At 52.6% G+C, this 68,749-nt stretch overlaps 2 protein-coding genes across 6 annotated transcripts; one reads left to right on the forward strand and one right to left on the reverse strand.

The window, feature by feature from the left end:
- Positions 1-1,256: 1,256 nt before the first annotated feature.
- TOP1MT (DNA topoisomerase I mitochondrial) lies at positions 1,257-22,780 on the reverse strand. 4 transcript variants are annotated; one of them, XM_040547438.1, is made up of 21 exons: positions 22,511-22,780; positions 21,693-21,803; positions 21,324-21,423; positions 21,131-21,204; positions 20,886-20,976; positions 19,090-19,148; positions 16,036-16,108; positions 14,964-15,886; positions 12,553-12,668; positions 10,451-10,572; positions 9,624-9,746; positions 8,905-9,092; positions 8,018-8,162; positions 6,990-7,133; positions 6,282-6,467; positions 5,620-5,688; positions 4,570-4,684; positions 3,977-4,104; positions 3,124-3,218; positions 2,068-2,217; positions 1,257-1,690 (listed from the first exon to the last, which is right to left on the reverse strand). In XM_040547438.1, exons 2-21 carry the CDS (start codon positions 21,734-21,736, stop codon positions 1,588-1,590), a joined length of 3,048 nt encoding a protein of 1,015 aa, XP_040403372.1. In that variant the 5' UTR covers positions 21,737-21,803; positions 22,511-22,780; the 3' UTR covers positions 1,257-1,587. The 4 variants fall into 4 exon arrangements, with proteins under 4 accessions (XP_040403372.1, XP_040403373.1, XP_040403374.1 ...); XM_040547439.1 differs by having other exon boundaries at positions 22,536-22,554; XM_040547440.1 differs by lacking the exons at positions 14,964-15,886; positions 16,036-16,108; positions 19,090-19,148; ... (3 more) ...; positions 21,693-21,803; positions 22,511-22,780 and adding an exon at positions 13,787-14,225.
- Positions 22,781-24,728: 1,948 nt separating this feature from the next.
- Positions 24,729-51,587, forward strand: RHPN1 (rhophilin Rho GTPase binding protein 1). 2 transcript variants are annotated; one of them, XM_040547442.1, is made up of 15 exons: positions 24,729-24,941; positions 33,304-33,422; positions 37,219-37,347; positions 39,431-39,506; positions 39,899-39,976; positions 41,115-41,239; positions 41,526-41,692; positions 42,172-42,359; positions 42,481-42,637; positions 43,987-44,106; positions 46,076-46,270; positions 46,433-46,509; positions 47,740-47,886; positions 48,837-48,995; positions 49,319-51,587. In XM_040547442.1, the coding sequence occupies exons 1-15, from the start codon at positions 24,738-24,740 to the stop codon at positions 49,511-49,513; spliced, it is 2,136 nt and encodes a 711-aa protein (XP_040403376.1). In that variant the 5' UTR covers positions 24,729-24,737; the 3' UTR covers positions 49,514-51,587. The 2 variants fall into 2 exon arrangements, with proteins under 2 accessions (XP_040403376.1, XP_040403377.1); XM_040547443.1 differs by having other exon boundaries at positions 33,307-33,422.
- The last annotated feature ends 17,162 nt before the right edge of the window (positions 51,588-68,749 follow it).

Here is a 68,749-nt window from a genome sequence, read left to right on the forward strand (position 1 = left end):
TGCACATGCACTCCCACTGCAGATGCAAGATAAAAAAAAACCATTGGTTTCCCTCCTGCATTTCTCCTCGTACTTGTCCCATCTCAGCTAACGCACAGCAATTCTAGGGCCTCAGCTTCACATATGGGCCCTTAGGAACTGACCACAAATTGTTGTGGAGATCAGCAGGTAGGATTTTTGCTTGAAGGCAAAGCACTTCGTATCAAAAGCCTAATCCCTGCGGGCAATTGAGCATGCACACACCCATTCCAGAGACCACATTCCAGCTTGGACTCTGTGCATCAGCTCTCAGCAGAGCCACATCTTGGATGAGTTGCAAGAAAGCCTCTGGCCTCCAGTCTCCCATATTCAGACAGATAACTTCCAGTTTTAATGACTCCCAACTGAAATAACAATTTAAAACAAGAACAAGTGGCTGGAAGTGAACACATGGGATGCACTGACTGCTTTGGACTACCGCAACCTGAACATCAGCCCTGAGATGCAAGAAAATTGTGCTGCCAATGCGATAGCTTACTTACGCCTGAGATTTACTGGCAGCTAGGTTAATTGTTGCCAGGTACATGCAGATCTCACCTATTTTTTTCCTCCTCTGAAAAGCAGCCAGCTGAGCAAGAACCAGCATTTTATGGAGCTGGTCTCTGCCTTCTCCACATCCATGGCAAGGAAGCAGCCCCGTGATGGAGATGTCATCATACACAGGCACAGCTCCAGCAGGACTGGTGCCGCTCCCCAGCACACCCGTGTCCCACCATCGCCTGGTCCAGCCCCACAGCCAGCACCACCCTTTCCCAGTGTGAAGTTAGTGGCTAAACACAGCTTATTTCTAGACCCAAATGAGACCTTCTCTCACAGACCAAGGTTTGACTGTACAGGAGTGGGTTAAGGTAGATGTCGCTCATGCCAAGGGGATTTTTAGCCCTCTACCATGAAACCCACCTTCTGACCCAGCACTTCCCATCCCTCCCTCTCAAGGATGGAACTCCTCCTATAGCAACACTGGCTCCCTCACACACAGTGTCTCCCTTTCGATTATGTCGGTGCAATCGCACAATCCTCTCTCATCCTGAGGGCAAAATGGCACAAAATACCCTCAGATTTTTCCTTTTCCTCCCAGTGTACCCCCTGACCCAAGCCCAGGCCTTATACTGCAGCTGCCTGTTTCAGTGCTGTCATTGCCTCATATTTCCCCATCAGGCTAATTCAGAGTAGCTAAAAGTGCAGCACATCTCCATTACAGCAAGGAGATGGGATTAGACGCTGTAATCTCATTTATTGGCACTGTTAAGGCTCTCAATCTTCTTCCCAGACTCTCAAGGAGGAGGAAAGAAGAGATCCACCAGAGCACTTGGCAGCTCTGGAGAGGAATTAAAAGTTCACAGCAAAGTTACTGCACTCAGAACGAGTGTCACAAGTCAGTTGTTTTAAAGATCTGGTTTCTAATTTTCATACAAAAAAACAATATGAAATACATAGATCAAACTCCCTTTAGGCAAGCACCCCACATCTGTAACAACTGCTGCAGCATGTAAAAAAAAGTTATCAAACAACACCAAATGAGCATGAGGTAACAGGAAAGGCGCTTTCTCAGAATTCAAAGTCCTCATCGGCCATGTCGATCGCCCAGGCAAACTTCTCCCTTTGTGTCTTGTTGTAGATCTTCTCAATGGGCACACCAAACTTCTTACACCTACAGAGAGCACAAGGCGATGAGGGGACATCCCAGGGGCTGCACAACCCACCCTACCTGGCTCCCACCATGGTAGTCCTCCCTGTTCACCTACGCGAACTCCTTAGCTCCCCGAATTACCTTTTCACCTTGCCACTGTTCATAAAGACATGCAAAGTCTTTCTTGCCCTAAACCCAGAAGGGACATCCTGCAAATAACTGTTTGCAGGGAGGCTGCAGCTTTGGACTTCGCTCCAACATCTGCAGAGCTTGGACAGGTCTCTCTGGCCAGCTAGAGACAAAGTTTATTCCTTTACCACAAAGGCTCAGACACGTGTTTGTTCCCCCACAAACAGATTTTCTGCACATCTCTCTACAGGAGCATGCCCAAGGCTTACCAGGCTATGCTAATCCTGGGGTCCAGGTAATTCAGCTTGGACGTGCCCAGAGCTATCTGCTTGTTCTCCTCCTTGTCTGTGGCCTGGACATTCAGCTTGGCCAGCTGCTCTTTTAGACGCTCCAGCAGCTTTTTTTTCTTCTGTATATTGCTGAGGGCAAAGGAAGAGCAACACAGCAAGTTACAGGGAAAAACACGTAGCAGAGGCAAAACACAGCAGTTCTCCTGGTTTGATGCTGCCTGGGAGCATGATAGGAAGCTAATGAGCTTCAGCTCAGAGCAGTCTCTAAATTCACTCTAAGTCCTGAGCCTAGAAATAGCTCCAGAATGGCAAAGTGGAAGATGTTATGTAGTACTAACCTATCAGGTGAGAGTACTTGAGGGAAAAAAATAAAAATCACATCTTAATTATTAGTACCAAAGTTGTGCAAGCACAAAAGCCTGCAGCCAGCAGAGACCACCTCCTCAGATCCAGAATCCGTGAGCAATGACCATCTCAGGCAGCCTGCTCTGCACCTTAGCAGCACAAGCCAAAAGCAGAAGGACAAGAAACCCCACAGTACAACATAAAATTTCTCTTTTCTCTTCACCAGCTGCCCTCTGTCTCTAGGCAGAAAGTCACATTTGGGCTCCGGGAAGGGGCGTAAATTTAGACAGTCCCCATGCAATGACTGTTGCAGAGATCAGATGTGTGACAATTTTCCACCCAAAAGTCTCACAAGAAAACTTGCATTAGGGCCAGCTTCAACTCCAAGTCAGACATCCTATGCACCACGGCATTTGTAGGACAACCCAGTAGCTTGGGCTGAAGTCCAAGTATTCAAAGAGATGGGCCCTATCACACAGAAATGCCCCCACAAGGAACTCTTTGCAGTCCTACTGTTGCAGACAACCACAAGACCTCCACCCATCCACTAGACTCCCATAGGACAGGAGGCACCCAGTACCCAATTCAGTTCCCATGAGCTACACGTAGGGTGTTGGACCACACCATTCCCACCCGCAGGTCCCAGACAGACCCCTCTGCAAACAGGGATTGTACAGAAGATTCACTCACGCCTCTGCTTTGGCATCTTTTGTCTCTTCAAACTCATCTTCAGCTTTTTTCAGCTCTTTTTCAGCTTCCTCCAGCTGTTGCTTCTTGGCATCAATCTGTGAACGCAAACACAGAGTGAGCCTGTGCTCCTGTCCTCCCTAGGGATTTCAGCTGCCTCTCCCTTACCATACCAAATTGCTCCTCAGCTTCTCATCAGCCCTGATCCAGACCCAACAACTGCCTGAGACACATGTAGATGTAGAGCTCAGGGACATGGTTTAACAGTGAGCTTGGCAGTGCTGGGTTAAAGGTTGGGCTTTGTGATCTTCGAGGTCTTTTCCAACGTAAATGGTTCTGTGATGTCAGAAAAACTCACAGCTCTTTATTTGTTCATGTTGTGCAAATGCCTGAGGTTGACTGGCTCATGACAATACTGGACCCTACTGCAAAGTCCCAAGCTCAGTGGTAGAGCGTGAACAAAAGATCTGAGGACAATTAAAGTCAGTTTGTGGAATTTCCATAGGAGACCCATTAAATTTCAGCTGATTCTCCTACAAACAACCAAATAGGAAAACTCATTTCCACAGTCCTGAGCTGTGGCATCACTAAAGGCACCCAGCTTGGTCTGAAGACACCAATCAGTGAGAAGACCTCAGTGCCACATGTGCTCCAGCCAGCACTTGAGCTTATTCCACCCCTCTCCTAGGTTGTGATGTCTCCACACCACCACTACTTCTGGTACATTTCCTAGATGCCACACTTGATCAGTGCAATCTCTTTAGGCATCAGGTTATTCACCCTCCCTTCTCCACATCCAAGAAAGAGATCAGTAAGGTGGGAGCAGGGTAAGGGCTCTCAGTTTGATACTTCTCACCTTACTCTGGAGGTTTTGCATTGACTTCTCAAAGGTTTTTGGCGTGGACCTCTGATGGTTGCACAGGATGGCCACAGCTCGGTTAGCTCGGTTGTAGGAGAGCAGCTTTCCTGCAACGCTGTCTTCAGCTGGAAATGAAGTGCAGGATCGTTATTTGTCTCCTCTCTGGGAGTTGAAAAAGACAGAGCAGACCAGAACAGCAGCAAGATGTTTGTCTTTTCCCATCCTTTCTCAGGAGAGAGAAATACTGGCTGTAGAAATTGGTAAAGGACACCTGAGAAGCAACAAATTTGGAAGTGCATCTCATCACTAGAAGGCAGGACAGAAATAACACAAACAACACAAAGAAGGGGAAAAAATACAATCCTATCTTGGCTGTCAGACTACCATTGAGCAGGTAATTTGATTTTGTCACTCGGCATGGCTCCCAACCTGCTGCATGAACCCATAAGCTACATACCACCCTACAACATGGTGCACGACCAGCCAAGGAGGAGCAGGCAGTTACAGGGACAGCAAGGCAACAGATGGACATCTGAGCCCACTGCCCCCACAGGGCAGCTGGGAGCAACACAAACTCTTAAAAAACTCACGGTTAGTGAGGGCCTTGAGCTGCTCCTGCAGCGTGATGGAAGCGTTGTAGGTCCTGAACACTTTGGCAGTCAAACCGTTCATCAGATTCTGGAGGTGTTTGTTCAAGATGACCGTCTGGAGGAAGGGGGAGAGGACAAAGTGAAGAAAAAAAGGAAGAGAACAAGCAGAAGCCAGGACAATAAGTCACCTCTCAGACCATCATATTTTGCCTAAACAAACCCATTAGGCATTTAGAAAAAAAAAAAATCAAAAACCCCACACAGATCTTATGTAACTTGCAGATCTACCTATTGGGTCAGGCCTTCAACTATTGAAAATTAGGTCAAACAACACTAAAATTGACAAAACCTCCCTCAAATTCAACAATTTCTGCCTATTTGTGTCCAAGAGGACACATCTCACATCCAGTATCACATCTCACACATATCAAATCCGATATCTTTATTCTACAGAGCACACGGGGCTGCAGTCAGAGCAGAAACAGAAGATGCTAAAATGACTCATTTGGGGTTTGGTGGAAGCCTTCCTTGGAAGGAGAAAGCCTACATAACCATACAGGAGCAGCTTCTTTAGAAGCAAGATGGACGAGTGGGTTTGTGGGCATCTGACAGAAGGGGAGCACAGGGGGCAGCAGCCCATATTTCATGCTAAAGAGGAGGTAGAAATTTTTCTAAGAGGGTTGCCTGGGAGGAGAAGGCTGCAGCACATCTCTCCAGCACCCCTATGCTCCAGCAGTCTCTCTCCCTTTTTTGTTGAGCCCCAACAAGGCATGGAAATGTCAAGCAGCTGAGATTTGACACCTCCAGTAATGCCCTGGGCAACATGCATGTGGGCAGGTCTTCCCAGGCTAAAAAAAGCCCAAGCAGATCAGTTCCAGGAGGGAAGCAGCAGAAAAACACCTCCTTAGCAGGGATATGGGTTAACCGTGGGCACAGGCAGACAGACGAGCCTGCATTTGGGAAAGGAGAGATGTTGCCAATGCTGAGAAGTGGGGATGTTGTGACTTTTTTCCATCAGTGGGGTTCAAGAGAAGAGAGGTGACAACTTACAGTGAGCCTATCAAAGAGGTCATCTCCTGGGTCCTTGTTCTTCATGAACAGCTGCAGGTTTTTGAACACCTAGAAAGGAGGAAGGGATGGTCCTGGTCAGGGACAAGGAACAAACTTCTCTCAGACACCTCCCTCATCTCCATCTGTCTCCTCATCCCCTCATCCAGGTACACTGATTTGTACTCATGGAGCATGCATCCTACGATAGCACCAACCTGCTCAATTTCAAGGACTTCCACTGAGACCTCAAACACTGGTGCCACAGACTGTTCTCTCCATCCCTGCTATCCCTGGCACTCCACTTTCCCCACAAACACCATTATCTCACAGGCAAAACAAAAAGCAATAGGAACATTTTCAAGCCTTAATTCCCACTCGGTCAACTGAGGATGCTCCAGCAGGAGGCAGGACTTCTCTCATAGTTCATGGCCTAAAACAGCCTTGAAAGCCCTACCCCAAAGTTACTACTGCCCCCTCTAGGCTAGGATCAACATGCGTGTCCTCATCCCACAGCACCCTTGCATCTCCTGCACGTGCTGTCACAGTGGGGTTGAAACACACGGTTCAGATGCAAATTTGGGACTGATGACCACCAAATGAACCAAGGCCCCCTTGCACCACATCGCCACAATGGCCATGACACCCATCTCTGCCACGCTCACCGGCTTCTCCACCGACACTTTGTTGTAGTAGCGGATGGAGTCTTTCCCGAGGAAGTCAAACTCCACCACGTGCTCCTGCCCGTCCAGCTCGGGGTGCAGCTTGATGTGCTCCACGCGCAGGGAGCAGCAGCCAACTGTGTCCGCAGTCTCCCCTTCCTCTTTCTCATTGCCAGCTCGCAGGGCCAGCTGGAAGGAGCCACAGGAGACCGTGAGTCACCCACTCCGACCCACCACAACTCCCCTTTCTAAAGTGGGCATGGACATCAGGAAGAAAGACAAACAAACCAAAAAGAAACCACACCACTTTCTCAGACAGTGTCTCACTGAACAGCTGCTGGGACGCTGGTGGAAACCAAGCAGTGGCTCGCTCCAGCAGGAGGTTGTTTTCTTATTCTATTAAACTCTAAGATATCTCCTCAAAGTGAAGCCATCCAGCTCTCATGAGGCCCTTGTCAGCACCCAGAGAACACTGGTTAAGCCCAGGGAGGACAGCACAGCTCCTGCACTGCCACACAGCTGTGTCCTCACACAAACAAACACCAGCAGATATCGGTAGTCATCGTCCTCCTTGATCATTGCCAGATTCCCTGCATGGAACAACTCCAGCTAGTAGTGTCCAGAAGACACCAAAAAAAGAGTTGGGTGGATCAGGTGAGCTAAACCCTTGCCACACCAGCAGTGGGGGGGCCAGGGTGAGGCCACAGGTACCTTATCGATGAAGTAGAGGGCCACTGCTCTTTGCCGCTTCTTCATCTCCTTGGACTTCCAGTCAGCCTGGTACTCAGCACGGATTTTGTGGACAACGTCCTTTAACTTCCGGGCTACCTCGTACTTCTGCCAGTCCTTTTCCCCCTGGAAAAAGAGGCCAAGACATTCCCACTCAGTGCCCCATCTTATTTCCATCTCCACCAGCCAGACCCCACTGTAGAAAACACAACCTCCAGGGTCTAAATATCACTCAAAACCCAGTGCTTTCTTGAGAAAAATCTATGAAATGAAAAATAATTAAAGCAGAAACAGCTCAACTGGGGTTTCTGTGCCCTCTGCTGGCTGCACTGGTCTCAGGATCCTCACAAAATCTGAGCTGTTCATAGTCTGGATGAGTCTTCCACCAGCTTGTGGCCAGCACAGGGCACGCAAGGAGCCAACTGGTCCAGCACTGCACAGCCATGGCCACTGATGCTTGCACACCACTAGCCCTGACTGGCACGATGTGCTTGCTTGGCTGTGCCCAACTTGCATGCGGTTTCCTTATTTGCTTTGAGGACTGGAAATAGCTTTAAGTCACCTCTCCCTCCCCACTGTGTTCACTCCTGCTCTCCCACAGGGCTACAGATGGTGATCCCACCTCCTCCCGTGCTCCGTTCGCTGGCACAAACGGACCAAACCCCATGGGATCTCATACCCTGCGGATCCCCTCTGCCCCTGCCTGGCTTTTACCAGCCTTCCCAGGATGCACACGAGCAGCACGGCACAGGGACAGCTCTGCCAGCAGCAATCTGTCCCTAAGAACAGGCTCAATGCTTAAAAAAATTTATCCTTTTTTCCCCCCCAACCACAACCAAGGGCATCCCAATTAATCTAGTTTAATTAATCTAGTTTACCTCCTTTTTCTTGGAAAGGAAAGTATGTTTTTGTTGACATACCACATCTCTTTTTCCCTAGCCTTTCCACCTGGCAAAAGGGCCGTGGCCCACAAGGCAACAGCCCGGCACAAACGGCAGCACCTCACTGACCTTCAGCTTGGAGCTGGGGTTCAGCATGATGTACTTTAGGGAGTTCTGGATGTTTTCGGTCCACGAGGCCAGCCAGGTGACCGTGTTGTCAAAGCGCACCTCCTTCCATTTGTGGCCCGCAGGCGGTTCAGGGATCTTGGAGTCCCTGGGAACAGAGCAAGAATAGAGCCCTCATACCAGAGAGACCACGAAGGAGAAGAAACGGGTCAGCATCTCAACCATTTCTTCACAGCAAGCAAAGGATGGTCAAGAAGCTGCAGCGCTGCTTACAGAAAGCACACAGCCTGCCCCAAATTGCTCGACAACGCAATCGGTCTGTAGCCTTTGGATGCTGAGGACAACAGGAGAACTTGCTGGGCTGGTGGGGACTGATTTGAATCAAGGCCATGAGGTCTTCCTGGGGGTGCATTAAGACCAACCCAACCAACATCATTTATAGCAAATACACTCTTAACTGATCGCTACTCTTCCTCCCTCCAGTGAGAATGATCCCAATGCTTCCAGCCAGCAAAAAGGACCCATGCAGTCAGGAAGAATGACACTTTTTTTTTTTTAAAAGAAGCGTATCAGAAGCAATACACAGTTGTCCCATCTTCAAAGAGACCACAGAAGCACTGCTGGGCTTGCAACTGATATCCTGCTAAAGGTGCTGGCACCAATGAGAGATGGGACTGCTGACCAGCCTCCCTAGCCACCGTACATCCACAGAGAGACTAAGTCAGACCTGACTGCAAAGCGGACGTCTGGAGGTCCCAGGAGGTTATAGCAGGGCTCCAGTTGCAGCAGACAGCAAAATCCCGTGGCAGCTCCATGTAGAGGAGATGTGCTGTTTATCCCAGTCCCAAAAGGAGCCCCCCCCAACCTCAGCTCTTCTCTTGGCAACTCACTTGCTGCAGTTGATGACCACATCCTCTGGCATGATTCTCTTCTTGAGCATGCCCATTTTGGGGTGGTCACCACGGCCACGGAAAAGCCCCGGAGGCTCAGTTTTAAAGTTGCCTATCTTCTCCCGGTGCCCATCGAGGATGCAATACCCGTACTCTTCCTGGATCTTGTCTGCTGCCTCCTTCAGTTTCTGAAACGAGCACCATGCCACCATCATCCCACAAGACATAGCTGAAACCCCATGACTTGTGCTTGCCCACCATCCTCCCCCTGATGAGAGCAAGGCAGGAAAGACAGAGCTCAAAGGGCTGGAAAAGAGTCGAGCACAAGCCCAAGTTCACTCCAAACACACAGATTATCTCCACCCGCTTTGCAAACCCTCGTCATGATGCTGTCCCAGCATGAGATGCTGATGAAACAAACCTTGGGTTTCATTAGTACCGTATAGCAAGGGTCCACCACCTCCTGGACGGGGCAGGACCCCAAACCATGGCCTGAGGATGACTGGCACTTTTCAAAGCCAGGAAGCATGCACTGTCTGCAGAAAAGCTCAATGAAGAAGGGTGTGATGGCCCTGGAGAGATGGAGCTGGTCAAATGGCAGAGAGGTCCCACGTGAGGACATAACCCACCAAAAAAAGAGCCCAGCAGGGGATAGGACACCTGAAGCTGGTCCCGAAGCATATCAGCCAGCCCCAGATATCATGAGAAAAAGTCCTCACCTGCTTCTCCTCTTTGGGGAGTGCTTTCCGTGCCTCGTTTTTGTCTACAAAGTACTTGTGGATCTCTCTGAAGTCACACTTGTCCAGGTGCTTGATTATCTTCTGCTCCTGAGGGGTCATCTCCTGAGGGAGAGATGACAGGGACTGGGTAAAGACAGTTGGCAAAAACAGCTCTGCACAGTTCTGATGGCTACGTCCCACCCCAGAGAACAGGAAATACAGAGCTGCACACCAGTTCTTAAGAAAAATCATAGGGAAACAGCCACACCAGCCATATCCACCCAAGGGTAGATAAAGCTGCCCCAGCAGGTGGCCAGGCTGCTCTGGACACCTGAGCTGAGAAGCAAAACACAGCCAGGTTTGGGGTGGAGCAGCCTCAAACCTCTGCTGCAGGAACAAACAGTCCCAAAGGTGACTGCACGCAGATGTCAGGGTCTGAAAAAGGGGCACTGAAAGTTGAGGTAAGCGCTAGGAAGGGTCTGGCTTGTGCAAGGGGACTGAGCCCTGGTGCTGCAGGATCTCGACATTAATCCTTCAGAGAAAGGCACACCCCAAAGAGTTTGCAAGGCTGTTTGGTAGACCCCGTGCCTACTTTGCTAGATGCATCACTTAAACTCAAAGGGAGCTCAAGTGCCAACATGAAGTGCTCAAGGATTCCTGTAGACAGCAAGCCCTGGCCCAAACCCACAAGAAGCATGGAAATAAAGAGCTAAACCTCCAAAAAACATCCCCTTCCTCCCATGCTATGCCTGCAGATGACGGTTTTAATGCTGGGGGGTTTAATGTAGAGGATGGACAGCAAGAAAGCCCCCCTGCAGGGAAGGTACCTTCCTCCAGTCATTAAAAAAGTTGTTCTGGAAGATCTCCTTGGTGGTGTACTCGTGATCAAGCATTTTGGCATAGAAGGTAGCAATCTCCTCCGTGGCCAGGCTCAGCTTCAGGGGTTTGCCTGGGAAAAGAGAGGAACATTAGCATCAGCTTTGGGGACAGCCCCACACCGCAGCCCCAGGAGGTCACTTGGTCAGTCCCCAACGCTCAACATGGTGCCAAAAAGGGACACGGGCTGAGAAGGGACAGTGGCACCTCCATACACCAAGCAGTCTTGTCTGTGGATCAATCCCCTGAGCACTCAGCACAGCAGGAGGCTGCCACGACTAATTTGCAATCACATTTCATTTTGTTCTCCGTGAGAGCCCGGTTTACGCCGAGGTCACTGAGCCACGAGGCTTTCAGCAGCTGTTGTGCAACGACAAGTCCCAGATTCTCGGCTTAACAAGGCAACACAAAAGTTTGTTTTCCAACCGTGATCACTTCCAGGACCACGCTGAATAGTCAGGATCCTACTCGTGGCAGTTTCATCTCAAAGCATTTCCTGTGCAGATGGAGCAATCATGGGAAGCTCAAAGAAAATATGCACGAAACGGATACAGGTGCAAGATCCTCTCGTGGTTGTCCAGTGAGTTTTGGATCATTTCTTGGAGGTGGCAAAGCCACCACCAGCCTCTCCTGAGCTTTTTGGCTGCAGCAACTAAGCCCAATGAAGCCAGGGAACATCCTGGTTCTTCCTGGGAAGCACACTCTTTAAAATAGCTTTTCTAGGCAAGCCACAGGAAAAATACCCTTCAGAGCTCCAGGGATGGTTCGGATCCTGCCCACGCCAGGCGCTGATTTCGGGGTTTTGACCTCCACCTGCACTGCAGAGCATGGTGAGTCACAGCCTCACAGCAGCCTACGTGCACCAGCTCCCTTCCTACTCGGGGCTGTTGCCTGGGCACAAACACGGGTTTTCATCCAGGAACGGTGACACCTTTCAGCAACCGAGCCAACGGTTCCCCAGCTGCCCAGCCAAAGCCACCAGCCTGGATGCACACAACACAGACAGGTCTGCAAAGGAGCAGAGGCCGCAGAGGAGGTCTAAACCCTACACAAACTACACGCAGCTGACAGGATTCCTCCTCACTGAGCCAGAAAACCACAAGTCTCCAACAGCCCCATCAATATCCCAGCAGTGCCCTCTGCTGACAGCGTTGCCACACACCTCATTTTCCCAAATTGGCCTTTTCCCACCCGCTATGTATAAAAAAATAAAAATTTAAAATTAAAAAAAAACAACACACAAGGAATAGGAAGCCTCTGGGAGAGCCTGAGAGGGAGCAAGACTCCATCGGACTGTGGTCCCTTCCCTTCTCCAGCATCCCTTGTTTGAGTCCCATGGTCCTTCTTGCCTCCTTCCCCCACTCCAGAGGGAACAGTTTGGGGCTGGAGACAAGAGTGGGGAAGAAAAGAGCCCAACAACCTCAATGAGAAACCCAAGAAGGACAGCAGAAGCCTGGATCCATCCCACCAACCTCTCAGCCCCTCAATGATGCGCTGGGTTGCAGTAAGATGAAACGTGGTGGCTTTGGGGACAACACAGGGAGCCGTGACCGGGAGCTCAGAGCAGCCTGGCCAGATCCTGAAGTGTCCCAGAGGGCGAGTGACATGTCACTGAGACCATGGGACAGCGAAGCTGCAGCTCTCATCAAAAGCAAAAACACTTCTTCCCCCGTGTGCTGAGAAATAGTGCGTGAGCTGACTTAAAGCTCAAACCCAGAAAGTATGTTAATCAGGAAAAAATGCTATACATAGGCTGGGAGGGAAAAAAAATATATATATATATATATTCACAAAATGTACACAAGGTCTTCAGGTGATGGCATCAAGATGCATTGCTTCCCCTTGAGAAACTCAGGGTCCATGGCTGCACACCCCGCACCAGAAAAAGCGGTGAGCAGAGGAACAAGCCTCAGCCACGACTGAGGATATTGCAATATTTCAGCATTTAATAATTCATCCTCTGCAGTATGCCCCCCTTTATATAAGAGGAGATAATCATCTCCTTGGCCGTGCAGAGGGAAACTCCGCGTGCGTCCTCCCAGGGTGGACATACCATCGTAATAAAACTGAACATCGTCAGGCAGCGGCTCGTAGAGAGGGGCGAAGTAGGGTCCTCGGTGCTCCAGCTGCGTCCACTTCACCCCGTCGGCTGTCTTCTCCTCTTCCCACCTGGGACAGAAGCACACAGACCCATGAGAGGCACACAGACCCATGAGAGCATCTCTGCTTCAGGGTTTGAGATCTTCTCCTGAGCGCTGCCACAAAACTCAAGTGAAATTCCATCACCTCTGTCACTGCCTCAGTTTCCCCACTCTTTCAAACATGGAAAACAACGACCTAACCAAGGGAAAAGCATCCTAAGGAGGGAAGGGATGTGCTCACTGGGACGTGGAGGGACTCAGGGGGAGAGCAAAGGGATGGAGCCATCAGCCAAACCCATGGGGACAGCCACCAAGATCCCACCCTGGCCCACAAAGGCTGCTCAGTTTGTACTAAAGAGGCTGCAAGGGTTAAAACACACCCCAGCCCTCACTGCCTCCTTTAAAAGGCACCAAAAAAAAAAAAAAGGGTTCAGGAGCATCCACCACCCTGTCCTGCAATCTTAATGCAAATAAGATCTTAAAGCACCTCTCTCCACCCCCCACAGAGCAGGTAGGGTTTTAAAGGCACCATAAACCTCGGTTGCAAAATAAGGATTTAAAAAATAAAGAAAAAAAAATCAAGACACCCACCCTGAAGAGCATTTAAAAACATGAACACTTTAAACATGAAATTAAAGAAGGTAACCAAGGTCTGTGGCAGAGGAAGAAGTCTGTCGGAGCATTTGGGGACAGGCAGGGGATCTGCAACCCACAGCTCAGCACCAGCTGGGTGGGCAGCGGCAGGACCCAGCCCGTGAACCCCAACATCTCCAGGAAAATGCAAGAGAAGCAGCAAAATTTTACCCCCGGGGGAAAAAAATAAACAAACGTGTTTCTCATTCAGCAGTGCCCCGGAAGTATTTCAGAGCTGTCTCCTCCCCGCAGGAGGAGATTGCATCAAAAGGTGGGTAGATTGCATCAAGAAAGGCATTGCACTAGGAAAAATATATTAAAAAAAAGATATTTAGGAAAATATAAATATGTATTATTTTATAAAATGCAACAGGCTGCAGAAAACATAGCTGGAAGCACCTCTGAAAAGCAGGCATCTACAAGAGTGATTTGTGATGTAAGGAGCACTGGCAAGGTCTCCATCTCTCCTCCCAAATCCATGCAATCCTCCGCCTCAGCACCACCTGCACTTACCTGCTGCAGATCCCCGAGCCTGCACGGAGGCCGGGGGGTACAATCCGGGGGCGAGGGACCCCCCGACCAAGCAGCGAGGTGGTGAGACACCAGGACATGCCACCCTGTGCCCCCGGAGCTGGCGAGGCCGGTGGGTGCCACGGTCGCCCCCCAGCATCCCACCCCAGCACCCCGCTACCCGCCGGGGCAGGGTGGCATTGCCCAACGCATCACCAGGGAAAGCCACCGACACCGTGGCCAAAAGGTCCAGGTTGTGGCACTCCCCACGTGTCAGGGCTGCGTAGCCTTATGGGAAGTGTAGTCCTATATGTGTTTCGAGGCAATTCTACCGCAAATTAAGTTTATGTAGCAGCATTGCTTAAAAAACAAAACAAAAACAAATACAACAACAACAAAAACACTCTTCTATTTTCAAAGGACCCTATGCCCCAAAAAAGCTGTCCCAAAGGTCCAGGATGTGGGTGATGCCCATAAGCATCACAATCTGGGATAACTGGGTTAATGCCCAGCAGCCCCCTGCTGCCCAGGCTCTGGGGTTTGTGACAGGCTGCAAAGCATCCAGCCCCCCCTAAATGCCCCTTCCCTGCCTCAGGTATTGGGGGTGCTCTGGGACGCAGTGACACCAAGTGGCTAAAGCCACCAGTCTCCACCTTGAAAAAATATAGCAAAGGGACAGCATCTATCAGCCCCATCCATGTGCTCTTTTCTGATGGTCTCCTAACCAAAAATCTTGCCTGGAACATCCAAAAAACAATGCAAAGAGGAAAAACTGCAGCCCCTTTATGACCTCCTTGACATGGTTCCCGCTGATATGGAAGTAGTTTTGTTACACAGGGTTTTGTGGGTTATCTCCTTCCACCAGCTGTGAGCACATCCCTTGCCTGGCCGGACACCAGCAAAGCCAGTTGAGGAGGAATATACACTCTTATAACAGCACACATCATAAAAATACCATATAAATACTATTTTGTATTTGGGACCTCCCATTCTCTCTCACCCCACTCCCTCCTCCTGCTCAGAGTGCTCAGCTAAGTTCAGGGCTTAGGAAAATACACCAAACAGTTAATAAAAGGATTAATATAGTTTTTACAGTTTTATCCTAAGAAATAAAATTAAAAAACCCCAGTTACATTCAAGTTAAACCTGCCCACAGGCCAAACGCATGCAAGACATTTACCATTTCCACTTCTTTTCTGCCTCTTTCTTTTCTTTCTCTTTTTCCTCCTTTTTAGCCTTTTTGTTTTTCTTCTCCTCTCCTTCCTCCTTAGATTTTCTTTTCTGGGTTTTCTCTGGGATCTCCTCATTTTCGCTCTTCTCTTTACTTTTCTTCCCCCTCTCCTTTTTCTCTTTTGGCTTTTTCTCCTTGGTTTTCTGCTTTTTCCCTTCCCCTGGCCTATCTCCCTTCCCTGCCTCATCTTCCTCCTTCACCTCCAGCCCAATCTCCATGCTCTCAGCCTGTCCCCATCTCTCATCCCCTTGCTCATCCACCTCCTCCTCCTTTATTCCTTTCCCATCTTCACTTTCCTTTCCCACCACCTCTCTCCCCTCCATCCCTCCTGGTTCATCTCCCACTTCTAATTCCTCATTTGTCCTTTCCAACTTTTGCTCCTCTTCCAGCATTTTTTCCTTCTTTATTTTCTTCCTCCCCATTTTCTCCTCCCCCTCTGTTTTCACCTTCTTGCGTTTCTCTGCTTTCCCTTTCTCCTGCTTTTTCTTCTCATTGCTCCTTCCCTGGGCACAGCTGCTGCTCCCTCTCTTGGCTCTTCCTTGTCCCACTCCCCAGTCTCCATTCCCATCAGCACCATCCTCACCCTTGAATCCCTCCATCATACCCCCAAGATCTTCCTCAAATTCATCCATCTTGCTCCCTCCTTTTCTCAGCAACCCCTTCTCCCTCTGCTTCCTTTGCTCTTGCTTCTTCTCTCTCTCTTTTTTCCTCTTCAGGTCTCGGGCATCCCCTTTCTGCTGTGGGACAGAGGGGTCCAGCTCCTTTTCCACCTCCTCCCTCACAGCAGTGACCCCCAGAAATAACCCTGAACCCCCAGGCTCTCCAGAAAGGGATGCAGCCATGCTAGGAACACCACCACTTGGTCTCAGGAGCTGTAGGAAGCAATGAGAAGGGAAAAAAGGTTGATATTAGGAAAGGAAGGCAATTATCCTAAAGTCCAGACGCACAGAGGAGATGCTAACGGATGCATCCCATTGAAAACTGTGTGTTGGGAGCCAACTGTACCCCCTAGGTTTCCTACCCCAACTCTGTCTTTGGTCTCCAAGAGCTGCTGTCCCACTGCAGGTCCCTCACTCCAGATTTTGGGCTGTGACCTGTAACAAATGCACAGACAACTCTCATCACAGAACGGCCGAGGTTGGAGGCACTTCTGGAGGCCACCTGGTCCAATCCCCTGCTGAAGCAGGGCCACCCAGAGCAGGCTGATCAGGACCACGTGGAACAAGAGGCTGAAAAGCAGCCCCATAAAAAGAGATCTGGGGGTTCTGGTTGGCAGCAAGTTGAAGATAAGTCCCGTGACAACCATATCCTGGGGTGCATTAAATATGGCACTGTGAGCCAGTCAAGGGAAGTGACAGTCCTGCTCTGGTGTGGCCTCACCTCAAGCTCTGTGTGCAGTTTGGGGCACCAGTGTAACAAGGACATAAAAACTATTAAAGAGCGTCCAAAGAAAGGCTACAAAGTTGGTGAAGGGTCTGGAGGGCAAGATGTGTGAGGAGCAGCTGAGGTCCCTCGGTTAGTTCAACCTCAAGCAGAGCAGGCTGAGGAGAGGCCTCGTGGCAGCCTGCAGCTCCCTCACGAGGGGAGCGGAGGGGCAGGCGCTGAGCTCTGCTCTCTGGGGACAGCGACAGGACCCGAGGGAATGGCTTGGAGCTGGGACAGGGGAGGGTCAGGCTGGGTGTTAGGGTAAGGTTCTGCACCCAGAGATGGTCGGGCACTGGGACAGACTGCCCAGGGACATGGTCATGGCACCGAGCTGCTAGAGTTCAAGAAGTGTTTGGACAGAGCTTTCAGACACAGGGCCTGGTTTTTGTGTGGTCCTGAGTGCAGCCAGGAGTTGGACTTGATGGTCCATGTGGGTCTGTGTCTTTTGAAAATCTCCAGGGAGGGAAACTCTACAACCTCTGGGCAGCCTGTGCCAGGGCTCCAGCACCAGCAGTGCCGCCTGGGGGCCAGGGGGAGCCTCCTGGGCTCCAGGCTGGGCCTGCAGCCTCCGCTGCTGGCCCCGGGCCCCCCTGAGCAGAGCCCGGCCTCTTGCACCTCCCTGCAGGGCCGCAGGGACATGGGGGAGCTCCCCCGGAGCCTCCTCCTCTCCAGGCCGAGCAGCCCCAGCTCTCGCAGCCTCTCCTCACGGCAGGGGGGCTCCAGGCCCTGCCACCCCTCAGGGCCCTGCGCTGGACTCTCCCCAGTACACCCCGGTCCCTCTGGTACTGGGGGCCCAGATCATTGGCAAGCAGCAACCTCCACCTCTTACATGCAAAAAAGAAGGGACTGCTCCTGAATCAGTCTACATTTCCCTTCAAGCACAGCAGGACCCCCTGCTGGAGCAGATGGAAATATCCCAAAGCAGCCCCTGTAGAAACGTGGTGGTCCCAGGCTGTAGCTCATGGCATGACAAAGCTCAAATAAGCAGGACCACGAGGTCTCCAGATCAAAGGTGGGAGGCCCCAGGGTAACATCCCCAGGGACATTCCTGCCCAGAGAACAGGACAGGCTCACAGGGTTTGGTGATTAACAGCAGGACATGGAGGTGGCATCAGGCTGAGCATCACGGACATGGATGAAGAGGCAGTCTTTGGATGAGGCATGTCTCCTGGGACTGCGTGGATTTGGGGACAGGCACCCTCATTTCCCTCACAAATAGGGGACCTGAGATTCAGCACGTTGGGGAACGATGCAGCCCCTTTATCACAAAAGGCCACAGGACCAGAAACATCCAGATTTGTAGCCACCACTGGCAGCAACATGGGTGGGGAAGGCATGAATATTTCCCCAGTCAAAGAGGTCAGGTGAATTCTGGGGAGCTTTGTGGCTTGTGCCAACACCATAAAGCACCAACCTTCCCCTGTAAAATCACTTTTACCCAAGATTTCCTCCAAGACAATGTTTTAGTAAGGAAAAGAGTTTTTCTACCCCTTTCTAAAAGGATGATGCTAAATTACTGGGCTGCAGGACTTGAGAGCAACGCAAGCATAGAACCTTCAAACTTGCTCAGGATGGAGCAGATTCCCCAAAAAGGAGCAGCTCAGGGACCAGCATTGAGAGCCCATTCAGCACCAAGCAGGAACAGCCTTACCCATTCAGAGCAAGCCCTGGTTGCTGGCATCAACAGTTCACCGTCACATTGAGCCATCAGATGTGGCCCTATTTTCAGACCCCTATGCAGAGTCATCAGTCCCAGCTCTTCACCAGAAGCTCCCCATGGCTCTCAAGCCCTATTAAACTTCTAAATGGCCCTTGCATGTCCCACCAGGCTCCTCCATGGGTGAGGATCAGACTTGAGCCAAGTTGGAGTATGGCTTTGCGGTGTAACAAATCCCTAGGAAAGAGCCCATTTTCCCACAGCCCAAGCCCCAAAGCAGCTTTGAGGAAATAATGCCAGGGAGATGGCTGAGACCGGATGCTTTTTTGGAGCGAGCATTGCACAATTTCCACTAAACTCATTAGTGCAAATAGCTTGGCAAAACACGCTCCAATCTCATTAGGAGCCAGTAGATTTGTGACTCAGAAGGCAAAGTCCTGCAGCCTTTTCGGACCAGCTCCTTCCCCAAAAGGTCTTATTAGAGGCTTCTCGCTGGACATGAAAGCCCCCGCCTCTACGAGGCGGAGAGGATTATCCTGCTAAAGGCCAGCATAATGAATTCAGGCTTCTATCTCTGCCCAGATCTAGCACAGGGCGAGGGAGAGAAACACCCTTTTCCCAAGCTTTGTGAGGCTGGTTGTCCCCCCTAGCATTTCCCCACCGCCTACCTCTGCATTTATGTAGGTATGTGCGGCCAAACGATCGCACCTTGCTGACTCGAGCATCCTTCTGTGTTTCGGGAGGTTGGATCAGGCCAGGAGCCTTCCTCACCCACCCAAAGCCCAGGATAAAGGCTCAAATCCCAGTTGTGATGTTTTCTGGCAAGCTTTCAGGGTCACCAAAGGCACCAAGACATGGCCAAGCCCCATAAAGGCATCAACAGGGGGATGGTCTCAGTGACAAATGAGGGGCTGCACAACCCCACAGCAAGAAAAACTATAAAGTTCCAGTTCTTTAGGCAGAAAAAGCCATCAAGAAAGTGGCTTGACTTACCTGGAAGAGTCCTCCAGCCCTACTGATGACCCTTGGTGAAGGCTGGATTCAGTCTCCTCCTGAAAGAGATTCATGGCATTGATGCAGAAGTTCAAAAAGCAGAGCTGGCACAGGTACCCCAACAGCAGCATCACCCCCAGGAAATCACCCAGCCAGGTCATGGTCCCTGCATCCCAACAGCATCACCCTCCCCTTCCTCAGCCATGAGGAAACCAGGAGCTCAAAACAGCAGGCCTATACTAGCCTGACTTCCCCAGCCATGGAGGAAGCTTTAAAGTTTTATGGGGTTCAGAAACCCATATCTTATTTCATCAACGCTAAAAAAAGTTTTTGTGGATTTGCCCTACAAAATACATCACCCCCCTCAACCACCTGCTCCTTAGATATGCTGCTGTTATTGGGGACACGGGGCCAGGATGCCAAAAGGACAAGAGGGCTCCAAAAAGATGCTTCTAATCACAACTCATGTGCACCCAGGCCAGTTTATTCCACAGGAGATTAAACGGCCATTGGAGCAGACGGCAACAGTGAAAGAGGAAGGAGGCAAAGCCATCGGTGGGAAATACAACAAGAAACAGCAGGGAAGAAAGAGAAGGAAAAAGAGCAAGAAGTAAGGAAAATGGGGACAGGATCTGGAAGAAAGTGAGCTCAGATGGGATTTGAACAGAGACCCCAAAAGCTTCCAACCAACCATGCAGTGCCCTGAAACCCGTCCCAGCCTCCTCCAGCTTTCACCAGGCATTGAGGCTCTCGTTAACAAATTCTGACTCCCCGAGTTTCTCTTTCCAAGGCTTTCAAGGGAGGCCAAAACCACACAGGGATTTTTCTTGAAAGCTGCTCATGAGAAGCAGCTGGGTTAACTCATTAAGTGGAAAAAAAAAGCCTGAGTTAATTATAGGTTGGCTATGGCAATGTGCACTTTCGTTCCCTGGGAATACTCCTGCTCTCGGGTTCACAATCCTTCAGCTGCTGTCAGCAGTCAGGATGGGCCATTCAGGAGCCACATTCTTCCCGCACGCAAATGCCACCAGGAATGGTGGCACTGCCAGGGCACCAGCCACAATGCCCTCGGGGGGTTTCACAGCTGCAGTTCAGCTCTGATCGCATCAGGAGAGATCGCTGATGTTTCCAGCAGCATTTACAAGAAGGATGGATTGGACAGTCACCTCTCCTAGGAGGAAAGGCTGAAAGCTGGGGATGTTCAGCCTGGAGAAGAGAAGGCTCTGGGGAGACTTCTTTGAGACCTTTCAGTACTTAAAGGGGTCTAATAAAAAAAAAGACGGAAAAGGACTCTTTGCTTGGGTAGATAATGATAGGACAAGGGAGAATGGTCTTTAATTAAAAGAGGATAGATTTAGACTAGGCATTAGGAGGAAATTCTTCACTGTGAGGGTGGTGAGGCACTGGAACAGGTTGCCCAGAGAAGCTGCGGTTACTCCATCCCTGGAGATGTTCAAGGCCAGGCAGAATGGGGCCTTGGCCAGCCCGATCCGGTGGGTGACATCCCTGCCTACAGCAGGGGGTTGGAGTTAGATGATCCTTAAAGTCCCTTCCAACCCAAGCTAGCTCATGCTCTTGGTCCAGCACCAAATACATTGGATTCAACCCTAACACCACCCCCATCCACTAGCAGGGCACCCAAGCCTCAGTTAGTTTGCTCTTTAATTTAATTCCAGATGCCCAAAGGACCCCTTTTACGGGCTCACACCAAGCTGTAGGACACCACCCCCACAGCTCCCTTGGGAGCAAACCACGCGAGGACTCTTAAATCCCTTGGCACAGAGACCACCACCTACCAACCCAGATGCAGCTGCCTCCTTCGCTCGGATCCCATCCCATGGGCTTGGGCTGAGACCTTTACCTTCCACAGCCTCGTGCTTTAGGGAGCTTCCCGGCCAAAAAGGAGAGAAAAAGGCATGGTTTTCCCATCAGTAAAAACCCTTTCAATAACAAGAACCCCAACAGCAGGTGGGCAAAGCCCCGCAGCTCCCATCTCCTCCCCACAGCCACCTCCAGCCCTTCCATCCCGTTGAGGAGTTACCTGCTGATGATGTTCTCCTGCAGTGGTTTCTCCTTGACTTTTGCAGATTTCTTCTTCCCTTTCAGCACAGGGGGCTTCGTGCCAGGAGAAGGGAAGAGAAGAGAGCTCGTGCAATGGGTTTGATGACCACAAAACACCAAGGCAGGCACAAGGATCATCTCCAGAGCCCAAACTGGAAGAGGGCTGATGGTACCTGCGCCATGCACGGAGTTTCCTCTGGCTCCTTCTTCACAGCCTTCCCCTGGGGTGCCTTCAGCACCTCCTGCCCCTTCTCTGCCTCACTCTTTCGCTTCCTGGGGACAACAGCAAGTTCATCCCACCAAGGCCAAGCAGGCAAAACCCCTGCAGCCCCCTTGTGGTAAAAAAAAAAACAAATAAGGTATACTACATAATCTTTATGCCCAGCAGCACCAAAAAAAAAAAAAATCACCAAAATCTCTCCCAAAAGGAGATTTGGAGGGTTTCCCCTGCTGATTATTTTAGGGATGTGCTGCCCAACAGAGCCACCAGCAGCACCATAAAGCCAGAGGGTCCCCAACCCTCGTACCCCCATGGTGCCCACCGGTTGCTGCTGTCCTTCGCCCCGCGGGCCCTCGAGATCCCCATGGCTTTGTCACCCGCCGGCTCTGCAGGAGGGGACGTGGGGTTACGGCGGTGGTCCTGAGGTCAGGCACTGCAACGAGATGGAGATGGGGGGCAGCACCCTGGGGTCGCTCCTGAGGGAAACCCCCACAGCTCAGCCCTGAGGTCTGGAGCAATTCATGGGAGCAAGCTCAGCTTCTGCAAGAACCCAAAAGGAGCATTGGGTGCAAAGCGTTGAGCTCAGCACCTAAAATGCTGTTAACGTAGTAAAAATAAGGCTGTCCTAAAATAAAAGGGATCCCCAAACATCAGAATCCACAGACCCATATGGGTAGATGAGGGCTTTGTGCTGGGGTGGGCTTGCACCCTCGAAGCAGCCTGGGTGGGTTACGCACTACCCAAGGCCCTTACTACACCCTGAAAATGAGCATAATGAAGAAAAAATACTAGATCACAACAAATAAGTAATAGTAAAACTGAGAATTTGACACCCCCCAAAGCACACAGCTAGGCCACCATCATCCAGCAGTCCTCTCCCCTCCTGCTCAGGGCTGGGACAGACAGACCCTTCCCCAAAATCACTCTGAATCCCCCCCAAAAAAACCTCAAAGTCTGAGAGGACGCAAGCAATAAAGCTCAGATTTAAGCACCACAACAGTCCTCATCCATAAAAGTCCTTCCCCACCAAGGAAACCAGGGGAATTTCCAAGGATCGAAGGGCAAGCTGCAAAGCACCACGAGATACCCCCGCAAACTTCGCAAGGAACAAGAAACACGTTGAAAATTTCAGTGTTTTACCAGCTGGCGGTGGGACCACACTCACCCAACACACGGTGACATGCTCAGAGCCACCCCAAGCTGGAGAAGACCTCCCTGCCTCCCCAGGGGGAATGTCCTCCAGCAGGCAGCCTCCTTAAAGCCTCCCTCGGTGCTGATTGGAGGCCCCCAGCCCAAGGTGGGCCCTGGGAAATGAAGTTTTAGCCCCAAATCTGAGTTTCAGGAAAAACCTCATAATTTTGGCCAGGGGATTTGCTGGAGGGGGACAAAACCCCTTTGCGGTGCTCAGCTGCGTTGCTTCAAAAATAATGCTGTACAAACACCTCCCTCCCAGGGGACACCGCCCCTGCAATCAAGCGATAAAATAGAACCCCAAATCTGACCTTTCTCACCTTCTTCTACCCCATCAGAGCCCCATGGCTGGCTTCAGAGGGGTCTTTAAGCCCAGGGAGGGGGGGCACAGAGGCTGGATCCCAAATAATGCTGCCCCCCATGGCTCTCCCCCTACAGCACTCCCCCATCCTGCCCCTCTCCAGCCCTATTCATGCGGGCGAGCCTATTGCTTTCACCTGCCCTTGTCCCCATCAAAACTTTCCCAGCTGAGCCTCAGAAGGGTCTCTTAACCCTAACCAGCTGCCCTACAGCAGCACCGGGGCTGGCGCAAAGGGGCCGCACCGGCTGCAGGGCCCATCCGCCACGGGAGCTTTGCCTAATTGGAAGAAACACCCCGCTTTTCCCCCAAAACAACCCAAACTTTGGCTTTTGAGGGAATTTTGAGGCATCGCCCCGCGTTCGGGGCGAGTTAGCGGGGCCACGTGTTCCCTTGGGAAGGTGCCGGAGCGGAAACCCCCCCGAGGCAGGGCTGGCTCGGGGAGAACCTCTTTGATCCCCGTTGCGCCACCCGGGGAAGAGGCGCCCAAGCCACCTTTCTGGCTGGATGAGAAAAAAAAAAAAAAAAAAGAAAAAAAAAAGAAAAAAAAGAAGTCGTCAAGGGGTGGGAGCCGGCCCCGGGGCAGGGAGCAGGAGACGGCGGCGTGCCGGGCCTTGTTTGCTCTCCTGCTCTCCTGCCAGGCCGGGGACCGGAGTATATTTGGTTTCTTTGGGGTTTTCGTGGCGGTCCCATATGGGTTTGTTCAGCCCCGGTGCTGGTGAGGGTTGTCCCTGCTGGGAAAGGACGGGGTTTGCACTGGGAAAAGCCTGTTCCTACCCAAACTCGCTTCGGTTTGCACGTACATCCCATCCAAACCCAGCCTGGGTTAAAAACCTTGATAATCGAGGTGGGTTTTACATCTTTTCCCTTTCTGGGCACCAAAGCTCTTTGCAAGGTGGGAGCAGGACGGCTCCGTATGAGGCTCTGCGCTCAGGAAACCCACACCATAAAGGGGGTCCTGCACGGTCCGGCGATGGTCCAGGACCCTATTGATACCCATAGGATTTACGGCGCACGGGAGCAGTTTCATCAACCTCGTTATAGGATCAAAGCCAGATCCTGGGGCAGACCCCAGCCCCGTTCTGGGGTGACCCATGCAGTGCCAACCGGCTCAGCATCCCCATGTGGGCACCGCACCCCAGGGATCCCACAGGCACCCAGGGAACTGGCGTTTGCCCACCCCTGGGCTCTTTTACTCTTTTTCAGGAAGGGAATTTCCTGGAAATTCCCCCCAAAATTCCACCCGGCTCCTATTCGGGGAGAAATCCTAAAAGCCAGACCCCACCGGGGCTCAACAGGATGGCTCAGGGGGGCGAGGGCAGGGCGGGATTTGCCCCAAAAAAAGTCAAAAAGTGGCTTTTAGGGTTATTCTTCAGGGCATTTTTGGGGGTATTTCTCAAATATTTTTTATTTATTTTTTTAAGAAATTTTTTAATACATTTTTATTTATATTTATTTATTTTTACGTATTTTAGTTTTTTTATTATTATCATTTGTATGTTTTCCCGCACTAATGGCCGTAGGCAGAGGCGCCGCAGCCCCGGACGTGCCCCCCCCCATCCAGATGTTTTGGGGGGGGGGGGGGGGCGCTCCCAGATGTGGAGGGGGCGTGGCTTCCAGCGAGGCCACGCCCCTCCCGGTGACATCACCGCGTTCTAATCCCCACCGTTGCCACGGGCGACAACCCCCCACTCCCCTCTCCGATCTCGCCCCCTCCCACTTCACCGCGCTCCCATTGGTTAAACCCCACGCCCGTCCGCGCCGTTCCCCTTTCCCATTGGCTAGGAGCCCTCTCCGCCCCGCCCCGCCGCCCTGCTTATGCCCCGCGCCGCTCCCGGGGCCCGGCTCCGCGCTCGCTGCCGGGGCTGCGGCGGCGGGGGGGGGACCCTGAAAGGGACCGTGGCGGGGGGGTCCCCCAAAATGGTGCCCCCTGAGGACGACGAGAGGAGCCCGGCCGGGGCCGGGGAGGGGTCTGGGGGCTTCGTCCTCCTGCGAGCCCCCAGCTGCGGCAGCGCCAGGAAGGTGAGGTTACGGGGGGGGGGGGAGGACTTTGGGGGGGGGATTTTGGGGGGGGGGGGGTGTCAGGGTGAGGACCCCCACCCCAAAGTGGTGCCTGGTGGGATTTGGGGTTGGGGTCCTGCTGGGGTCTGCGCTGTGGGGATGGGGTGTGTGTGGGGGTGTCTATATGGACCCCCCCCCCAGCTTTTTTTTTTTTTTTTTTGGAGGGGGGGGGGGGTCTTGATGATGTGGGGGGGGTGTTTTGATTTTTTGGGGTCCCCCCCCGGATGTCTCCCTGCTGTTTGTCACCCTCTGGATGCCTGTGAGGCTTTTAACCCCCTTTTCCCCCCCCCATTTTACCCATGCCACTTGTGGGAGCGGGTCCAGCAAGGCATCAGCTGGGTGACCCCCCCAAAAAAATCTCTGTACCCCCCAAAATGGGGAACGATGACCCTACTGGCACCCCTTATTTAATGGGTGACAGGGGGTGCACCCGGCAGGGACCACCCACGGGTGCCACTGACCACATCACCCCATGGGTGCCCAGCTGGGCTTGCACCCTCCTGGCTTTGGGGGGGGGGGGGCGCAGCAGTGATTAAAAACTCCCCAAAAAACTTTTTTTTGGGGGGAGTTTTTAAGCGCCTCTCCCGTTAGGTCCGTCCCCTGGGAGCCAGCTTTATGAACCAGCAGCGACTTTGCCCTGCAACCGCAGCCCCCGTCCGAGGAGGTGATCTCCCAAACTTGTTCTTCGGGGCAGGGAGCCGCTGCCTTTCTCTTTCTAAAAAAAAAATAAAATAAAATTATAATTATAATAATAAAAGAAAAGCTGAGTCAGGCTCTGGAGGTGGCTTTTCGTCAGCAGGGATTGAAACTGCACCCGGTGCCGAGCAGGGACCGAGCTGACCCCGAGCTGTGCCAGGCTGCAACCCTAAACCGGGCTGCACTTACCCCGCTGGCAGGTGCCGCTTGCAGGGCTCCCTTTTCCTGGTTTCTCACCCAGATTTTCCATCTGTGAGCCCTCGGTTTATTCTTTTTCCATCCGTCGGACGGTAGAACGGGAGAGGATAAGGCAGGAAAGCGTCACGAAGCTTTACCAAGGTGGGGAAAAAACTGGCAGAGGACGTGCGTTATCTGTGGTTACACAACTTATTAAAACCACCAGCCTGGTTGGGTTTCCTATTACTTCTCTCAATTTCTATTTAAAAGGAACCCTCAGCGTACCCTTTTTCCAGCTGTTTCGTTTCACTCTGGCCGCGTGGGAGGCCGTGGACGTGGCCCCATGTGTTTATCCTCGCTTTTGGGTGATCAGAGGCGCCGCGGCGGTGCCCGTATTTGCTGGGGTTGGCGTTGTGGGGCCGGAGGTTTCACACATCTGTTTCCTCCTGGCTCCCTGCCCCGGCTCCCGGGACACACAGGCAGCCTCGCCGCGGCTGCACCTTCCCAAAAATACAAGCTTTGGATCAGGTTTGTGGGTATTAAGCCCTTTAAAAAACCCAGTGCCCCATTTCCCCCGTTTTTTTCCCCCTCGCTGAGTGCATTAGCCGACGGTCGGGGCACTCGGGGAAGTTTAAAACCTTAATCCTCTGCTCGTTTTTTTTTTTTTTTTTTTTTAAAAGGCCGTGTGATGTAACCATATTCCCAATAAAGGTTTTAGGGGTTTTAGTCTCCCACAGAAAAACAGCTTTTGGCCGGAGTGCTTCATGAGATTAATTCCGTGATAAGGACTTTTTGGTATAAATAGACCAGAAGGGAGCAAAAACCTGGGAAGTGACCTACCTGTTGCCTTGCTCTAGCAGCCCACGCTTTCTGAAATGGGCTTTAGCTGGCAGGAAAAGGCAATTAATGATGCTTTCCTGAAAATGAGCATTTTAAAGTCCTCTTTAGCGAGTGCAGCGGTTCCCTGGGGTTTGTTGTCTCTGTCCCACAGGCCAGCTAAGCCGCTGTCACTTGGCCCGGGGCTGGCCTGATCCGTAACTCACGGGTTGCAAAGGGGGAAAAATAATGCTGGCTGACAGCTCTGCCTCCAGTGAAATAGCAGGGCTTTCACACCGTGGCTCAGAGTTATTTTGGAAGTTAAACAGAGCCTGCCCTATTCCCCCAGCAAGCTTCATGGCCCCGCAGAAATGTCTCTTTTTAGGGACAAGCCTGTGTGCGTGGGTATGTTAGGAAAGGATATCGCTCCTGAGAGCGGATGGAAGCTGGTACCTGTCCTATTTGTGTGCTGGAGCTGCTGTCAGCAGGTGCTGGAGAAAACTCTGAGGATGAGAGCGGCTTGAGGCTGTGCTGTGTGCCTGGCATGCAGGGTTGGGGTCTCAGCCCCGGGTGCCTTGGCCTGAATGTCTGTAGGATTCAGTTGTTTTTTTGGCAATTCAGTTTGTGCGCAGGTATCTGGCTCTGGTTCCTACTCCCGAGCAAATTCTGCAGTGCGCCGTAAGGCGAGCTGGCTGTGTGCACCTCCAGCAGGGAGGCAGCTTGACGCTCAATAACTCGCACGGGGTCACCCCCTGCCCGCTCAGTGCTTCCAAAACAGCTCTTTGGGGTCAGCAATAAGGCAAGCCCAGCACCGGCATGGCTTTGGTACTGCCTACAAACCCTGGTCCTGCCTGGAGGAATCCCCTTTTGGACAAGGGGGCAGAACCGCAGCGAGGCATCGTGAGCTATCTGGAGCGTGTGGCTATCGGCTGTCGGGCCAAGATATCACAGTCTCATTTTGGAGCCTCGCTTGGCTTTGGCTCTGACACGCTCTTTATTTCTTTTCTTCTGACCCTGCTCTTTTAATTCTGACCCTACAGCTCTTGGTGCATGCAGAAGTAGAGCCTGGGGTGGCTTTTTGAGTAGAAGGCGATGAGATGAAGGTGGGTCACGGAGAGCCAGGCTCCTGGCACTTACACCCTGAGCCTTATCCTCAAGGAGAATTTGGTGCGGGGAGGGAATAGAACAGCACTGGAGAGGTCAAGGGATTGAAACCTCCGCGGATCATCCCAGTGAAATCAGCACGGATCATCCAGCAGAAGTCAAACCCTGTCCTGCTGCTCCCCTGGGGATGGGTCGAGCGGTAACACTCCCGGTGCCTTCTGGCTTCCTCCCTTAAATGTATAATCTGTTCCCTGGGAGGGATAATTCATAAAATACAGAAACTTAAGGCTTTAAGGAAGGTATGCAGCAGCCTGGGATAATGAAAATGCTGAAGGCAGCCGAGACCTCAGGGCATGGAGCGGAGCAGGTTGTGCATCACGGGTCGCTTTGCTAACTGCAGCTGGGCTGGGCTTTCTGTATTCCTGCTATTTGACATCTCCTGCCTTGGTTTAAGCAGTGCAAGGGTCTAATCCTGCCGTTGGTCCAGGGTCCTCAGTCGTATGCCTGCCAACAGCATCGCCCTGCAGTGAAGGGGTGGATCTGAGCCTGTGTTACCTGCCTCTGAGTACTGTGACTGCAGCAGGGACGTGCTGCTCATTTTTAAGCTTGTTTTAAAATACTTTTAGCTTTTTCCTGCTGTTCTCTGGTCCATGGAGAGCCTCTTGTGATCCAGCCAAGCTCTCCTGGGAGCTGTTGCTGCGGTTCCTGTCGGGGCTGTACCTAAACTCGCGGCCACAGACCCCGTTCCCACTTCTCTTTTTGACAGATCCACGCCTGGCTTGTGTCACCGTGCTCTGAGCTCCTCTGGACGGGGATGCAGCAGGATCTGCCTTTCCTTTTTTCTTGCTCGTAACGGTACCAGCACATCCTAGGGCTGTCTTTTTCCTTTCTGACGGTGTCACGGTGTCCTTTGATCGCTTCATGTGCTCTTTTTGTTCTTCCCCAGTCACTTCTAGCTACCAGGCTCCTGTTCTTCTACCCGAAATGAAAGAGAAATTAGTCCTTTAGCACACGCCTTTGTTCTTTGGACTTGCTGGCCTCCACCTCTTCCCACAAGTGCTTGGCGATGCCTGTTACTGTCTGGAGCAAAGCTGGCAGGCAATAGCCCTGGTTTTGCACCCAGGTCACAAAACAAAGCTCTAGGTGTGCCCTGTCATCCGAGACACATCCAGGCTTCATCTCCCGGCGTTTATTGGAGCCACGAGGAGCAAAGTGAGGAGCAAAGTGCGCCCGATGATCGTCTCCAAACAAACTTTCCCTAAGGACTTGCTGCGAGGAGGCAGCCTAACCGCGTAATTGCCCTATTTAACACCCCGTATGGGTGCTCGTGAGCTGAAAGAAGGAGTTGCTGGCACCTTTACACCACCCCTATGTGTTCCCAAAAACCTCGACATCCCTCTTGGGGGGAGCTTCCTCTTTGCCTCCACGTTAGGAGGCACGGGTCGAGCGCTCTCTGCCATCTTTGCATGCTGACGGTTGAACGTGATGTTATTTGGCCGATGACTTCGAGGCATAAAGTGCCCTTGCTTATTATTATTGCAATAATTCTGCCCATAATCCTGCTTTGTCGTGGGCAGTGATCTTTGGAGCGGGATCACAGCTTGGGTAATTCGGTGGCACGCACCTCGCTCGCTTTCAGGGCTTTCGCAACGAGCGCTGCGCTCTCTGCGCCCGCAGGCTGTGCCGTTCCCGGGCTGCTCTGTGATTTATAGCCCCTCGTTGGAAGAGCTGTGTGCTGGCTTCCTCTAGTTTAAAGCTTTTACAAAGAAAGAAAGGCTGAGAAATCCCACGTTCGGCCTGGCCCCCTCTTAGGCACCCAACTTTGCCCCGGCATCGATGTCCCTGGGCGCACCCAAGAGGAAAACTGAAACGCCCCCTCTTTCTTCCGACCTTTAAAGGGTCGATCTCAAGAGCTTGCGCAGAGAATTAAGCGAGGAAAATCCTTTTTATGACTTAACAGTGGGTTTTGGGTTTCTCTTTGTATGCCCTCTTACGTAAGGCATTCTCAAATCCATCCCGACTTATTTAGGAACTCCGGTTTTAAGCCTTCGGGTGCAGCTTGAAGAGGGCAGGCACAGCTCTGAATGCCAGCTGTGGCTCCTCGTGCCAGATTCGCAAAGGGTGAGGAGGAAAGCAAGGCACGGGGAGGCCAGATGAAGTCCCTAAGGGCGGCGAGTCTCGGGATCCTGACTTGACATCCACGCGAGGCTTTGGTGTTACGACAGGGGCCCCGGTACCTGCCTTTCCTGTACCTTTCTGCAGTTGGAGAGGAGCCCGGATGGGAACCGATAACCATCTCGCTAAATCCGATCGAGGAGACGGCATTCAGGTGGGGGGAAAAAAAAAAAAAAAACACAAAAAAAACCCTCGCGGCTGTACAAACGGCTCCGTGTCTCGCTCGGGGAGAAGTCTGGGCAAATCCCGACGTCCGGGCTGCCGTCGGAGCGTGTTCGCTCCCCGGCTACATCAGGGCTTGCGAGAGTTCCTGGAGAGCTTCTTTGTTCCTGGGTGGAAAGCCAAAAATGATTGATGACTGTCAGGGTTTGCTGCTGTGTCTGCGCGCTTGAGGAAGGTCTCGTTTATCAGCTTCGGTGTCCCGAGCTCTGACACGGCGGTGACTTGAATTTTGTGGGGTTGTCTCAAGCTCGACCTGGGAGAAGTGGGGAGGGAGCTGCCAAGCCAATTAGTTACACCTCCTAATTACGTTTTCAATTTCTGAATGTCCTGTAGAGCCCTCCTAAGCATCTCCTTATACCACGCCACATCTCACTACTTGTTTTTTCCCTAATTTCTTCTCGTCTTGCCTCCGGACAAGGTGTCCCTTCTGCAAGGTTTTTGGGTGGTCCTAGTGCTTCCTCCATCCTTTCTCAACCGCAGTTCCTCTGGCCTCCTGCCCATGTAATTCGGGTAGTCCTCGCTCCTCTTTTCCCCCAGCACCATCTGAAAAGCCTCTGGCTAATTTCAGCCAAACCTTTGAAGGACGTGGGGGCATCTCGAAGGTGATGGAAGCTCCTGGAGGAGGAAGAGCTCGAGGCAAGGGCGAGATGCTTTCCGCCTCCCTCCCACACAGAGGACAGGACGGGATGCTCAGCCCTGGTGCTTTGTCACCTGCTGCCAAGGCTGTTCATGTTTTGGGTGGATTTTTATGGCTTTAGAGGCTTAAAACAGAGGGAACCTGCTCACCAGTGTGTATTTGGAAATATTTACTAATGCTTTCGGCTGTCCCTGGTGCAACAAGCGTATGCAGCTCTCATCTGGAAACCCAAGGGGCTGTTGAAATCTTAAGCACCGCCTTTCCTTTAATGCTTTTTTTTTTTCCCCGGACATCCGATACACAGGGTGGTGCCTCGTGCTGTCTGGAGAAGCAACACTTGCAGGATCGTGGAATATCCTGAGCTGGAAGGGATGCACGAGGATCATTGAGCCTGACGCTTGATGTTTGTAATCAGCCCTTTTTTATTTAAAAAAAAAAAAGGGGGGGGCGAAAAAAAAATGAACAAATAACACCAGAACTCATGAATTATCTTGGACTTGGTCTGCGCAAGCAGCTATTTCCCAGCAGAGAGTTTGGTGCTGTCTCCTTTGCTCTGAGAGCCTCTGGGTGCTCAGATTTGAGTAGTTTTCGCTTATTTTGCAGGACGGGTGGAGAGAACTTCCCCAGGGGAGAACCCAGAGGTGGCCCTTTCAGAGCAACCTCTTGTGTTTGCTCCTGAGCGTCTCAGACCTCGGATTTGTGCAGCTGTTTTTCTTAACATCCCCCGTAATTTGCTTTTGCAGAATAATTGTGGCTCCGTGCTTTCGGGCCGGCCCTTTAACTTCCACAAATTTGTGGATTACTGTAAAGGACTCAGCCTGCAGATTTACGGACCAGACGGAGCGGCTCTGATTCCTCGGTCTCCGATGTATCAATTAGGAGCTCAAATCTTTCACTTAAACGACAGAGGCGATGTTAATCCCAGGCCCTTTTCAAACTGGGCACCTGTTATTGGATGTCAAATATGAGAAATGAGTTCCCAGAAAGCTGAAATCCATGAAAATGCAAAGTTTTTCATTCCCTGCTTGCCAGTCACAGCTGCTCTTGTACTGTTTCCCCTCTTCCGTGCCTTTCTGGCATCCCAGAAAAATAATTTGAATAAAGCATTCCAGAAAAATAATTTGAATAAAGCATTCCAGAAAAATAATTTGAATAAATACCTTGGAAATAGGTTAGTGTTACCCAGGGAAGACTTAGAGTGTTTTATGGAGGTCTTAGCAAGCGTCGTCCTGGCTTGCTGGATTAAAGACTGCTGCGACCCATCCTGGAGGATGGGGTGAGACCTGGGGAAGCCCCCCAGGATTTTGGCTACGTGGGGGAAAAAAATGATCTGAGAGTTTGGGGCAGGATGGGAGCAGGTAGTGTTGGGGCTCTATTGAGTCCCTAGGGTGGCAAAATCCTCATGTAGGGACAAGGGGGCCGCCAGCAGTGGTGGTGCAGGTAAAGCACAGGGCAGCAGGGTAAGACTACAGCAAAGGGAGGTTTTCTAAATTAAGGGGGTGAAGTAGTGGCTCTGAGAGATTTCTTTGAGTGCTACAGCGGGTCTTAGCTGGTCTTGGAGGAATCTGCCTGCTGCTAGAGGTGGGTCCTGCAGCAGGATGGAGGGAAGCTGCTGCATCCCCGTGCTTTATGCTGGCTCTGGAGTCTCCATCCTCTTAAACTGCCCAGCCTCGTGCCTTTTTCTATTACGTATATATAATTTTCCACCCAGGCATCTCTTAGTTTCATCCATCTGAGCCATTCTTCTCACATAAAAGCCGTCTCCGGGCAGATTTTTGTGGTGCTGGACGTGGGGATGCTCCTCGGGGCATCCCTTCTGCCTGGGGCTTCCCGTGGCACCCTCCTGGCCCCGTGGGGCGCAGGGGTGCTGCCATCTGCTAGCTCCTGAACTCGGAGATTAAAAGTCTGAGGAAAGCCTGAGGAAGGAGGCGGGGATGGGATTAATTCGCTGCTTTGTGCAGCTCGTGTCTCCGGCCTGTGAACTTTCGACTTGCTTCCACTCCATCCCCTGCAGCCAGCGGGCGATGGGAGCTCTGGCAGACACAGCGTCACGTCTGTTTGTGAGCTCGAGGGGTATTTCAGCTTGTCTGCCCCCTCCCCGGGACATCTGGTTTCACTCCTGGGTTGCGTCCACACGGCCAGACCCCGGCGAGGAGCCGCTTCATTCCTCTATCCCTTCTCTGTTGTACTTGAAGCCTCTGCTGAATAACTTAGGGGGGAAAAAAAATGCCGTAAGCAACAGGTTTTATTAGATAATAAAATATTTTTTCGAGTGGCTCTGCTGCCTGTCCCCAGGTGTAGCAATGACGCGTATTACCCCGTATAACAAATCCGATTTTTTTGTCGAAAAGCATCAGTCCTGGACGAACCCGAAGCCTCTGCGTGCAGCAGGGCTGGTGGGGTGACGCGGGACCGTGCTGGGGGGCATCTGGAGATGGAGGTGGGATGGGAACAGCTGCCACCATGCCGTGGTGAGAGCCTGACCCTCTCTCTCAGCAGGGCTGCGACCCCTTCGCCCAGACCCAGCGCAGCAAACTGCAGCACCGCCGGGCGCGGATCAACCAGCAGATCAACAAGGAGATGCGGATGCGCGCCGGGGCAGAAAACCTCTTCAGGTGAGTCCCCGGAGCATCCCTCCGGCCCTGGGGCTTGGCTGGAGGTGACAGTGCCGTGTCGCTGTGCAGGGGAGGGCTTACAGCTCTTTTATCCACGTCTGTCTCGCTGCCGTGACCCATCGCATGTCCAGGAAGCACCTGCAGGCTGCTTGCTCCAAGGGATGTTTCTGGATTATCAGCTGTTTGTTTTTCCCCCTACGAGGCAAGTCCAAGGCTTTTAGGACAAGGCTTTTTTTTCTTTAAACCTGTCTGCAAGTGTGGATCAGTCCCTGAATGGCTGCTTTCTGCCCTGGGGAGGCTTGTTCTGGCCATACCCTGCTTGGGGTTTGCTCAGTCTTCCCCTGGCTTTGCAGCTCTCGCCCTGGAAACGCCTGCCCTCTGCTCAGCGCGGTGCTGATGCTTAATGAAAAGTGGTGATTTAAAGCCCTGGAAGCCTGTCGCAAGGCAGGGTGCAAGAAAGGGGACAGATGTTGGACTGGGATTGAGCTCTGAGTGCAGGCACCCTGCATGATACCCCCAGTAAGTGGGTCAAATCCAGCTTCATTTAAAAAAAAAAAAAAAAAAAAAAAGCTGTTTCAGTAATTCCTCCTGAGGAGAATCTGTCTGAAAACTCACACCTCATTGCATATTAATACAGCCCAGCAGCTCTCCCTCCTGCTGGCAGGATGCATTTATGGCATGGTGCAAAAACCAGTCCCTGTGCAGGGCTTTTAGGTTGCAACTGGTCCAGCACAAGTAGAGCCAGCGCATCGCTGCCATCCCCAGAGAGTGGTCGTGATGAAACAATGATACACTACCCCCATTTTTATTTTGTATATATATATATATATAACTTAGACAAGAGGTCTATAAAACTATATGTATTTCTTTAACCTGCCCATGACCTTTTTTTTAGAGCTTTTGTGTGTGTGTGTATGTATCAAGTTCCTGTGGTGCAAGGTGGGCAGACTTCTTAATACAAGCAAATATCCTTCTCTTTTTTTTTTCCTGCCTATTTTGCAAGTTTGGTGTTGATTTCTCTCCCCACCCCCAGCAATAAAATAAAACTTGTTTTGAATTTGAATAATTGAATGTCAGTCTGTGCCTGTTGTACCTGAAAGAAAAGTTATTGGTGCTCTGCCGAGCTACAGCAAGTAATGGGGTTTTATAGGACAGCAGGGATACCCTGGAGGATGGTGAGGTTCAAGCCCCGTTATCCCTCAGCTTTAGCCAGGCTGGCTGTTAGGGACCATAATTCATCTAATTAAAAAGGCCTTGACATCCCCGTGTGTGCCACTCCATGCAACTCCCCTTTGTTATAATAATAATAATAAAAAAGCCCTGGAAATGTGCTGCCTCAGCAGGAACGCGCCTGGCCGGGGTTTTGGTGCGAAGAGCGTGCATCAGAGCTGCTCTGCTTCCTCCCTCGCCGGGAAGCGAGCAAAAATGTGATGGAAAACCCATCTTAATTACTTGGCCAGGGAGGGGAGGGATCGTTCTCTGCCAGGGCAGAGGCAGAATGCACTGATGGAGCCCTTTTTTTTTGGCTGGATCAGCAATTTGAGTGTCCTTCGGTGGTAATGATGTTTCCTCCTTCCCTCCCTCAAGTCCATTTTGCAGCTGAGTAATGGGTGGATTTGGGGCTGCTCTGGCTTTCAAAATTTGGGGATCTTGGGGAATCGGGGGAAAAAATCAAGTTTGTGCCTGAAATTAAAAGCCAGGAGAGGAGGATTATAAGTTTAAAAAGATTATTGCTCGAAAGCTGTTGAGTTGCACTGAGAAATTTCCTTGATATCTATCTACTAGGTCAGTGATGTGCCCAGCCCGGAGCAGTGTTTGCAGCTTTGCCTCTGCACTTCCAACTTAAATAAAAAATAAAAAAACCACCCTCAGTGCTTTAAAGAAAGTAATTTTCTCAGCTGTTCTGCTCAGCCTGTCGGTCCCCTTTCCTGAGAGGCTGCCACGAATGGTGCGTTGGAAAAATGCACGTGGTGTTTGCTCAGCAGCACGAGGGGTTTGTTTGCTGGATAAATGCGTGGGCAGAGGCAGGGGAAACCCTTCCCTTTTCTTGCCTAAATACCGGGGCACGGCAAAGCAATCAGGAAGATAAAGGTGTCGCCAGTAAACCCATTTTTTCCAAATAACTCAAAAATCTTTGTTCAATGTTAGCTGAGCAAACAGGGGATGACTGCGCTGAGGTTGAGCAAGATCTGGGCTCTGCGTGCCCATAGGGAGATCAGCGCCTGCTCCAGGGAGTACCAAAGCCTACGTCAGCACGGGTTTGCTCCTGGCAAACAATTGCTTGTTCCCAAAATCGCCTCTCTGAGAGGTGCTGTGCTCTGCGTCGCTCCAAACAGCACCTGCGGAGTGCAAACAGAAGTGCCCCAAAGCAACACCAGGCTTTCAGCTGCTCGCTCTGAACCTGAACCAAGCAAAACTGTCCTGGAGAAGCTCACACGTGTGTGTAAAATCAGGCTCTGCAGGCTGCGAAGTCCTTTTTTTTTTTTTTTTTCTGCAGAGCAGGAGTGAAGCAGCATTCAGAAATCCGTCGTGTGCGTGCAAACGTCACCTCGGTGTCACCGGGCTGCGAGTCAGCAAAAATCAGCTGTTGTAACTGAAGGGGGGAAAAATAAATCTGGTGCCAACCGAGAGCGAGAATAGGAAAGTGTTCAACTATTTGGAGGAAAATCGTAGTGACAGCAGCGCTGCACCTCGGTCCTGGAGGAGGTGGGATGCGTGGAGGACTGAAACGATGGCGCAGTGCTGATGTATAGGGGAAGAGGGGGCTTGCTGTGCAGATGCTGTATGGGGGACTGCAGAAATGCCAAAGGATGTTTAAACGGAAGTGGCTGCGGAGATCTTTGGACCTGCTGTGCCTCTGCTTTGTTTGTTTAAAATAATAAAAAAATCCATCGGTCTTGGGGAATCCCAGCAAGGGAGGTACAGGGGAGGAGACCCTAAAGTGCCATCACCCTAAAGAAAAGCAGCATCGCTCCTTATGGCCAGGTCAGGGCGAGGCCCCCGAAGGACGCTGTCAATTAAAAATAAATCAAAAGCAACGTGCCCTGGAGAAGCTGGGGGAAAAAAGCATTGTGGTGTGTTTTTACTGCGGTGTAAAAGCCGTGGTGTTTTTACTGCGTCCCCTGGGGGCTTGCCGTGATTTAGGGCGGGCAGCCAGAGCCCCTTTCGGCCAACAACTGCACGTTGCTGGCTGCGTGGCTGCTGGGTTATCTCTCCCTGCTTTCCTTGGGAGCTGATAAGGAGGGTATAATCAGCCTGGGAGTTTGGCTTGCTGGGAGCAGGCAGCTCGCTGCAGCTGAAATCAATCCTCGGTGTTTACATCTCCTGCCGTGCACGAGGAGGGGGGGGGGGGCAGGTCCCACGCTGCTAATGGGCGAGCACAGCAAGCCTGGCTCTTGCAGAATGGTTATTTCCACCCAAAACGAAGTTTTTCCTCCGGTCTAACCATAAAACATGGATTTCATTTGGTGTGGGAGGCCAACGCTGAGCGCTCGTAACCAAATCTGAAGCTGCGCTGGAGGTGGGAGCATGGATGGGGCTCACGGAGGGGCTGGGTGAAATGAGAGCGGGCGCCCCCCAAGAAAAAAACACCCAAAGACCCCAAATTTTTCTCTGCATCACAAAGGGTTGGATGGAAATAGCTGGTCGTGAAGGCCCAGCCCTCTGGGATGGTTTGGGTGGATGCACATGGCAGGGAAGAGGCGATGGTGTCGTCCCTCTGGGTAACTTTATCCCTGTTTATCGACGCAGCCAGGCTTTTACGGGGAGGTTTGATCCATGCTGTGTTGTCCTGCAGGGCCACCAGTAACCACAAGGTCAAGGAGACAGTTGCCTTGGAGCTGAGCTACGTCAACTCCAACCTCCAGCTGCTGAAGGAGGAGCTGGAGGAGCTGAACAGCTGCATGGATGTCTACCAGAACGACAGGTAGGCGCTTTGTGCACTGGTGGCTGGGGAACAAGAGAGGGCTGGGGCATGGGACAGACTGGCCAGGAACAGTTTTTCAACCTGGGAACAGCCACGTTTCATCTACGAAGCTTCCAGGAGACCAAACTCAAGAGCTTTTCCCAGAAGATCCTTAAAGGAGGTGTTTGGATATTTATGGTGTGTCCTTTGGATGCAGATGTCCCAAAAGCAGGAAAAATAGATCAGAAACAACCATCGTCCCTTACCTTGTCCAGCTGACCTAAGCATCCCCCACAGCATGATGTCTTCCAGCAGGGGATTTAATAGCAATTAACACTTTGGCTGCTCCTGGGATGGTTTCTTTTCCCATCAAGGGTAGGAGTTTCTTCCCCCTCTTTCTGCAATTAGACCTTGAAATGCTCACCCAGCCACCTTGTGCTTGACTTGGGTAATCCCAGCACACTCAGCAGTGATTTGTGGGGTTAAAAAAGCAGAAATCCCCCAGGCACCAAAGCCCAGGGATGCTGCAGCAACGTGGAGCCACGGATATTCCTCTTGGTATATCCGTGTGATTTGCCCAGTGCCTGGTCCTCCTTGGGGAGCATTGCTCTGCTGCTAGGGGCAGAAAGAGGTGCGGAGGACATCAGTGGCTCCATCCTGCTTGCTGCAATGCAGGACGAGGGTGGTCTGGAGGTGTGAGTGATGCTTTAGGGTCGCAGAGAGCAAGAGCTGCCTTTACTATAGAGAAAATACCCTGGGATGCAAGGGGAAATGCATTTCCAGCAGGTCAAGGGGGGAGATCGGAGGTGCCTCCAAACTCAACCACTCTGACCCTAAGAAAGATCAAGGATCCTGTATCTCCACCACCCTTGGGTGCTTGCTGCATCCAGAGGGGCTTCTGCAGTCTCTGAACGTGACCCTGGATGGTTTTCCTCTTCCCCAGCAATGGGCTGGTGATGTGGGGTTGTTGGGTTTGGACTCCAGGGATGCTCAGCTTTTGCAGCCTTCCACGTGTTTGTTTGCTGTGGTTTAAGAACAAAATAGCAGCAGCAACCCCAAAACCCTGCCCAGACCAAACAAAAGCTCCTTTCTTTGCTCTGGGCATTGGATTCGAGTGGAAATCTTGTTAGAGAATGAGTGATAATGGCTTTTCAGCACTAATTATAGCTCTCAAAGCTGTTTATTCGGGGAGTATGAATAGACCAGAATGTGGGTGCAACCTCTGCGCTGCTCCCCAGTTTTTGCCCTCCTTGGCCTGTGATGTGCTAATGCACGTTTCTGCTAACGTGCAGTTTCTGCAGATAACGAGATGGGCCTGTTGTGCAAACCCGGGCTGGTGAGGGCCTGATCCTGCCCGACCTGCCTCTCGTCTTGCCTTCAGAGAGCCCAGTGCGAGCTGTGGATACCGTCAAGGGTTCTGGCCTCCCATCCATATACAGCAGGCAGATGATGGGACCAGCTCTGGAGCTCTTTGCAGAGCAATAATGCTGTAATTTTCTGCACATTCAAGAGCCTCTAAGACCATTTCTTTACTTTTTGGCAGCAAAAACATCAAAATATCAGCTAAATCCCACAAAAGATGGTCCTTCCTGGTTGTCACCCTGCCGCCGTGCAGCATTCCTTCCTCGGTTTGGCACAAATGCCCCGTTTTAATGGTGGAAAACAAACCGCTCCCAGCTGGGTGTTACCAATGTCATCCTAATCTTCAGTGTTTTACAGTATCGACCTGTCTGCCCGATAAGAGCTATTATTAGACGGCTGCTTTTAATAGCAAATTTCAATATCAGGCGGAGCTGCGCTCCTGAGCCAGTCCTTATCAGCGACAGAGCCCAGATTAGCACGTAGGAGCTCATGAATCCGTGACCTGCGCTCGCATCACACCCGTTTCCCAAGGGCTGTTAATTAAAGCAGCTACGTCACCGCAGCCTATTTGATTGCTCTTGTATAAAATAAAAGCAGAAGGTAAAGTAATATGGTAGATTTGGGGTTATTAGCATGCTTTTTCCTTGCAAAGCGCGTCCTTCTGCTGTGCAGACTTGGGTTCTCTTCTAGTTTTGCCCTTCAAAAAAAAACAGCCACCAAAGAGGTTGTTGTCTTCTTCCAGTGAGTCCATCAGCGTCCCTATGATTCCCTTGGGCCTGAAGGAGACGAAGGAGCTGGATTTGCTGCTACCACTAAAGGTGAGCATCAGGCTTTGCAATGAAGGCTGATGAAGGGAAGCAGACTTGCACTTCGGAGATGTTTCTGCACGTGGGCATGATGGGGAGCTGTAGAGGAGATGCTGCAGCAGCTGCAAACGTTTTCCTTTTTGGAATGGTTCCATACTTAGGGGGATGAGGTGGACTTAAAACGGTGGAAAAAGGGTTACAGGGTCTGGAGCAACGGACAAGTCAATGTGTTTTGCCTGGGTTGGAGAGCAGGAGCTGGGCGGAGAGGAGATCCCTTTCTGTGCTGCAGGTTTTCTTGCAGGGAGAGCTGGCAAGTCACTTATTCAGAATCGCCAGAAGTCACCCTTTAAATCTTGAATATCCTTTTTTCAAGAATTGATTCAGGATTTTCTTTCCCCATCCAGGATTTCATCAGCGAGCACTACGGAGAGGAGGGGACCTTGTTTGAAAAGGAAATCAAAGAGTTCATGGAGCTGCGGCAGGTCGGTGTCCCTCGGCGTGCAGAGTCTTGCTTTGGCTTGTTGAGGAATGCTCGTTGGAGGTGCTGTGTATTGGTCTGGGTCCCCTCGTGCTCCCTCCAAACTGCACGCTTGTCCTCGCGTCTCGGGGGTGCTGGAAGCCTGCGGCATGTGCTGAGCACCCCGGCTTCGGTTCATAGATTGCAAAATAGTATAGATGTTTCAGTAATTGTTTGCTGTCCCTGTGAGTGAGTCCTTTGATGACCTGATAACCTAGAACAAACAGCAATAAAAATACAGTGCCGTCCATTATTAATGTTTGATGAATAGTTCACCCCCGGCAAGGCTAAATGACTGCTCTCTCTCCAGCTAACACGCAGCGTAGCGCTTGGAGAAGAGGAAATGTAGAGCAATCCGGTAAAGGTGAACTTTATCCTTTCCTACAAAGCAGCTCTCCTAAGTAACCTCAGTTTTGCCTTGCCGTGCAGCTTTGATCTTAAGAGCGGAAAGGAAAAGCTTTCCCAGGCTTTGTGAAGGTCCCAATCCTGCTCGCTGGGCTGCGGGAGGGGTGCCCTGGAAAGGCACAAGCTGGGAAAAGGCTCGTGACTGAAACTAGGAGAGCTCTGGCACTCCTCCCCGTGTCGAGTCAAAAGCCCAAACACTTTCCTATTATGAACAGAAATCGTATTTCTTCCCTAGCGTTAATTCCATCAGATTTTGCATGAGTTTGTGCCTTTAAAAAAAAAAGGCAAATCCCAGCTCGGTTGAGGTGAGCACGGCTGGATCGTGCCCTGCTCGCGGGCTGCTGGCTCCGGTCTGGGTGCCCCAACCCGGTGTCCCCCCCAGCCTTTCCCGTGCCAGCAGTCAGGCTGTCTCCTTTCAACCTGCCGAAAAGCAGGGAAGCCACAGAAAAGGGGCTTCTTTTTCAGCGTTAATACAATCCCGCCCCTTGCCTGCTTGTGTTAGGGGGGTCCGGACGGGCTCAGCTCCAGGCTCTTCCCCCATCCCCTGCAATCCTGCACCCCTTTGGGTCGCATTTTTCCCACCTGACCTGTAGTTCATAGGGTTTCCCAGCATGTACAGCTCCCTAAATCTCATCTTTCCCTCCTGTTCTCCTCTCTCCCCCCCTGACGTGTCTCTTCCCCCTCTCCCATCCCCGCAGGCGATGCGCACCCCCAGCCGGAACGAGGCCGGGCTCGAGCTCCTCATGGAGTATTACAACCAGCTCTACTTCCTCGACAGCCGCTTCTTCCCCCCCAGCAAAAGCCTGGGGGTCTTCTTCCACTGGTTGGTGCAGCATTTCCCATCCAGCCCCTGCTAACTCGGGGTTGAGCAGGGAGGGAAGCGCGGCCAGGCTCCCTCCCCACCGTGCCGGGGTCTTCATCTCGGGCAGGTCCTCCTGAGCTCCATCGCCAACGTGAAGAGCCGGGTTTCCTTCTTGCTTTTGGCTCAGTGACGTTGCCTTGGGTGGATGGGTTGAAGGAGGCAGGGCTTAAAAGCTCGTCCTCAAGCGGGAGCAGTGGGGGGACGGCCGTGATGCCCTCGTCCCCGTGTTGACTCTTCCCTTCCCCAGGTACGACTCCCTGACGGGGGTCCCATCCCACCAGCGGGCGCTGGCCTTCGAGAAGGGCAGCGTCCTCTTCAACATCGGAGCCCTGCACACCCAGATCGGGGCACGGCAGGACCGTGCCACCCTGCCGGGGCTCAACCAGGCTATCGATGCCTTCCAGAAGGCGGCCGGTAGGTGGGCTCCCCTTCCCAATCCCCTTGGCGGAGCTGACATTTCCCTGGGGCAGGAATAACGTCAAGAAGTGGAGCTGTTGGGCAAAGAGGGTCGGGGGAGTCTCCAAGGGACTGCATTTGGGGCTTTTGAGGAGAAAAGCTGCAGGTCCAAGGGTGGGTTAGATGGCAAGGTAGCACCCCTTGGAGTTTTTCCAATAGCATCGCCAGTTGCAGTGAGAGGTTTGAGCTCAGTGAGCATCTTCGTGGCTTTTCTCCTGGTCGAGGTGGGAAGGGACCTCTGGGTCCATCTGGATCAATGCCACCTCCAGCAGGGTGCCCACCACCAAATCCTGGTGGCTTTTGGAAGATCTCCAGGGATTTGAGACTCCACAGCCTCTCTGAGCAACCCGTGCCATTGCTCATAGAGAAACCTTCATGCTCCGAACCCTCCGCGCTTGTAAGCCCGAGAGCTCCCAGCAGCTTCTCTCCTTGTGCAGGTGCCTTTAACTACTTGAAGGAAAACTTCTCCAACGCTCCCAGCCTGGACATGAGTGCGGCTTCCCTCACCATGCTGGTGCGGCTGATGATCGCCCAGGTCCAGGAGTGCGTCTTCGAGAAGGTGACCTTGCTGCGTGCCCAGAAGGACTTTCTGACGTGGTTGCAGCTCGCCCAAGAGGCAGCCAGGGTAAGGACGCCCCATAAAACCCTTTAAAAAGCCCAGGGGTGACAACCTGCTGTCACTGCCACCCAACAGACGAGCTGGATTCCAACCTTTGGGTCATCAACGTGGGTTTTGACTCCCGCAGGTGGAAGACGCCTACTCGCTGGTGCACCAGACAATGACCCAAGCCCACGTGAAGGATTACGTGCCCTTCTCTTGGACCACCATGGTCCAGGTCAAGTCGGAGCATTTCAAGGCCCTCTCCCACTACTTCTCTGCCACCGCCCTCTGCGACTGCCCCGGTGAGTGCTGTGTCTTCTCGTAGCAGCCTGGCATTGGCAGAAAGAGGGGAAAAGGGGCTTCTGTAGAATAGCAGGATGCCAAACCTAGAGTTTTTGGGATGCTCTGAGCTGCTGATCACGCCAATTGATGCAGTGATTCATACGCAGGGCAGCTGTCCCCCATATTTCTCCTTCTGGCTTGCACAGTGCTTGCAAAGTCCTTCCAAAAAAGCCAACAAAAAGGTGCTGTAGGGATGTCACCCCCTGTCCCCTTTGGGGCTGGGTGGCTGTCCTCAGCCAGGCAGCTTTCAGAGCCACCAGGTCCACGTGGTAGGCCAGCCAGGGGCTTCAAAGACATAAAAATAAGCTCTCCCATACCAGGAAATTGCTGAACTACTTGAATTAAATTGCCAGCTTGTGGCTGGCTGCCCTGGGTGCCTGTGTGCAGCGTGGCTGTACCCGAGCTGGGTGACGTGGCTCCGGGGAGCCAGCTGGAGCAGGATGCGACCCATAATCTCCATCTGCTCTGTCACCACCGCCCGTACGCGCGATTTTGGGTCAGGCTGAGGGTTTGGGGGCGGGCAGCTGATGCACGCAGCGACCTGCGGCGTCGAGCCACCATGTGGTGGGGTGGCTGGGGACGAGCAGGCTGGAGGGCTTCTCGAGGTCGTCTTCTAAGGTAGGTTCGTCTTTTTGGCCATCTTCGTCTCCGTGAGCCTGGGAGGGGTGCCGGGCTCGAAACCACCGAGGCTTGTGCATTGCAGAAGCAGTGGTGAGCGAGCAGAGCTGCTGGGGGAGAGATGGTGGGACACCTGGCGATGGAGACAAGTGGCAGAGGATAGTGGTGGGTCCAAGGGATGGGGCAGACCTCTCCCCTGAAACTTTGAAGCTCTTTGAATACCATCAGGCACTGGGGGAAGCACAAATCTGCAGGAGATCCCTAATCTGGGGGGTTTGTTTTGCACCAGCACCCTGTTGAGATCTCCTGTGCCCACTCACTGCCTCTCCAAGCATGCTCGGGCCCCGTTGTTGAGAATAATGAATCCTTTGCCCCCGTAACTGGCTGGCAATTAACTCCTTATGCTGAAGTTTGATTGTCTGGAGCTGCTGGGTGCCGATGCCAGGGATGCTCACTGGGCTTTGGCATCTCCTGTAGCTAGGACCAGCAAGTCCACGGGGATTTCTTGGTTGCTTGTGCCCAAGAGAGGAGGCTGCCACGTAACCCTGAGCTCCCTGCGAGCCCAAGGAGATGGGGAACAGCTCTGGATGTAAAAAATGGTGTAAAAGTCACGCGCACAGAACCCGGAGCGGTGCTTGGAACAAAATGCCCTGACTTTTCCCTGTGTCCCCCTCCCCTTCGTTTCTCCCAGCGGCATCCGACGCTGAGCTGCCCGAGCACGAGAAGGCTTTTATCCAGTTCCACGTCACCATGCCGGAGGGGCCGTCGCTCCGTGTCCTGCTGCAGGATCCTGAAGAAAGAAGGAAGCTAGGTAAGTACATCTATCCCTGGGGCAGAGCACAGGTCTGGGTGATGAAACCCTGAATCCCTGTAGGAACGGGATTCATAAAGGCGCCACGAGGTTTTGGGGGATCTCTCTGTGCAAAGACAACTTTTATTGGGTTTTCTTTGAAAAGAGCCTCTCCTGGAGAGGCGGGAAAGCATCACGGTTCCCTGTTAAGGTGCTGAGGACAGCCCAATGTGCTCGTGTTGACCCATCTGGCCAAATGTGACAGTAAAACCCCGGGCACCGAGGTATCCTGAGCCAGGTAACATCACCCAGCACAGCACAGAGAAATCTGTTGGGACGTGGAGCTCCTGGAAGAAGCCTGGCTTGGGCTTGCAGCTGCCTTGACTTGACAAGGAGAAGCAGTGACGGCTGGGGGTGGTTTTTTTAGCTGCATCAAAAGGCTTGGGAGACGAGAGCTTCCTCCCACGCGGATTTTCAGCTTCGGGGAAGAGACAGAGCATTGCTTATTCAGCTGAAGTCGTGTTTTAGCAGCCCTCCCGAAGAGGCAGGAGCGAGAGCAAGCTCAGTGCCCTGCTTCTGGGGCGTCAGCTTCTGCTTGCCTCCTCCACAAGCTGCCTCTTGGGCTTCTTTTTCCAAACAATCTCCATTCAGCTTGTGAAAAAATGAATGTGTGCAGGTCCCAGGCTCAGCTCTGGTTTGAATCTGGAGGGAGGGAGGATACTTGCAGCATTAAAACCATGTCCCTAGAAGGATATTTTTTCCCCTTCCCTTGCCTTATAGTTTATAACATCATGCTTTATTCCACCATCTTCAATAAACTGGAGCCAGCAGCTTGCACAACTTCTGTGCCTGACCTGTATTTTGGTAATCTCTTGTTATCTTATCTCTTCATTATCAGTGTAAATAGCAGCAGTTAGCGATAAGCCATTAAAACCTCCTTGCCGTAGCGTTTTCTTGCCCACGAGTGGGGCTGGCTGGGGGTGCTTGGATAGAATATGATTGATGCGTGAGATGAGATTATTTTGGGGAGAGTCTCTTCCTCTCTCTGTTTTTCATCCAGCCTCGAAATGTTCCCTCGATTGCGACATCTTGCACAAAGCAGCCTGATGGGCTCTGGTCCCCATGGCTCTGGAGCAAACACCATCATTTTCCCTGCCTTATGTTGCCACCGTGTGTCCTAAATCTGGAAATGCTACAGGCACACGTGTTTCGATGATACATCCATCTATCTAAATATATTTATCCTTTTCTCTAGCATTTAGAAGCGTTGGGTACGGGTGCCTTCGTCTCAGTCTCTCGCAAAGGGGATGTTTGTAGGATACTCATAGGTCATTTATTCGCGAGTCTTTGGGATTTCATCGATTCTGGTCGTGTTTTGGCTGCTCTCTCTTCATAATTTGTTTTCGCGAGGGTGGAAACACCTTGAAGGCTGGTGGAGAGGAAGGAAGTGAGAAGAGGGTACTGGAGAGGGTGGAAAGGACCTGCAGGGCAGGGCGAAGAGTGTGCTTAGCCTAGAAAAAAGGGAGCTGCAGCAGATCTTCCCGAAGCTAAAACGCTGCCACCGGGAGGACGGGGCTCGATTGTCCTTTGTACCCCCGGGGGATACAAGGTGATGGAGAGAAGTTAATTTGCGGAGATTTAGGTTAAGCGATAGGAGGAACTTCGGGGGCGGCGGAGCCCGGTGCCAGCCTCCCTCTCGCTCCTTCGCCGGAGGTTTCTTGGGAACATCTGCCAGCCCCGTCTCCGGCGCCGGGGGAGCGAAGTAGGTCACCCTTCAAGGTCCCTTCCCGGCCCTCCGTCGGGGGGCTCGAGCTGACGGCTGGGACCTACCCCATTTAGAGCCCGTTGGCAGGCTGCGAACGTGACGGGGCCGTCCCTGAGTCACGGCGGGTGACACAGCCGCAGAGGCTGCCTCCGTCCGTGGGCAGCCGAGCGAGCGAGAGCGCCGCCGGTCCGCATCCGGGCTCTGCATCCCCTCCGCTTCCCGCAGGCAAAGCTCACCTGAAAAAAGCCATCATGAAGCACGAGGAGGCCATGAGGATCCACGGCTTGTGCAAGATCCTGCGGAAGATGGACATCCTCCAGGAGGTCCTCTCCTTCGCCCACAAGCGCTCGCTGAGCAAATATTCTGAAATTGACCACGAGGAGGACTTCTTTGAAACTGGGGATGCTCCAGATATTCTGCGTAAGTGTATTTTTATTTTTTTTTTTCCTTGCCGGTGGGAGCGAGGGCTGCGGGATTTTATGGCTTGCACCAGCTCTGCTCGGGGAGCGGGATGTGGAGGCAGCAGCTGCCGCTTTGCTCCTGCCTGACGGGGTGTTTGTGCGCTTCTCTCCTTACCGCTAGCCAAAACGCATCAGAAGCCAGAGATCAAACCGCCCAACTTCTCCCAGGTGAAGGTGACCGACCTCTTCCACAGGCTGGTACGTACGGCTGCGAGACCGGGTGGCCCCGCGGGACCAGGTGTCACCTCCTCCCCTGCATGCTCTGCTTTCCTGCTCCCCTTCCTCCCCGTGCAGCTGCTCTCCGAGCAGGACGAGCCGTCTCTTTGCACACAGGACCCAGGCAGGAGGAAGGGTGGAAGGGCGCGGCTCTGTCTATGCAAGACTAAATGGGTCAAAATTCATTACGTTCCCCGAAAATCTTCCTTGCACTGTGATGTGAAGCTCCTCTGGTGCTCGGGAAGCAGGCATGGGCGCTTTGGGTGGGCTTTGGTCCCACAGGACCGAAGGGACTGTTTAGTGGAAGCTTTTTTTGGGAGCAGAGGAGGTTGAGGATAGAGTTACCCGTAGGGTAAACACTGCTCTGTCTTAGGTATGTGACCAGCACCAGCTGGGAAGCACTGGGAAAATCCCATGGGTCTTTATCCCTCCCTTCCTAGAGTTTATAGGGTCCTGGGGAGCAGGGCTGAGCTTTGGGGCTGCCGTGGCTGTGCTGTCCCTGTCCCTCAGGTGCCCCAAGGACACACAGCACCCTGGGGAGAGGCTGGGCTGGTTGGGATGTAACCAGGATCTCTGCTCTTGGGCAACCCAAGTGTAGGGCAGGCGGGTATATCCTGCTCCTGAGAGAACAGGAAAGGTTTTTGGAATGGTCTGACCCCGAAGAGGCGACCGACCCCAATGCCTTGCGCCCTGCTGCATCTCCAGAGCCAGGCTGGGGTGAAAACCTCACCCCTTCATCCCCCCTTTGGTGATGAGTTTTATTTCCAGAAGGGGGGAACTAAGGGTCCTGCTCTGCACCGTAGCTTTCTGTTTTGTTTGCTCCAGGATTGCAGTGTCTAAAATGATTCTGGCTCCTTGACCTCGGTGAGACCCCCTCCTCCTGCCTTGCAAGGAGGATGTCCCAACTCAAGCTGGCTGAAGGGTTGGAGCAGAGACCTCCTGCGATCCTTTCCAACCTGCGCAAGTCTGTGTTGCTGCTCACAAAGCCACCCTCTGACGAGCACTCTTAGCAGTTCTCACTTTATAGTGCATAAATCCGGTGGTTTTGATATGCAGGAAGATTAAAACACTGGGCAGGCTCCAAACTGAATCTTCAAAGAAAAGCAAAAGCCAGGCTTTCTTGCTCTGCCTCCTCGATGGCAAAGGCTGCATGTCCCCGGGGCGTTGCTCTTGCACCGAAAGGTGCTTTCCCTGTTTCTGCTTTGACCCCAGGGGCCCCTCTCGGTTTTCTCGGCCAAAAACAAGTGGTACCCGGTGCGGAGAGTCCACCTGAGGAGAGGAGAGAACGGCTTTGGGTTCACGCTGCGGGGAGACTCCCCCGTCCTCATCGCCGGCGTCATCCCGGGGGGCTGTGCTGCTGTGAGTACCCGGGGGATGCTGGAGGTGGGGGACCCCCCATTTGGGGATGTGATGTTGGATGGAACGAGATGGCAAGCCCGAAACACAAATTATCTCCGTGAAAACTCACTGTGTGATGTATCAGGAGCGACCTTGTTTTCCAGCAGAGGCTCAGTGGAGCATCCTGGTGGGATGCCCGAGCGGTCCCCCACTCTCTTGGCGCTGCACAGCACCAACTGTGCCACCGGAGCTCAGCATCTCCATAACAACAGGCTCCGTAGCAGCAGGATCATGTCCCTTTCGGGGAGCCTAAAAGCTTCTTAAAGAAGATCTGAGCCCACAGCGTGTCCCCCAGGCCGCTAACGCTCGTTGCACTGAGCTGGGGTGGGATTGCACTCCGGAAAGACACTGAAATGTGGCCACAGGGACAAGTTTCCAAACCTCCACTTCATCTGGGCCAGCATGAACCCCTGGCTCGGGGTTGCTCCTGGCTGTAACGTCCCGACAGCTCTAGATTTGCCTTAAGCATCTCAAGAGCCTTGTTCAATCCTGACACATGAAACGGGTGCGCAAGACCTCGCTAAGCCTGCTCTGTTTTCCCAAGGCTCAAGGCTTGCAGGTGCTGATTTTTGTTTTCTGGAGACCTGTAGCGTTTAACTCCTGTCGGTGAGGCAGAGTCGGACGTGCTCTTGTCGCAGGGCTGGGAGTTTATTGCGTGCTGGACGTCAAGCGCGGCAGCTGCAAAAGAAATCCTTAGCCTGTGGGCATTCCCCCTACAGCAAAGCAGCTGTAAGACCATTAGGATGACGAGGCTTTGGCTGTCGGCTGAGGGCAGACCCCAGCCATCCCCACGGCTCGTCTCTCTGCAGGATTGGGACCTGCTTGGGGCAGGGGGGGTAGAAAAGCGAGCAGACCTGATGCTGCAGCATCTATGAGCAAAAATGAGTGCACCCTCTCTTTTCCCCCCGCAGGAAGCCGGGCTGAAGGAGGGCGACTACATCATCTCGGTGAACGGCAAGGACTGCAAGTGGTCCAAGCACGCCGAGGTGGTGCAGCTGCTGAAGAGCACTGGCGAGGAGGGTGTGGAGATCGGCGTGATAACCCTGCAGGGCTCGGAGGGGCCGAGAGCTGTAAGTCATGTCCCAAGCCTTTTTGGGGGGGAAACTGCAGCTCTGGAGGGAGCTACGGGCTGCTTAAACCAGGCTCTGCTCCCTCTCCAGCGCAGCAAGTTCATTTGCAGCTGGCCTAGGAAATATAAAGCAGGCAGCAGCTTGCGGGGATGGCAAGCTTTGTCGTTTCACTCTTAGCCTCGAGCTAGGCGCCAAAGCAAGCTGCTCTGCAGGGGACAGAGGTTTCCCAGTGTCCCGGGGCAGGGCTGAGGCCAAGCCATCAGCGTTTGCACCCCCGGCTCGGTGCTGCCCTGGCTTCACGCCAGTCTCTGCTCCCCAAACAGGCGGAGAAGAAGGCTGCGGCGATGTCCTCGGGCAGCGGGCTGCTGAAGAGCAACAAGGAGAACAGCCGGAAGAGCCTGATGAACAGCAAGAGCGCCAGCACGCTGCTGATCTGGAACAAGAAGAGCAAGCGGAGCAAGAACAGCACTTACAGCGTCCCCTTCACCGCCGTGGGAGACAACGAGGCCATGTACTGAGGCGCCTGCCGGGCTAGGTTGTGTCCCACGAGCTCTGGGGCTGGCTGCTCGTCGACCCTCACAAGCACTGGTGGCCTCTCCGGGCTGCGCTGGTGTCGTGGCTGCATGGAGCACCCCTGGAGGATGCCGGGACCCCCCCGGGGACACGCCGCTGGTCGGATCCTCTCCGAGGAGGCGAGTGATGCACAGCCCCTGGCACTGCTGATCGCTGGACTCCTCCATCTCCTGCGTTTAAAACGGTCCTCGGCTAAACAATGGGGGGAAACGCTGGTTTATTATTATTATTTCTTCTTTTAAGGGGTCGGGGAGCTGTGCTTCGGTATAAAGCAGGGCCTGGTTTGTGTCTTCTGCTCGGTGCAAGGAGCAGCCAAACCAAGCCCAGCCATTAAAGCAAAAGCTGTAACCTTTTCTAGCGTCTCATAGGCTTTCTCTGCAAGGTGGAAGGCAGCACCGCCACCGTGCCGCTCGCTGCCAGCAGAGCCAAGTCGTTCAGGAGCTCCTGCCCGGCGGCACCGTTGGAGGAAGGTGCAGAGGGTTTCAGTTTTGCAAGCCCCAGGTTAACAAAGCCCATCGGGGCAGGCTGCACGTGGAGATCATGTTCGAATTCCCAGTTTTGGGGAGAGTTTAGCTCGGGCACCGATGACAGTGTCGCAGGGTCTGGGACAGATCTGCCCAGGTGGTTCGGCAGCACCGAGCTGTGCATCCTTGCCGTGACACTAAGGGGTGTCCTAGCAAGCTGTTAAATCTAGGATGGGGTCGACATGTCCCCATCACCAGGTGGCAGTGTGTCAGATCCTCCATCAGCAGCAGCAAGGAGGCAGCTCGTGGGCTGCATGTTCCCGTGAGTTTTGCAAATAGCATATGTTTGGTCACATCTAAGCGAGCTCACATAGAAGAAACACGAGCACAGGCTTGTGCAGTGCTGAATTAGGGCTCCTGTGCAGGGTTTTTTTTAACGGGCACCCAGCTTTGCCCAGCAAATCCAGCCTGGCTGCACAGCCTGCTTCTTTGGAAGAAAAGGGAAAGACTTAACGTGCATTTGTTGTCTCGCTTTTTTAATCAGTAGAGGTGGATTGCCCTAAATATGTGAGTAGATTAATAGCTAAGAGCCTTGTTTCTTACTTGGTATGAGATTAAAATTCCAGGAAGATAGCTCCTCCAGATTATTAAACTACTAAATTTGTGCTAGTATTGGATCTTGCACACGTTGCTAATACCCTAACACTGTGCTGTCAGCATTCATACCAGAGCTGGCCTGATGGATACATGCATCTTGGTAATTGTACTGGAAATGCAGGGAGACTCCGAATACGCATGAGATAGATTGGCAAAATTTTCTCAATCCCATTTCTGCCTTGTGCATTATTTTTCTGAAAGCTAAAGAGCTGTCTGGCCTTGAGTGCTTGGATGATCTTGGTTAGGTATAAAATACCCTTCAGAGATGCAATTGTATTTTTGTACTTTTAAGTCGTGACAAATTCGTAGCGGGAGCTTAATGAAATGAGCTGAGCACGTGGGTGCCTTCGGGCTGGCAGCAGGACACTGCTCGGGGTCGCACGTCCGCTTCTTGGTGGCCCGGTGCCCACGTGCCAAGCTTTCGGCCCCGGTTTTATTTCAGGAGAACTGGAGGAGGGCTTCTAGCTCTGCCTTCCTTGCCGAGAAGCCTCTCCGCTTGCACGATGCGAGACCTAGACGCCGTCAGACGGGATTACGGCTCTGGCTGCCACCGCGAGGCCATCTGCTGCAGTCAGATTTTCTGCCTAATCTTGCCAGCTGCTCGGCGCAGGGCGGTGAGACTCACAGGCAAGGGCCTTGCCATGAACACATCCCGGCAGCAACTCCACTGATCCTAAACGTCTCGGAGCTAGAGGTGTATTTATTTAAAAAAAAGCGTGCACACGCAGTGACTGCGGGCATCGCGGGTCCTCCTGCATCACCCGACCCTTCCGTCGGCATTGCCGGAGGGGTTGCATTTCGTGCGAGCTGGATCTTTTTCCTAACACCAGTGTTTTGGTTTTTAATTTGTACGTGGACTCTCACCTTTTATGGATTAAAAAGCACTGCTTTGAAAGCACTTCACAGCGTGTATCTCTGTTGCTGATTTTAGGTGGACTGGGTGCACCGGCTGTGGTGGGGGGATAAGCCCTGGGTTGGGCTTGTGAGTGGGTTTGGGTCAGTTTTATGTAAATCTGGAGCTGTTGAGGTTGGGAGAGGTTGTTGGGCTCTAGTATGACCTGATCCAAGGCAAACCAAGCTATGAAGCATCCAGATCAGTCCGGCAGCCCTTGGTGAGCCATCATCTCCTTCTCCAGCATGCTGTAGTGGTGGCCGGTGACTTTGTCACATGAGTTATTTCACAGAATTAAAGCAGGAGGTGGGGAGTAGGGCTCAGGCTGGATCCCTTGGGGGCTTTTCTCCTGAATCAAAATGGAAGAAAGTCATAGTTCAAGAAAATCATCTTTGCTTCAAAGCCCGTCTTCCTGGTTTTGGGAGAGCATGTCAGTGGGGATGAAGGCATCACTCGTGCTGGAGGAGCCAATGTGCCTCTCTGGTAGCTGGTAAACAGCAAACCCTTGATGTAGGACATATCCCACCCCTGCCCGTACACCCCATTTTCCCTTGGATGTCTCTGTTTCACTGGTCCCCACCTCCCCGATGGAGGAGGAGGTCACTGGAGGACCACCAACCTCTGTCCAGTACCACAACCAAGTCCCTCAAGGAGCATTCACCCCAATGCACCCCATGGGAGGTGGAAGGACAGACTAACTCCTCTTCTGAGACACAGAGGTGGGCTCAAGCCCCCTCAGATAGGAATGAACCAAGGTCAGTGCTTTCAACATCAGAGTAACATCTAAAAGGGTGGTGGAAAGCTACTTTGCTCGGGCTCAGCTTCTCCCATCTACCAAGCCAGGATTAAAACAGCACCTGACTTCTTTTGACATTTTTTTGGCCATATGTACACTTAGGACTTGTTTCTCCTTTGGTCAGGTTTTCTGTGCCCAGCACCAACCTCCAAGTCCTACCAGGGTTTTCAACCATGAAGCCCTAACAGTTTGTCAAACCACGAAGCTCCACCAGGTTTTTAAAGCCACCCACGGTAAGTCGTTTTGCCGCAGTAGATCCCCTTCCCACCTACCACCCAAGTGGATGTGGGAAATTCGTGATGCTGTAGGCAGGATCACCTCCTCCTCTGGCGACAGCTTTTCGGATGAGGCACGCTCCATCAGCAAGAGCTTGGTGCTCCCCGCTGAGCTGCTAGGGAGCTGGATCTCACCATGCTTGTCTTCTCCATCTGGACCGGGAGATGAAGGGGTCCTGTAGGATCTTGGCTGGGGGAAGAACATGGGCAGGAAATATAAGAAATGTTGGAAAAATAGCTTTAAGAACCTGAGGTCTCTCCAACCTCTATCTCTGCAGAGAAAAGCTCCAGGTGGGCTCAGGAGCCCAGGCCATGCGCAACACTTCTTGGTCTGAATATTACGTTTTGGGACCAGCTAACACATCTCCTAGGAGCATCTTATGGCCAGCAGCGAGGGGTTTTAATCCCTTCTTGATTTCTAGGAGCCTTGAGGCAGAAAACAGTGGTGCCCACAGTCTTGGAAACCCACAGGGTTTCGACAGTTTCCTGCCTTGGGGGCTAATTTTTCCTCTTCTCCAAGCTGCGTACAGGTTATGGTCTAACTTGTAGGATTCCTGGGATAATGACTTAATGCCCCTGCACGTTCTGGGGAAAAAAAATGAGGGAAAAGAGCTTCTGGTCTGATGGTCCTCAGTTCCAATGCAGTTTGGTGCTGGGATGTTGCACCCAGGCAAGGTGCTCTCGCTACCTGCTCCCTATGCCGAATTTGCAACTCACTCCATCCCACAGAAGGCATCACCACAGAATCACAGAACGGCTGAGGCTGGAGGCACCTCTGGGCCATCTGGTCAACCCCTGCTCAAGCAGGGACACCCAGAGCAGGTTGGACTTTGTCCAGATGGGTTTGAAGACCCCCAAAGAGGAGCCCCCAGCCCCTGGTCCCGGTGCCAGGGCTCCGGCACCCACCCAGCCCAGCAGTGCTGCCTGGGGGCCAGGGGGGGCCTCCCGGGCTCCAGGCTGGGCCCGCAGCCTCCGCTGCTGGCCCCGGGCCCCCCTGAGCAGAGCCCGGCCCCGGCCTCTCGCACCTCCCTGCAGGGCCGCTGGGATGTGGGGGAGCTCCCCTGGAGCCTCCTCCTCTCCAGGCCGAGCAGCCCCAGCTCTCGCAGCCTCTCCTCACGGCCTGCCCAGGGCTCTCCCCAGTTTGCCCAGGGCTCTCCAGTACTGGAGGCCCAGCACTGGGCCCAGCCCTCCAATTGCAACCTCCCCAGTGCCCTGAGCACCCTGCTGGGCACTGGGTGCCTGTTGCCACCTTCCTTTCCAGCCTGAGCCCACTGGAGGGCAGCAGCACCCTGCCTGATGCGCCCACGGACTGAGCACCAGCATCCAGTGTCAGCCTGGCACTCTTCAGCCCACGCTGCCACCCAAGGGAGAACCAGGGTGTCCCTGAGGTTCTTTGGAGACCGGTGAATTTCAAAGCATGGCATTAAAAGCAGTTTTAAACCCTATATTCCTATAGGGGAAGAGTGCAAGAAATACAGCCAAGCACTGTAGTGTGGCTGCCTCCTAAGTAGAGCTCCCTGAGCTCATAGCGAGCTCCATCCACCCCATAGCGGAAGGGGTGACATTCTACTGGGAGCACTGGGAGCCACTGCCGTGGCTGCAGGGGGTCTTGTTCCCCTGGGCTGATGCAAAAAGTTTTGGCAAGGTGCTCCGCTGAACTTTGCAAGGTCCCCTCTTGTCCCTGGAAGCTCAGAGATGCAAAAGCCCTCCTGTGTGGCCAAAAATCATGCTGGGAGCCTGCTGGATGCGAGGGCCACAAGAAGGAGTCATGGCAGGGAAAAAGCAGGGGGGTGAAGGCCGTGTTTGGGGTCCAGGGCGTTGGGCTTAGTTCTGGGGCCAGCAGGTTCAGGAGCTGGGGATGTGAGCCGACTGTTTGCACTAGAGGGCAGAGTCAGCACACGTCAGTCCTGCTCCCCAAAACCAGCGGAGCCTGGGGGACACCTCCAGCCCTTTGTGGTCCCAAGGGAGTGCTCCGTCACCTCCCCACGCCTGGGAGCCAGCAGATCCCATGTGGGAACTGCTTAGACCTGGCCCAGGGGGGAGCTGGGCCGGCCACGGAGCAGGGATGGAGAGGAGACATCCCTTCAACGTTATTATTTTCCATGGGATGAGTGGTTCTGAAGGGTCTGTACTCCAAAGGAGGATGCAGGAGGAAGCTGGTCCTCTATCAGATTAATCTAGACAAGTCCTGGAGTATTATGGATCACCTTTTATAAGCTGACAGAATTCCCACAACCCACCCTTCTTTACTTTGATTTGCAAGATTTTTGCCCCAGACAAAAATTTTTTGACAGAATTTTTGCCCTTCTGCTGGCACGGAAAAATGGGATACAGGGCCTTTGTCAGCTGTAGGATGAGCTTGGTTGACCAGGCTGGGGCTACACCATGCAGTGAGGTCCTGAGGGCCATGTTATGGAGCAAGGAGGTTGTGCTGTACTGAAGCAGGTTCAAAGATTTGGAACGTGGACATGCTATGGGGCAAGGAGGACATGCTGTGATAACAACGGGTCATGCTATGGAGGAAGAGGGTCCTGTTAGGAGGCAAATGGGTCATGCTCTGGGGCAAGGTGAACATGCTATGGGACAAGTGGGTCTTGCTAGGAGGCAATGGGGTCATGCTAGGAGGCAAGAGGGTTGTGCTACAGGGCAATAGGGTCGTGCTATGGATCAAGGTGCTCATGCATTCAAAGCCCTTCCCTGCAGCACCCAGGGGCAATAAAAGCAAAGCAGCCCTGGGAGGGGGGGGGGCATCTCCCGCCTCTGCATGGAGCAACACGGGGCAGCGATGCCAGCACAGCTGCCTACCGATTGATAAATGAGCCGAGGGCACCGAAGTCTGCTATCGGGCTGCTTTCTGTCCATTTACCTTTACCCCGTCTGCTCCCAACGAGCTCATCCCACTTGGTCCGGTCTCAGGAGCAGTCCCCCTCTTTTTCCCCCCACTCACGCAGGGCCTCCCTCCCTCCTTCAGCAGGGCCCCGTCTTTAATGGGAAGGACAGAACCGAGCCGTTCGGAAATGGCTTCTGAATCTTTAATAAAGCAAACATTGCTTGGGTCATAAACATATGATGACAGCAACAGAGGCTCTCAAGCTTATTGCCTGGCCGCTAGTTCTTTACTTAACTCTGCCATAATGGCTTTAATAGCCCGGGAGGGAGCTGAGGTGAAAGTCCTATTAAAAAATGTATTTCCGAATTTAATTGAGGCTCCATCTGTGGAGAAAGAAGGAGGAGAGGTCGCTCCACAAGAGAGCCATGAAAAAAGATCTCTCTCCTCCTCCACCTCCGCCTTTCCCCCCCTCTCCTGCCCTGGCTGCTTGGTGCCTGGCAGCAAATCCCACCCCAGCTGGTGGCCGTGGGGACATGGGACCTCCACAACATCCCCTCCCTGGGGGAGAGCACCAGCCCCCCAGGAGCACCTGCCGCAGAGGGAAGGGGCAGCCCCACTTCTGATGCATTCCCACAGGCTGCCCCTCTGCAATCAGTAGGGCCAAGTGGCTCTGGTCCATGGGGACCATCAGAGTGTGCAAGCAGCGCTGCCATCCTCTGCCTGTGTCCCACGGTGGCCTGGCCAGAGGTATCACAGCATGGCTGATCTGTTTGTCTTCCCCCCCATCTGACCCACACGTGGCTCTCCAGAAATCCATCAGTCTGTCCAGCTATCCCTGCAAGCTTCCAGGCAACTGGTCCCATAAAAACGTAGGCATACTTGTACCTGTGTATACGTATCCTTTGGACTAGATGATCTTGGAGGTCTTTTCCAACTTAGATGATTCTATGATACACAAATATATTTATACATATATATGTACCTGCATCATCAATCCATTTCCCCAGCTCCATCCATCCATCCATCCATCCATCCATCCATCCATCCATCCATCCATCCATCCATCCATCTATCTATCTATCTATCTATCTATCTATCTATCTATCTATCTATCTATCCATCTATCCATCCATCCACCCATCCATCTATCCACCTATCTTTCCATCTACCTACCCATCCATCTAGCCGTTCATCTCTCTGTCCATCTATCTATCTCCCTGTCCATATATCTAACCATCTCTCTATCCACCCATTGATCCTTCTGGCCATCTGCCTCTCTCTCCATCTCTCCTGTCACCCAGCTTTCCTCCATCCAGGGAAGCTTGGTGCCTTGAGACCTCTGTGACCCCATAAAGAAGTCACCTGGGATGAGCCCAGCGTGCCAGACTGGGAGGCATTCCCATGGTCTGGATCACCACCATTTGGGACAAGATGTCCTGAAACAGGGTTATTTCACCCCAGAAAAGTGCCCGTTGCAAGGTGGATAAATAAGGGGACAAAGAGACAAGAAGATGGATGGATGACAGGTAGGAAAAGCAGGAATGAAAGAGGAAAGGGTTGGGATGGGGCTGGGAGATGTCCCTGTCTGCTCGCATCATGCCAGTGTGCGGGCTGGCGAACAGCAGCTCTAATTAGTGATGAAGAAGGGGCAATGGGAGAGGAGGAATTCATTCCTTCCTCCACCCCCTTCCCTCGTCCCCTCCTGGCGAGCATCACCCTGAGTCAGCAGATCTGCCGAGGTCACGCCACCCTCTCTATTAATTGGATTAATAAAGATGTACGTCATTGAGGTAATTACCCGCTAATTGGGGATGACAAGGTTGTCAGGGTTTGTCCCTCGAAGGGACAATTTCCCGTCCCCAGCCCTCCCCCTTTCCCAACACGCACCGAGTCAATTGCATTAATTAAAATCAGAGAGTCCATAACCTTGTGCTGCTGGGCCCTGGGGAAATTGTCACCTCCAGAGCCACGCAGCAGGGCAGGGTGGTGGCATCTGCCACCTCTGGCCACCAGCGCCGGGCTACTGGTGCTGGTGCAGGAGGTGGAGGGGCTTCAAAGGTCCCTCCTGCCTCCCCTGCATCCCTGCCATAACCCTGTGGTGATGCTGCGAGGTGCCAAGAGGAGAAATACAGAAGTTGCTACCAGGACCAATGAAAACGGTGATGTGCAGTGCTTTTGCATCCTCCCAGGGACTTGTAGTCCCAGACTTTTGGAAAGCAACCAAACTGCATCCCTCTTCACCCACACCCAGCCCTCCCATCCTGTAACACACAGGTAACTCTTTCAGATGTGGAAACGCTCACTGGAAATGTTTTGTTAAAAAACAAGTCCCCTGAGGAAAGATCTCAGCCCGATGATTTCTTTTTTGGTGATGAAACCTTTCCATTCTGCCACAATGTTCCCTGCCCTTTCCCTGGAGCGAGTTCCTGCTGCCAGATGCTGGCCGTGAATCATCTCTGCCGTGGTGGGGAAGTCCTACACACACCCCGAGAAGGTCCCCTGCATGGCCACGGTGCCCCAAAGCAGCCCGGTGCTGAGCCCCGCACAGCTGGATACTGAATCCTGCGCAGCTGGATGCTGGGACACATGTCACAAGACTATGTGGCCTCAGCACTTCTGCAGCCCTGAATAAATCCAGTTCCAGATAAGGAACCCAGGCTTAATGGTGAGGAAGGGGCTGTTCCCCCCAACGGGACCAGAGCAGTAAAAATGCCAAGGGGCTTCCTGGGAATCCATCCTGCCAACACAAACATGATTGCCGCAGCTTTGTGTTATTGTTAGCAAGACAACAAACCTAGCAGTGGTGAGAAAGTGATGGCTGCAGGATGAAAGCAAAACCGGTGCTTTGGTCCTGGCAAAACTCAAAAATTCATGGCAGGGGCAAGGATGGGGGGCAGGAATGGCTGGAAGGTGCCTCTTGGCTCCACAAAAAGCAGGGTGAAGTTTACAAGGCTTAAACCTCCTTGTAATGAATGGGCTTTTCCTAGGCTCAGTACTCCCTGCAACAAAATTTGGCTTTTCTGTGTCTTGCTGGCTTGGATTTCCAGATGGAAACCCCAAATCTCATCACGGGTTTGGTTGATGGAGAGGGGAGACTGAGGCACGCAGGCTCGGCCAGCTCCGCTGCTGCCCCTTACCTTCTCTAATCGCCAGGTTGTGGGCTGGGAGGTGACGTTTCCTCAGCTGCTTATGTGACAGAACCAAATCGTTTAATCCTCGCTGAGCCGAAATCAGCCTCCCTGCCCGGGCGCCCGCGTGCTGGGGAGCACGGATATATTAAAGTGCATATTGAAGTGCTGGAGCAGCCATTAAAAATTGCCATACGTCTGTAATGCTCCCAAGCTAATGTTGCTACAGAGACTTGAACTTCTTAATTACCCAATTTGGGGTGTGTTTACTTTCTCCTGCCTTTTTTTAAATTTTATTTTTAATTTTTTTTTTAATTTTATTTCAATCAGAGGCCAGCATAACCATTTCTGTGATCTGAAAGAAAACTGCAGCTGGAGGTGGCATCGTCACCGTGCCCATAGCCACAGCGAGGGGCTGCAGGTGTTGGGTCGTGCTGCTGGTACCTGCACCAAAAACCCAACAGAAAGGGATGGGGAAGGCAGCAAGCTGAATTTCTGCCCAGGTCCTAGGACAACTAGAGCAGACGATGCATCAGATTGGGGAATTAAGAAGGGTTTCGAACCCCCACTGAGGACTGGGCTGTACAAAGGGGGCTGGACTCTCCTTAACGTGTTTTCCTCTAAGCAAGAAAGGCAAATGATGAAAATATGATTACAGCCAAGAGATTAGCACAGCTCAGGGAGCCTTCGAGCAAAGGCTCATCCCCAAATGATGCACCTGGTGAAAAGGCAAACGGCGGCGAACCGATGGCATCGTTTTCCCCAGATCCCTCCGGGGACACATACAGAGGACAAGGAGGCTGGTGTCACCAGTCCCTGGTGTCCCCAGCCTCATTTTCCTGCCCTTTTAACCCAAGAGCTGACTTTTTAACCCAAAAGCTGCCTTTTTAGAGCTCCGGTGCAAACCAGGCAGGCGACACCGAGCTGCGGGCGCGGGAGGAGAGTGATTACCCGAGCGATAAATCAGCAGCACGGGGCTGATGATATAATAATGGCGATATGATGTCATCCCAATCCTGCCCATTGATTTTTTTGCTTTCTGATTTTTTTTTTTTTTTTGCTTCCCTTCCTCTCGATGAACTGGTTTTTCCCATCCATTACCTTCCCCGAGCCCACGCTGCCGCCGCTGCTGCTGTGGCTCTTTATTTCCAGACCTATCGATTGAGCCCCAACGCCACAATAAAGCGATGACAATCGGTGCCCGCATGGGCCAGACCCTGGGGAACCTTGCTGGGGACACTGAGATGCTCCTCACGAGATGTCAGACCATCCCAGACCTCCTTTAAACCTCACCCACGGAGATCAGGAGAGGTTTGCTCAGGGATGAGCTGGGATTTTGTGCTTGGTGCACGGGTTGCAACCTTCCTCTTGCCCTCTCCTTGCTCTTCCTCCTTCTGCAGCTGCTTCAGGTGAGAAAGAAATGGCTCCCAGTCCTTGTAGGCACCATCTGAGCACACAAGTAGGGCAAAGGAGATGGGAAAAGGCTTCACGATGGAAGTGAACTAACCCATCCCCTTGGGGGAGGCATTTATAATACCCCCAGTCCCAGCTGGGGGTTTGGGCAGCCATGATTTAGCAGCAATGTATTTTATTATTAGCACCTGCATTATTTGGTGCTTCTCCTGGCCACACCTGCAGGCTTCACCTGCCAACCCACCCTGTCCATCCCTTTGAATGGATGGCCCAACACTGCACCACCAACCCAAGACCAGGCTTGTCTGAAGCCCCAAACCCTCCCCATCATCCTGAAACCTTCCTAGGGAGGCTTGTCCCTGCCTCAGCATCCAGGTTTCTGCAGGAGAAGCTCCAGGCAAGCTGGCTCCCCCGGAGCACATGGATTTCCATCGGAAGTGCAAGGACAAGCATTAATCCTCGGGCTCCATGGAGTCGGGGATGGGCTCAAGGCAGGAAGATGTTCCCCAGAGTGGTTCCCTCTCCAGTCCCTTCCCCCAGCCCCACCATCCCTCCCTGCTACCCTACAGCTTCTCTCCCAGCCCAGTGCTAATCCCCCCGGATCAGGTTCCCCAAGGGGGCAAGGGACCCGCAGCTGGGGTGGTAACTGGGTAGAGTTTCAAATTATAAATTCCATTAAATTGAATTTTAGAATGAAAATTATGGACGTGAAGCTGCTTTCTGGCTGGTTTGCAAGCACTGAAACCACACCTGGAGGGTCCTTGGGGGTGGACCCCACCAGGATGTCTCTGCTCCCCAAAATCCCAGCTCCTCCTGTCCCCGTCCCTGTCCCCAAGGTATCCAAGCCTCAGGGAAGGGCTGTGGGTCCAAAGCTCACCTGGGGAACCGAAAAGTGGTGAGCAAGGAGCAGCTGATGGATTGGCTGAGCTGCTGCCAGCAATTTCACGCAGGGTAAATCCATTTATCACCCCGGCACGAGGAGGGGAGGCACGGGCAGCTCGAGGCGCCAGCAGATGAGCCCATCTGTCACTGGGAGGCAAGGGGGGCTCCAGAACCTGCCTGGCACCCTAAAAATTCAGGGGAAGGGTCTGCAGTGAGGGGTTGGGACAGGGAGGGACAGGGGTGTCACTATGCAAATAGGTTCTTTCAGTGACCTGGGAGCTCACGAGCTTCCCCTGGGCTCTGGGGATACGGCACCCAAAGGTTGAGCAAGTTTTTTGGGGGATGTTTCTCTCCCTCGTGGGTCACAGGCACATGTGGTGGTGAGGTGCTGCTTGGGACTTTCCCCTCTGTAGCACCTTCTTGTCCTGGAAGTGGTTTCTGGGACCATTTCTCCCTGGAGGTCACCCAAACCCTACTATAAGAAAATAAATCACAACACAGAGAGCTTCGGGACGCCCCTCCTCACCCCTTCGTGCGCTGTCCTCTGCCGCTGCTGCAGCAGGCTCCTATCTCTGCACCTCCCTGGGGATCTTCCAAGGGACAGGTTCAGCACCAGACGGGCACGGGATGAGCACAAAGGCATCCCCATCCCGGCAGCATCTGAGCAAATTCCCCTGCAGCCCCATGTGTGCGTGCACGGCACAGTTTTGCAAACACACAGCAGGCTTGCATGTGTGGCTGCCGCCCATCTCCGAGCGTGCAAATGCATGCACACTCATTGTGTGCAAGTGGGAAGGTGCAGATCCCTGTGCAGATGTGCGCAGGGGTCCTGCGGGCCCCTCGTTGGGTGTTTTTTTTGGGTGCGCGGGCGCCCAGCAGGCCGGTGGTGTGCTGGGTGTTACAGCGCATCCTCCTCTAAGAGGCCGCCGCGTTTCGCGGCGTTAGCACTTTGCAGCGTGCAGTGTTAAGGCTGCAGTGGGAATTGCTCACGGATATTGAGCAGGTAAATAAAGCACAGCTTGGAAAAAGCCTGCAGAAATGGGCTGCATGCGAGGCAGCCTTCCCCGAGGTGTCCTTAACCCGCAGCACACCCCCCCTCTCCGCCCGGAGACCACGGTGGGGGGCTGCCAGCCTGGCAGCCTTCCTTCTTCTTAACCCCTTCCTCCTCCTCCTGCATCCTGAGAGCATAAAGTGCCCATGCGAAACTCGTTTTCCTTCTCTCCAAATAGGCGCAGCTCAACAGCGTGGTGATGATCACGAACGGTCCTTGCACACCCCTGGAGCTCCCCGCTGTGCTTCCCACGGGGCTGCGTTGCTTTGGGAGCAGCACAGAGGGGACGGATTCAGGACTTCAGAGCCTGGAGGTGTCAGCAGAGCACCTCCACGTCCTGCAGCACCAGGGGTCCGAAGCCCCTTCTGCAGCAGGGGTGGGGATGAATCCCATTTCCCAGAGCATCCCGAAGCAGAAGAGGGTCTGTTTTCGGGGGGAAATGGACCCCAGCATCCTGCCCTCTCCCAGTTAGCCATCCCCTATGAGCCTTGTGCCCATCCCTGCTTAATCCGGGGCTCACCGGTGGACACCAGGAGGGATTTTTGTGGCATGAACAGATTTTCATTGGATTTAAGCTGGGAGAGACAGAGACTGGATGGTGACCCCCAGTGTCACCCGACAAGTGCCACCGCTCATATTCCTGCAACCACAGCCAGAGGTGCCCCGGCGCCCGCCCCAAACCCCTCCAACCCCATATTTATGTGGCAGTGACGTGCTCATCCCAGGGCTCATCACTTCCCAATTTGCTCTCCATCTTCCTCCACGATCCTACCTGGTTGTAAAGTGGTTACATCTCTGCCGAAGGGGATTCGCGGCCGATGTATATCAGCATTTTCACCTCCCCTCGGGGACCCATTTGTGGCATTATTGCTGTAAGGTAGACGGCTGCCACTGCGCACCGGGCAGCCCTTACGTGAGGCATTTGGACAGATTAACGGTATCAGCATGGGGTAGCGTTCCTCCCGATATATGAAATGAAAAGATTATTATTTTGTTATAAAACAAAGAGGAGAGACAGTGAAAAGGGGAAGGAAGATGAAAGCCGCCCGGAGCTCACATAAACCTACGTCTGGAGAAGAAGTTGGGAAATGGACTTTGCTGCTTATGAAAAATTTCCAGAAAAAGATCGTTTCAGCGGTGTTTGGATGGTCTGCTTTAAAAGTGCGAATCCCAATGGTGCTTCAAGGTATCATTTAGGTATGTTTATTAAAAGCTCTCAGATTGGTTTCTCCTGGTTGCTTTTTAAAAAGAGTTTTCATTTATCAGAAATACGGAAGATGAGCATTTTCCACTTTCATTTTCTCATTGAAAACGTGGAGAATTTCACCAGAAATAAACTGAAATGAGAGAAAATGCCACTTGCAATAAAGCCACAGATTTTCATGCACTTGTCATCATATTCACCCCTGAATTTGGTGCAGAAGGGATGGCTGTCTCGGTGCAAGGGCGTTTTTGTGATTTCATGCTGGGTTTTTCCATCCTAAACCCATGGGAAGGGATGCACAAATGTCCAGGGAGGATCATCTTCTGCTCACACCCGTGGTATCCTTTGGAGCTTGCTGCTCAATGTGCTGATACACAGCTTTGAGTGTGACCAGCCCAGCTCGTGGATAAGCTCCTGAACCCGTGGGTGGCCGGGAGCTGGAGGCACACACATCCCTGGGCTTGCACCAAAGCCTGGCTCCCCAAAAAAGAGCCACTGGGTGCCACCCTACTCACATCCCCATGCGTGGGATCCCCACGGGAGTGTGAAGACACTGCATGTGCATGGGAAGCCCTCAAAAAAGCTGCTGTTGCCTGAAATCCCTGGGACCAGAGCAATGGGAATCTCCTCTTGGATGGAAAGCACAGGTTCCCAGTGGTCCCAGCTTTTATGAATTGCAGGCTTCCAAGCTGGCGATGGAAGAAAGAAACCTCTGTGCCCTAGAATAGCTCATTTCTGAGAGCAGAAATCTGTTTGCTATTCCTAGGTGATGCACATCAGGGTGGGTTACCGTAAGGGGCAGGAGGCATGGGGAGAGCTGGCTCTGAGCTCGGCCTCGGTGATCCATCGCTTGGCAGCGGGATGAGGACTCCACGAGCTCTGGGGCTGGTCAATACGCCTCGCTGCGATCAATGGGCAAGCGGCAGTAATTACATTTCCAAGATCAAATGGGCGTATAAATGTTTCATCTGGGTAAACGTTGTGTTGTCGGATGTGTTTTTTTGTTTGGTGGTTGTTTTTTTTCTTTCCTTTCTTTCCTTTCCTTTCCTTTCCTTTCCTTTCCTTTCCTTCCTTTCCTTTCCTTTCCTTTCCTTTCCTTTCCTTTCCTTTCCTTTCCTTTCCTTTCCTTTCCTTTCCTTTCCTTTCCTTTCCTTTCCTTTTTTTTTCTGCTCCTTTCCTTTCCTTTCCTTTCCTTTCCTTTCCTTTCCTTTCCTTTCCTTTCCTTTCTTCCTCTTCTCTTCTCTTCTCTTCTCTTCCTTCTCTCTTCTCTCTCTTCCTTCTCTCTCTTCTCTCTCTTCTCTCTCTTCTCTTCTCTTCTCTTCTCTTCTCTTCTTTCTCTTCTCTTCTCTCTCTCTTCTCTTCTTCTCTTCTCTTCTCTTCTCTCTCTTCTCTTCTCTTCTTTCTTTTTCCAGTTTCTCTTTCTCGCACACTCTGCAACTGAGCGGATCCCATCAACCCAGACTGAGCCTTCCCCCTTCTCCCAGCCTCTCCAATAGCTCTGGCAAAGTTTTGCCCCTATTTTTGTACCAGTCCAAGGTAGATGGGCATTGTCCACAGTGGAAAACATGGCTGTGACAGAACACATCCAAAGAGATCTGATGCCACCAACACCTCCTCTCCCAGCCCCACTGTGCCCCACAGGAGGCTCGTGGCCTTCGTCTTGCCCTGTAGACCCCCCTGCTGCCTCCCCACATTTGCCATCCAGCAATACAGGGGCATTTGCAGCCCCATATTGCTCAGCACCTGGACCTACCCCCGGCAGCAATGCTGGGAGACATCCTCCCCATCCACTGCCTCTCCCTTCCCCTGCCATCCAACGCCGGGCTGTTTTGCACAGCAAAGCAGAAGAAACCTGAGCAGCCTCTGAGGACACAACATAACCGCTTGGATCTGTTTCACCCTGCAGACAAGCCCCCAAAGCGTTTTCTTTCTGGATGCTTCAAGCCTTTTCTGACACCACCGACCTCCAGGCTGTGACGTGCCAATGGTAAAGAAGTGCAGAGAAGGAGCTGGGTTCTTCCAGCACCAAGCAAGAATCTTCACACAGCTCAGGGGACAGCTGGCCCTATCCTGCTGCTCCCAAATCCCTCCTGCTCTCATCCCTGGCTTTTTGTACCCACTCATGGGCTGCTCAGCAGATGCCACAAAGTGGAGGTGGCTGGGAGATGCTCCTGGCAAGGTGTGAGGAGCAAACCCTTCCAGAATACGTGGGACTTCTTTGGAGGAGGAAGGATGGTGAAGCTGTGGATTTCACTGCTGGTGTCCACAGAAATCAGGAAATCCAGGTTCATTTTTTTCACTGGGCATAGAGAAAAATCTTCTTGGATACCTCTAAGGGAGAGGAAGGAATTGGGGCTGGTTTAGATATTTAGAAAGTCCAGACTTGTTCTCCTCTTCATCCATGTGTGATGTCCCCTGGAGCCTCAGGGACCTCCTGTGATGGGTCGGTCACTTTGGTCTCCCTCCTGAAGGCTGTGTCTCCCTCTGCCTTTGCAAAAAGCCGTGGGAGATCCTGAACCAGAGGCTGTCCCGGAGCAGGACTGGTCCCAGAAGTCCTCTTTAGGGACACGGTAAGGGATTTCCCGACCACCTCAATCCCTGCCCAAGGCAGTCCTCAGTGGGAAGGGTAGTGTTCTGCTGGACGGATGGACCCAAGACCCTTGCAGAGAGGACACTTGCCCAGTACCCACCAATCCCAGTTCTGTTTCTATACCTGATTCAGGGATTAATCCACCCCAAACTGCACTTATTTTTTATTGCCTTCCTCGCCCTCCACCCTTGCCATGCACTGGCTGCTCCGTGCTGTCCAAGGTGTCATGGCCCCACGTGGCCTCTGCGGGAGCATCGTCCTTGGGGTGTCCCCCATCAGCTGCTGAGGAGCCAGATCCAAAGCTGCTGACTTGGTGCATTGGCTGTGCTCACACGGGGAGGTGTTTTGGGGCCAGCTTCCCCACCTGGGCCCCGGAGCTGAAATCTGACACCAGGCTGACCCTTGGAAGGAGGCTGGCCGTCCTGGCCCTGCCAGGCAGGAGTTTTTGTGCAGACAGCAGTGATGGTGCCTCCAGAGTTCTTGTCTGTGGTGTGACCCAGACAGGCTTTCAACCTGGACACAGACCTTTCTCCCCCCACCCTTTTTCAGACCCACCTGCACCAAGCAAGAGCAGAAAGACCCTCATGGTGTGCAAAACCTTTTGTGATGGGGTTCAGCTAACACTGCCTTCTGCATCTGCCAACAGCATGGCCATCTCCTTGTCCAAGCCCTGGAGCACAAATAAAGACCCGTAGGGTCAGTAGAGATGGGCACGTGTTTTCCTCTGTTCTTTGCCCACAGCGAGTGCCAGGCACAGGGCTGAGAACAGTCCCCTCATGGCATCTTACAGGCTCCATCATACCTTCTCATCAGGTCTCTGGTGGCCACACTGACTCTGTAGTCCATCAGGTGTCCCCATGAGAGCCCTGGCCACCCTCTTCATGGCCTATCTTGGCCGAGAGATATTTTGGGAGCACCAAGTGACCCGAGCTGCTCCATCCATTCCCCCATCCCTCTCCAGCTTCCCAGGAGAAAAATTCCCATACCCAGTTCTTCTCTCTCACCTGTGGGCTTTCTTAAACACTGCAAGCTTGCTATTTGCCTAATTCTGCCATAACTAATCGGGCAGGGCTACTAATTATATTTCCTTTTCCTTCATGCAGATATTTGCCACCTCCACCAGGGAATTCTCCCCTCTCCAAAGGAACCATTGAAGGTAGACACTGACCATCCCATATCCCCACTGTCCTGATGCATATCAGCATGAACATTGCTTCTTCTCTTTTATAGAAAACTTCTAATGTCTTTCTCAAAAAGACATGCAAACTTCTCGTTTCCTCTTGCAGGAGACATTTCCAACGCTGGCTCTTTACAACGACATGAAAAACTTCATCAAAAGCAGGCGTTCGCTGGGGTAACCTTCTTTTTGTCAGCGAGAGGATTTGAAGGGCAATTTGCAGGCAGCTCCACTTGAAGGGAGCTTTGCGGCAGGGCTCGTTTCCCTGCTTGCTGCATCAGGAAGCCCCCTGTGAAATGGGATGCTAAGGAGGGACCTGGTAAGACGTGAGCTCCCCTGAGACAACCAACAGACCCAAGCAGGGATTGCAAACAGTGCCAGGAGTCAGCAGCCACTTCTTCCAGGTATCTCCAAGATGGGAGCAGGACAGGTCCCCAGTTCCCTGGCTGCTGACCTCGGTGCAAGGGCTCTCTTTGCTAATGAGGAGTGGGGAGAGGCAGGCTCTTTCCCACGGCTCCGCAATCAACATCATTGTAACTCAGAGCACCACGCTTAGCTCCCCTGCTCAAAACCCACTTTTTATTGCCCCGTATCACCCAAAGGGGGGTGATTTGGGAGGGCTTACCCAAACCAGAACCATCACAGCATCTTGGAGCCACAGGACAGGAGCTGCAGTCCCAGGCTGTCCAAAGTATAACAAATAAATGGCCCAAACCCACAGCTAAATGGGGGCAGGCAGGGAGCAACCAGGAAAGAATGAAACTCCAGCAGCTGGCTTGATAACTTTACCTCTTAAGCAGGCATTAAAGAGAGCCCCCGCCCTCCAGGCTCCTTCCGCACATTCCTGCATTGAAATAATTAGTTTTCACTTCTAACTTATTTTTTTTCCAAAGTCCAGAAGGTCAAAGTTTAGTACCTCCAAAAATAAAAAATAAAAATAATACCGGTGGAAAAAAAAATCCTCTCTCTGCTTTGCTGGCAGAAAACAGCAGAGGGTGAGGGGTAAGGGAAAAAAATCAATTTGAGCTTGGGTCAGCGGTGTGTGCGAGAGAGACCTTTGGAGCAATGGAGATTAATTTAGTAGGAGAGAGAAGGCAGAGTGGAAAAGCAAGGAGGGGGAGAGGAGAGAGCGCAGCCCGGTTGCAGGGGAGCCGGGGACAGGTTTGGGATGTGCTTGCTCTCTCTTTAATAAGATCCCAGTGTGGCCCAGAGAAATTAATCACTGCTTCGTTAGTACACAGATGCAAAAAAGTGCCAAGTCAGTTGCTGCACTAGAGGAAAAATCCGAGGAGCTGCTGGGCTGCTGCTGTGTCCCAGAGCCACCATCCCCAGGGATGATGGAGACATAAAGGAGATGAGACCCCCTCCTGCTGGAAACCCTCCTGTCCCACTGGAAACCCCTTCACCAAGCTGATGGTGGATTCAAAAGGGTTTTTATAGGACAGGGAGATCCTCCAGCAGCAACAAGGGTGCAGAGGACCTCGGTGGGAGGATGCTGAGAGTCAGGGCAGCATCACCCATGGGTGGCGGAGAGCTACGGGGCTGCTGGAAGCGCCTTAGTGGCAGCAGGGATGGGCCCCTCGCTCATCTCCACCTGTCAGAGGCATCATCCCTGGATTATACGTTGCTATAACTGGGGGAGGATAATAAACACCTAATCCAACGTCTGCCCAAGCCTTGGAGCATCTCGGTGGAAGATGAGCCCCTCTGGAAAATCTGTCCTGCTCACCTCTGCTATCGCAGTGGTGGCTGCTGTGACGTGGGCCTGTCCAGAGCTGCTTAAGAGCTTATGGAGCCCAGCTGGCTCATTAGAGGCACCTTC

Source organism: Cygnus olor, chromosome 2, assembly GCF_009769625.2.
Source record: "Cygnus olor isolate bCygOlo1 chromosome 2, bCygOlo1.pri.v2, whole genome shotgun sequence".
Lineage (NCBI taxonomy): Eukaryota > Metazoa > Chordata > Aves > Anseriformes > Anatidae > Cygnus > Cygnus olor.

Excerpts from the sequence above, each read along its gene's own strand:
- TOP1MT (XM_040547438.1), bottom strand. The coding sequence starts at position 21,736 with ATGGGGATCTCGAGGGCCCGCGGGGCGAAGGACAGCAGCAACCG. Across the intron at positions 20,977-21,130 it reads CAGGAGAACATCATCAGCAG|CTCCCTAAAGCACGAGGCTG; the intron begins GTAACTCCTCAA and ends TTGGCCGGGAAG. Across the intron at positions 4,685-5,619 it reads ACCTCTTTGATAGGCTCACT|ACGGTCATCTTGAACAAACA; the intron begins GTAAGTTGTCAC and ends CCCTTCCTCCAG.
- RHPN1 (XM_040547442.1), top strand. The coding sequence starts at position 24,738 with ATGCCCCGCGCCGCTCCCGGGGCCCGGCTCCGCGCTCGCTGCCGGGGC. Across the intron at positions 41,693-42,171 it reads TGCCTTCCAGAAGGCGGCCG|GTGCCTTTAACTACTTGAAG; the intron begins GTAGGTGGGCTC and ends CTCCTTGTGCAG. Across the intron at positions 48,996-49,318 it reads GCTCGGAGGGGCCGAGAGCT|GCGGAGAAGAAGGCTGCGGC; the intron begins GTAAGTCATGTC and ends CTCCCCAAACAG.